The 72,089-nt window shown below is 39.1% G+C and overlaps 3 protein-coding genes across 6 annotated transcripts in view; 1 reads left to right on the top strand and 2 right to left on the bottom strand.

Annotated features, from left to right (window-relative positions):
- tmem71 (transmembrane protein 71) overlaps positions 1-7,915 on the bottom strand; it is a 36,875-nt gene extending 28,960 nt beyond the window's left edge. For 2 of the 3 annotated variants that reach the window (XR_001815840.3, XM_017496226.3), the window contains exons 1-2: positions 7,691-7,915; positions 1,746-1,764 (exon numbers count right to left, since the gene is read on the bottom strand). Coding sequence is in view for 1 of the 3 variants with exons in the window: in XM_017496226.3 (XP_017351715.1) it covers positions 1,746-1,764 (19 nt within the window). In the remaining 2 variants the exon portion in view is untranslated. The remainder of the gene's footprint in view (positions 1-1,745; positions 1,765-7,690) is intronic. The other variant, XM_017496227.3, reaches the window with a different exon arrangement.
- A 3,632-nt stretch (positions 7,916-11,547) lies between these two features.
- Positions 11,548-60,396, top strand: trim55a (tripartite motif containing 55a). 2 transcript variants are annotated; one of them, XM_017495031.3, is made up of 10 exons: positions 11,548-11,885; positions 31,254-31,426; positions 34,414-34,597; positions 44,768-44,863; positions 51,939-52,084; positions 52,419-52,506; positions 52,713-52,735; positions 52,811-52,935; positions 58,235-58,584; positions 59,958-60,396. In XM_017495031.3, exons 1-10 carry the CDS (start codon positions 11,766-11,768, stop codon positions 60,051-60,053), a joined length of 1,401 nt encoding a protein of 466 aa, XP_017350520.1. In that variant the 5' UTR covers positions 11,548-11,765; the 3' UTR covers positions 60,054-60,396. The 2 variants fall into 2 exon arrangements, with proteins under 2 accessions (XP_017350520.1, XP_053529481.1); XM_053673506.1 differs by lacking the exon at positions 31,254-31,426.
- Positions 60,397-60,438: 42 nt separating this feature from the next.
- Positions 60,439-61,064, bottom strand: LOC108280206 (corticoliberin). The gene has a single exon (XM_017495033.3). It carries the CDS (start codon positions 61,062-61,064, stop codon positions 60,573-60,575), a length of 492 nt encoding a protein of 163 aa, XP_017350522.1. The 3' UTR covers positions 60,439-60,572.
- Between the last annotated feature and the right edge of the window lie 11,025 nt (positions 61,065-72,089).

Raw genomic sequence — 72,089 nt, 5'->3', positions numbered from 1 at the left:
ACATGCTTGCCCGTGGGTATGATGTCCTTTTGTTTTGAAATTTGTCTCAGACAACTCCACTTATTGCCACATGGTTTGGGCTGATTTAGTTGGGCTTGGATGTTTTTTGAGAAAGAGCTTCTGTCAAGTCACCCTACCCCATAGCCCAGATATGTGAAGAATATGAGAGATTGTTGTCACATACACAGATTTATCAGTACTTGTCAGATACTTGTCAGTTTTTCACTTAATTTTTATATGACCTCTTCATATACCTCTTCAGTACACCCCACAGGTTTTCTATAGGTTTCACCTTGATTTTGTGCTCAGTAAACCATGTTTTGGATTATTATCCTGCTGAAAGATCCAACCACGGCCCATTTTAAGCTTTGCTGGACCTTCTTAATTATTGCCCTCATGGTGGAAATGGGCATTTTCAATGCTTTTGATATATTCTTATAGCCACTACCCATTTTGTGAAGCTCAACAACCTTTTTCTGTACATCACAGCTATATTCCTTGGTCTTACCCATAGTTATGAATGACTAAGGGAATTTGGTCTATGTGTTGCCCCATATTTATATCCCCAGTCACCCAGGTATAACAGAAAAAAAAAAAATTAAAATATCCAATGGGAATATACTTCAAATATATTTTCCCTCATATGAATTCATAGGGGTGGCTATAATTGTTGCACATCTATATTTAACAAAGATTTTTTTGATAATCCTGTGTTGTGTTTGCAACTGTTTGATATCCATGAGAGCATGAGAGTATTTTTGTGAATTTTTTGAACAAAAGATCAAAAGGTTGAAAAAGAATTTTTCATAGCCTCCTTTACTCATATTTACCAAGGGTGCCAATATTAGTGGAGGGCACTGTAGTAATGACAATATTAATAAATAATATATTTAATAAATAGCAATAAATAGTATTATTTATTACTAATATTTAAAATAATAATGTGTGCCTTGTTAAATAATGAAAAACATTCCAAATTATTATTATATAATAATAAACATTATTATTGTTGTTCTTTTATAATAATAATAATAATAATAATAATAATAATAATAATAATAATAATAATAATAATAATACAAACATTGAACAAAAGTCATGTGTGTGAATGTTGGTGAAATATGCAGCATTTATTTCACAGCTTTCTTGCATTAGGTAAGTGCATATACCATGTAGATGCATATACATATAGTAAGGTGGTTATAAGGTTTGTTGAAGACGCAAGTATCCCACAATATTTTGTGAATGTTCGCAAATTGCTTTTCCCGAATGTGCTTGTTAGCATATTCCACAGCTAATGCGGATAAAGTTACCATTGTCTTGGATTGTATTCACGGAGACCAGAGCTATGTCGTCATTTTTAACCCGAAAACGCTTCCTGTCTGTATAATTCATAACCACACCTTTTTTATGCACAATACAGTAAGGCGATTGTCTTTTTGAAAACTATGTACGTTTTGTGCGAATAATTTTAGTATCCGAAGCACGAGCTGTAACGGCACTGTCCTCTTCCAGAAAGGGGGCGGGGAGCAGCAGCTCATTTGCATTTAAAAGAGACACACATAAAAAATTTGGTCGCCAAGAAGTGCAAAACAAATCACAAATATGAAAACAAAACAAATCCAAAAACAAAACAACTAATTATAAACACAATGGCAAATCTAAAAACAAAACAATGCAGAAAACACAATGACAAGTCAGACAAAATGGAAAAGGTATGTATATTTTGTGAATGGATTACTTACCGCTGATTGGACGACACATCTGTCAATCAAGATATAGAGAAAGTAAGAAATTGTAAACAACTTGGTTTCTTGTACATTAGTGGACTTCTGTGTTTACTTTAAACCATTTTTTGTCTGTAGCAAAACTTTAAATCTTAGAAAATAAAAGTTTACATTGGCAGGAAAGGGGAAAATGGAATTTATTCAGCGCTACTTTGAGGTATGACATTCATATGCCCTGATTTTGGATATGCTGTTAATACAGCATGACATTAGCTTGCGCTCTCTAAAACACACCTAAATGACGCAGGTCTGTTTAGAAGTAAAAACTATTTCCCATTAAATGAAGTAAGTAATGCTATAAGAGCAGAGCTGCGTGGACCAATGCAGTTGTTCGGCTACCGGACAATGTGCTTAGCGCTTCAGCAGAAACACAACTTGCGTGTAAAACTTGATGATGTTATGCGGTTACTATATTAACTTAACAGGAGACAGATCAGAGGACACGTCAAAGATTTGTTACATTTCTATTTTAATGTGTCAAAACATTAACATGTGTACGCACAAATTGCTGTACTTCCTGTATATCTTGATTGACAGATGTGTCGTCCAATCGATGGTAAGTAATCCATTCGCAAAATATACCTACCTTTTCCATTTTGTCTGACTTGTCATTGTGTTTTCAGATTTGCAATTGTGTTTATAATTTGTTATTTTGTTTTCAAATGTATTATTTTGTTTTCATATTTGTTTTGTACTTCTCAGCCACAAGAAGTACAAAACTTCTTGCTTCCACCCACAAAGGGGCATTTACAGCATGGTATAATAAATGATCCGTGGGGTATTTGAGCTGAAACTTCACAGACACATTCTGGGGACACCTGAGACTTATATTACTATCTTGTAAAAAGGTTCATAATAGGTCTCCTTTAAAGACATTTGGATTTGAGATTGAAGAGAAATATAAGACGATATATCCGAATTTTAGCTTTCATTTCCTGATATTTACATCTAGAGGTGTTAAACTTGGAACACTGCACCTTTGGTATCAGACCACCCAATGTTTTGGTGAGCAAAAGTATTGGAACAGAGTCTTAAAGCAAATTAAACAGTCTTAAAGTAAATTACACTATAAAACTAATAAACTAATATTTGGTTGCATATCCCTTGCTTGCAATAACTGCATCAAGCCAGTGGCCCACTGACATCAGAAAACTGTTGCATTTTTCTTTTATGTTGCTTTTCCAGGCTTGTACTGCAGCTTCTTTCGGTTGTTTGTTTTGGAGGGTTTCTCCCTTCAGTCTCCTCTTCATAAAGTGAAATGCATGCTCAACTGGGTTAAGGTCAGGTGATTGACTTGGCCAGTCTAAAACCTTTCTCTTTTTCCCCCTAATGAAGTCCTTAGTTGTGTTGGCTTTTTGCTTTTTGGGTCATTGTCTTGCTGCATGATGAAGTTCCTCCCAATCATATTGGATGCAATTCTCTTTAAAGAGATTTTAACAGAGGTGGTTTGTATCACACATCATAAAATACAGTCTTCACATCCATTAATTTTAATTGTAGGAGAAAACTGTTTAATTTTTTAACTTTTTTCCACTATTTTCGTCTTCCGGGTTTAAAATCTCGTCGTGTCATACTTCACAGGCAGTGACATGGCAATGTACTATAGTACTTGGATGAGGTGTCAGTGTCTCATAATTATTCATGAGCCTGCGTGTTCTTATTCTATGAGAAGATGCTGTCTCTTAATTATTCATGACAGTAAGTGGTGCTTTCCTACGGATGTAGTAGATGAGAGAGGTGTCCAAATGGGTCTCAGGTGTTTGTTTCAGTGCTGTCAGAGTTCAGAGTTATTCGGGAGAGCTGTGAGAATTGGAGAAAGGTGGACTTCGGACTTGCTCATGAAAGCAGTTTGCGTCTACACAATGATGCAGTACTCAGCTCCGAGGACCTTTCCATCCCTTCAAATGAGAGAAGTGTCTAATTTTTAACCATGACGGTTTTACTTGCCTTTTGAGCTAATTAAACTGCTTAAAGCTCTGCAGGCAGTCAAGTGCAAAACTATGCAACAAGAGTCCGCGCTGAATGTCCCCCTTTTATTAGTGAAAAGCTTTAGCCTATTAGCTAGCTACCATTCCGACATTTCTCTCATCCGCGCTGCCTCCAGTTTTGTTTTAGGTTTTCCTCCATAGTCATGCCAGGGGCTAATGATTCAAATAGAGGGGCAGAGGACCTGCACTGCTATCTATTGTGTCTCCATTTAGCCTCCATTTCAGGAGGAGAGAAGTCCTCTGCCTCATCTGCAAACCTTGTCACTATCCATCTTTATTGTGAGTGTTCCGAAGGCTCGCCCCCCTCTTCCTCCCCCTCCCTTCTTCACACAGCCATTCAAGCCCATTTAAGCTGCATTTTTCAAAAACAATGAGGTAGACTTGAACTGAAAGAGGGAGGTTTCATGACCCTTTAAATTGGAAGACATACTCCATTTCTGTAGAATTCTGAATTAATTTAGCTGCTACTATCATGAGTTACTTCATCAGTAAAGATTAGTAGGCTAGTTCTAGAAGCAGTCATGCAAGCCCAACCATGACACTCCCTCCACCATGCTTGACTGATGAGCTTCTATGTTTTGGATTATGAGCAGATCCATTCTTTCTCCATACCTTTCCATCATTTTGGTAGAGGTTAATCTTGGTTCCAGATCTTTTGTGGTTCATCTCTGTATTTCTTTGTGAATTCCAATCTGGCCTTCTGGTTCTTACTGCTGATGAGTGGTTTGCAGCTTGTGGTATGGCCTCTATATTTCTGCACTTGAAGCCATCTTTGAATGGTGCATTGAGATACGTTCACCCTTGCCCTGTGAAGACTGTTGGTGATGTCACTAACTGTTTTTTTTTTTTTTTTGGGGGGGGGGGGGGGGGGGGGGGTGTTACAACACAGCATTCACAATGTTTATGATCAACTGCTGTTGTTTTTCTTGGCCGATCTGTTAATTGTCTGGTTGTTAGTACATCAGTGGTTTCTTTCTTTTTCAGGACTTGATGTACTGGCCATGCCCAATACTTGTGCATAGGTTCTGATAGATTTCCCCCCTTTTCTCAGTTTCAAAATGGCTTGCATTTCTCCCAAAGACAGCTTTCTGGTCTTCATGTTGGTTTATCCTTTTTTAACAACAAATGCAGTCTTCACAAGCAAAACCTAGGGCTCAAACCAAGAGTAGCCATTCAGAGCTATTAATTATTTAAACATTCAATTTAACAGTCACATGTTCCCATTTTTTGTCAAGTGATCAAAAATATTGGAGGAGTGAATCAGTGAATTACAATTGGTGCTTCTCAATACCAAGGTTATCATCACAAATGAAAACGAACTAAATAACGAAAACTAGGTGTGAATTGTCGTTAACTGAAATTGAAATAAAACTTTTTGAAACCTTTTGTAAGGCATTATAAAAATAACGATAACTTACTAAAATTGTTTGCAAAACTAACTAAAATAAAATACAATTATAGCGTAAATGTCTTTAGTTTTCATCTTTGTCAATGTCTTTCATAGAGCAAATATCTTTCAGTGTTGAAATTTCCGACTGGGGACACAGAAATTACAACATTCCATGTCAAATTGAACACAGCATAGTCCATGCTGCTCACCTGGCATCATGGCAGTACCGACAGTCGGAAGAAAGCGGCAGAGTCCTATTTGGGATTACTTTGAATATGACTGTGTGTCAGATAAAAGCAAGTGCCTTGCAGTGGAAGGTGGTGAAATATGTGGACAATTTATTAAAGGGAAAAATCTGACGAATTTGAAAGTACATTTGAGAAGCGCGCACAAGAAGGTTAATCTTGCTTACCTTAATAAGGTAAAGGAGAATGCCAAGCTTGATAAGATGGATACAGCAAAGCAGAAATTAAAAGAGATCATTAAGGATGCGAGGAAGCTGACCCTATGTGTAGATGGTTGGAGCAAGAGAGGATTAACATCATCTTTCATGGGTGTGTCAGCTTGTTTTTATCATCCGCCCGGAGGCCAGGTTCACCATGCTCTGCTTAAACTGCACCAATTGGAGCACCCACACACAGGGGAGTCCATTGCTCGCTGCATTGATCAGACATTAGATGCATGGGGTATAGGAGAAGACAAGGTGCTGCTCATTGTGACAGACACACTCGAAATATTGAAAAGCTGTATTTGAAACAGCTGATTCATTAATGCAAGGGACTTGCATTTTTTTGTTTACAATGTTGGATCAGCTTCCAGCTAAGATGGGGCAGTGGTGGCTTAGCGATTAAGGCTCTGGGTTACTGATCGGAAGATCGGGGGTTCAAGCCCCAGCACTGCCAAGCTACCACTGTTGCGCCCTAGACTACATATTTGTGCCAATATGTACATTTTATGTATTGGTGTTATTGTTGAATACATATTTGTAAAATTGTATGATGTTTTTATTACACAATACTTTTTCTGGCCTTGACAAATAACCAATATTACAAAAGACTAAAACTAATACTAAAACGAATAAAAACAAAACTTAAACTAAGCATTTTTAAAAAATAGAAACTAAACTAAACTAGCAAACCCGCTTTAAAAACAAATTAAAACTAAACTGAATTTGAAAACAAAGTCAAAACAAAATAAAAACTAATGAAAAATGCAAAACTATAATAACCTTGCTCAATACTCAAATTGATGCTTCCTTGTTTCCTTGCTCTACCGTTCTTCAGCCCGTGACCCGGAAATCGATCAAAGTCAACCATCTTGATGGACAAATCAATTCTCTAACTGCAGAGCGAGAAGGCGAGGAACAAGGAGTGAGGAAACTTCCAGAAGAGCTAGGAGCTAGGATACACAGATGTATCCTATGCGGAAGTGTTTCTTGTCGAAAAACCTGAGACATGTATAAATTCCCCATCTGCCACGATCTCAAACAAAACGTTATTTAATGATGTGTTAAAATTCTGTGTGAAATATAATTAAGTAATATGCTTACAATGGGTATTGTAATTAATTGATCCTTCCATGTTTGGATATGCAAAGCTGCACAAAATATGCGATAAATGATGCATTGTTTATTAATTCATTGTTGAATAACCCAGACATTTCACATACTATCAGTGCAGAAAGAGAAAGAGAATGAGGGGGGCCTGATGGGGCTTGAGCAAAAGCACACAGAAGCAGGAAAAGGGAGGGGTAAAACAGGGCTGACAACACTGGAGATGATGCTGGCAAAGTGGGAGGAGGCAATACTACTTCCTGTTATTTCTATATGTCCTGTAGAGAAGTTCATTGGGTTCATGAGTTTTATTAATTGCTCACGTCCCAGATTATATCGTTACAATACTACAGCGAGGTGTGCGCGCCTGTGTGTGTTTCAGAGAATCTCTCAGTTGTAATTAGACTACCTAAAAATAAAATCAGAACTTTTTGTTGGAGGTTTGTGTCTGGGTGTGTTTTTGTCTGCTTCTTTGTCCTCTTACGAAATTATTATTTTAAAAAAGTGTTGCTATCAGACAATCATTTTAGCAGGTATTTGACATACTTTAGAATTTGCTCAGGAGTATGCTAAAGCACAAATACAAGGCAATGACCAATCGCTAACTGAGTAAAAATAAAATAAATAAACTTACTAACTCGGGTGTGTGCATCTCAAAATCAGTCTATATTTTTATTTAGTTGAAAATAAAATAGTCACTAAAATAGGCAGAAAGACACAGTGGAGTAGAATATAGAATATAAAGACCAATCAACAATAGTGCTGTGAATAGAAGTACATACAAACACTGTATTTTATAGTATTTGTAGTAATATGAACTTAATAATACGTAAACCAAAACTCTGCAACAGTATCAAGCGAAAAGACATGATGTATCTGGCTTAATAATAAACAGCTACCGTCTCTACATTCTACATACAAACACTACAATCCCACATGACGTGCTCTAACAAAATAATAATGGCCAGCTTACCAGCTTTTCTGAGCGCAAACGAAAAACAGTCGCAAAGTGAAATTAGAGTGAAGCACCTCCAAAGACGAAATCAACTAGAGGATGCTTTCAATTCCTCCAATATATCCAGCTTTGTATGTTTTTAGAGGTTTGTTCTTATAAACGGTCTGGTTTAACATGACGCAAGCAGACCAGAAAGAGTATTTCAGCCCAGCAAAGTATCAGTGACTCAGACTATACTGAGAACCTGGGGGCGGGGGAGTCAAAATTCAGGAGTAGCGCCAGAGTGCAGTCTGGACGATGGGGCGAGGTGACACATGTGGGCGGAGTCAATAAAATTCCAGAAAGAAGTGAGTTTTATTTATTTATTATTATTATTGATGCTTAATCCAGTTAAGTTAAATGTATGATTGTTGAAATCTAAAAAGTTAAGGCCACCATTCTTATATACATGACTTTCTGACAACAAAACAAAAAATAAATTAATAAACAGATGCTAAGATGCTAAATATTTAGCAAAATTAATAACTAGATGCAACATCATATACATTAATGGTAACACAGGAACACAGGGATAAGGTTTGAAACAGCTGATTCATTAATGCAAGGGACTTACATTTTTTTTGTTTACAATGTTGGACACAAGTCTATGTAACCTTAACATAGAAAAGCAAACCACATCAGCTTCCAGCTGAGATGGGGCTGTGGTGGCTTAGCGGTTAGGGTGGGTGGGTGTTCATGATGATGGGAGGGGTTAGAGTGGATGGGTGTTTATGATGGAAGGCAGGGTTTGGGTGGATGTAGGTGGTGGTGGAGAGGGTTGATATAGAGGTCTGGTTGTCCGTCAGGCTGTGACAAGATGCTACACATCTTGTAACGATGTTTGCACTAATGGCTCTGTCACCAAGAATAAATAGCCACTTTTCCACTGCACGGTATGGCTCGGCTCAACTCAACTCGCTCACTCTACTTTTCTGAGCTTACTTTTCCACTGCAGTTTAGTGCAGTCAACGTGGGTGCCATCTTCCACTTGCCTTCACACAGAAATAATGTTTTATTGAAGCCCTGCACAAATACACGGTCAGGCTATATTCCAAATGCCTTTCCAGTTCACTGAACATGGACCCTATTAAGGATTTAAAATAATGGCATTCTAGAACCTATTCTAGTGCTCTATATGACTAAGTTAGATTCTACTGCAACAGGAGTGACGTCGATAAATGCCTGTGTGGAAATTGGTAACCAGCGAGATGTAAAAATCTAAGACAGAAACTTTTGTTGTAATTTTATCTGTAATGATATCAATGATACTTAATTTTCAATTAATAGAATATTACCATACGCAAAGTATGTATTAAATGACACATTTATTCAAGCAAAATACAGAACCACTCGTTAAGGAGAATCCTTGTTCCCTCAGTGCATGGCTCACATTTAGTATCGGCTCAGCTCACTTGGAACCTAGACTGAGGTAGTACTAAAAAAGTACCAGGTACCAGGTACTATCCACAGTGGAAAGCCCCCAAAATGCGAGCAGAATCGAGTCAGGTCGAGCCGTACCATGCAGTGGAAAAGTGGCAAAAGGGGCATTCTAATCAGCCACTCACGTTTCATAACACACATGCGCGTTGTTGCAGTGACTAGTGCGGACAGTCGTCAGTGGTTACCAACTATAGTTTCAAACACGCCCACTTCTTAATTTTTTTTGTCACAACTGACAGAAATCTATTTTATGATGTAATTTGGGACAATATGCTTGATCATTTGGGACACATATTTTCATTGGCTTGGGCCTTTACTTTCATTGTCAATGACACGTTTAAAATGCAATTGATTTATGTGGCAAAATTATTTAGCAATGTTTTATAAATTTTTTCTTACAGAAATACCAACAATAACAGGTTAAGAAAATATTTTCCAAATTCATAACCCTAAATACTCTTTTAAATATAGCATGAACGGATTAAATAAAAAGTGACGGTAAAAGTACCACTAAAAGGTAAGTTTTATAATTCATATCTTGCAGTAACAGCATAACACAGGGTTAAAAAACATCAGCACCAATCTCTATAATTATATGAGCACAGTGCATTCATGCATCCATTATCCATTAAAGTGAATTATCCATTCACTTTTCCTCTCTGCTCTTATTGTATTTTAAGACAATTGACCTGATTCATGCTGTCCCAAATTACCAAACCAGGTTATAAACATATGTGCATGATTTGAACCAACCTTATGCTTATTTTGTTAAAGTAGTCATCTTATACAGTATCTCACAAAAGTGAGTACACCCCTCACATTTTTGTAAATATTTCATTATATCTTTTCATGTGACAACACTGAAGAAATTACACTTTGCTACAATGTAAAGTAGTGAGTGTACAGCTTGTATAACAGTGTAAATTTGCTGTCCCCTCAAAATAACTCAACACACAGCCATTAATGTCTAAACCTCTGGCAACAAAAGTGAGAACACCCCTAAGTGAAAATGTCCAAATTGGGCCCAAATTGTCAATATTTTGTGTGGCCATCATTATTTTCCAGCACTGCCTTAACCCTCTTGGGCATGAAGTTCACCAGAGCTTCACAGGTTGACAGTGGAGTCCTCTTCCACTCCTCCATCACGACATCACGGAGCTGGTGGATGTTAGAGACCTTGTGCTCCTCCACCACCATGCTTGACTGTAGGCAAGACACACTTGTCTTTGAACTCCTCACCTGGTTGCCACCACACACGCTTGACACCATCTCAACCAAATAAGTTTATCTTGGTCTCATCAGACCACAGGACATGGTTCCAGTAATCCATGTCCTTAGTCTGCTTGTCTTCAGCAAACTGTTTGCGGGCATTCTTGTGCATCATCTTTAGAAGAGGCTTCCTACTGGGACGACAGATATGCAGACCAATTTGATGCAGTGTGCAGCGTATGGTCTGAGCACTGACAGGCTGACCCCCCACCCCCTCAACCTCTGCAGCAATGCTGGCAGCACTCGTAGGTCTATTTCCAAAAGACAACCTCTGGATATGAAACTGAGCACATGCACTCAACTTCTTTGGTCGACCATGGCAAGACCTGTTCTGAGTGGAACCTGCCCTGTTAAACCGCTGTATGGTCTTGGCCACCGTTCTATAGCCCAGTGTCAGGGTCTTGGCAATCTTATAGCCTAGATCATCTTTATGTAGAGAAACAATTCTTTTTTTCAGATCCCCAGAGAGTTCTTTGCCATAAGGTGCCAGTGACCAGTATGAGGGAGAGTGAGAGCGATGACACCAAATTTAACACACCTGCTCTCCATTCACACCTGAGACCTTGTAACACTAACAAGTCACATGACACCGGGCCGGGAAAATAGCTAATTGGGCCCAATTTGGACATTTTCACTTAGGGGTGTTATCACTTTTGTTGCCAGTGGTTTAAACATTAATGGCTGTGTATGGAGTTATTTTGAGGGGACAGCAAATGTACACTGTTATACAAGCTGTACACTCACTACTTTACATTGTAGCAAAGTGTCATTTCTTCAGTGTTGTCACATGAAAAGACATAATCAAATATTTACAAAAATGTGAGGGGTGTACTCACTTCTGTGAGATTCTAATATATATATATATATATATATATATATATATATATATATATATATATATATATATATATATATGAGAGAGAGAGAGAGAGAGAGAGATCAATCTATCTATCTATCTGTCTATCTATCTATCTATCTATACATACATACATACATGCAGGCATACATATCCAGAGGTTCGTAACTGGAAGGGTCGATGTCACGCTTTGTCTGGCCTCAAGTAGTCACTTTTCAAATATGGTCATGAAAACATGACAGCGTAGATGTGTGTGTGCTAAAAACAGAGTGCGCACCGTGACACTGCGGGAGGGGGAGGAAAAGTTCAGGGCTTGGACGACACATTCCTCAGGCAGTGACACGGCACTATTAACAAATTTTATTTCGTTGCCAGAACTAGGTCGTTGTTGCCGGTAACAGAGAAAAAGATATAGCTTGGGTCCATTTCTCTCGGTGTGAGTCACGAGTCGGTTTCTTTGAACAATCGTATTCCAGAACCCGTGACACCATGGACAGCCTGGAAAAGCAACTAATCTGTCCGATCTGCCTCGAGATGTTCACTAAGCCGGTGGTGATTTTACCCTGCCAACACAACCTCTGCCGGAAATGTGCCAATGACATATTTCAGGTAGTGAGACAAACCTTTATTTCATGATGTTTTGTGGTTGCCAACGCCAGTGGTTAATGTCAGCATGCTTAAATTAACACGGTTGTTTAGCCATTTCTTTGACACAGTATTCGTTGTGGAAACGAATATTTTCAGGGTTATTTTTACTTTTTGAAAATGTCAAATATACCACATTATAAAGAAATATGTCAACATGGTATCTCCTTTATTTATGCCCAAGGTGTTCAGAAATGTATTTCTAGATCTGCTAAAGTGGTGTTTATATATAGTCTTTGATGTAAATGACTCAAATAAGTCATATATTTAAGAGGAAAATGTCAGATTCTGATCAAGGGAGACGTTTAAAACATCCAAAAAACTGAGTAACCAACTTACGATCCAGTGGGCATTACAGTAAGCCAAAGCTAATGAACATAGCAGTGCATTTAATGGATTGTAAACTGTACTGTTATTGCACATTTTTGCTTTTTCTAGTGTACAGCAGCCTAATTGTTTTATGGATAATTATATTGATACGAACCTTCTTTCTCCAAATAAATCTAACAGTCTGTCCATGTGAAAACTGCTACCTCCACCTAAGGTGAATTCAAACAGCCTGCGCTGAATTGATTTGACCTAAGGAGCTGGGCTGACGTGTCGGGGTGGGAGAGGGGTGCATTTATTCAGCTGTCAGTGAAAATTACCCAGCCACTACACAAAACTACCCCAAAACTACCCAAGACTGAGAAAATAACCATATATATATATATATATATATATATATATATATATATATATATATATATATATATATATATATATATATATAATGTGTGTGTGTGTGTGTGTGTGTGTGTGCACACACACATATGTATATACACACACATATATATACACCCACATATCCACATATATATGTATATATAGTGGTGCTTGAAAGTTTGTGAATGCTTTAGAATTTTCTATATATCTGCGTAAATATTACCTCAAACATCATAAAATTTTCACACAAATCCTAAAAGTACATAAAGAGAACCAAATTAAACAAACGAGAAAAAAAATTATATATTATATTTGGTCATTTATTTATTGAGGAAAATGATCCAGTATTGCATATCTGTGAGTGGGAAAAGTATATGAACCTCTAGGATTAGCAGTTAATTTGAAGTAGCTGCTTTAAGTACTACAGTGCATCTCATCCTCATGGACTGCACCAGATTTGTCAGTTCTTGCTGTGAGATGTTACTCCACTCTTCTACCAAGGCATTTGCAAGTTCTCCATCACGTCTGGGGGAACACATGCTTACATGTAATTTTCTACTGCAAGGACAATCAGTTGTCTTTCCTGTCTCCCTGTAGCACTGTCTAAGGCGTCTTACATTACAGACATTGTAGTTTATTGCTCTGGCCACATCTGCAGTCCTCATGCCTCCCTGCAGCAGGCCTATGGCATGTTCACACAGGTGAGCTGGAACCCTAGACATCTTTCTTCTGGTGTTTTTCAGAGTCAATAGAAAGGTATCTTTCATGTCCTAAATTATTGTAACTGCGACCTTAATTGCTTACCGCCTGTAAACTGTTAGTGTCTTAAGGACTTTTCCACAGGTGTATGTACAATTTTTGTTTATGGTTCACTGAAGAAGCATGAAAAACATTGTTTAAACTCATTATAATAAAGATCTGTAAAGCTTATTTGGATTTGACAAAATTATCTTTAAAATACAGTCTCCTGAAAAAGGGACTTTTTTTGCTGAGTGTGTGTGTGTAAGAACAAACTTCTCTCACATTGTTTTTGACCCCCTCTTCTTTTCAACACTCCTTCACTTCATTGATGTTTGAGGGCATTTATTTATGCAAGCTCTCTTAAGATGCCGCCACAACATCTTAATGGGGTTGAGGACTGTACTTTGATCTGACCATTCCAACACCTTAATTTTTTTGTTGATTTGCTGGTATGCTTACAATCTTTGTCCTGTTACATGGCACAATTTTGGACAAGCTTAAGCTGCTGGACAGATGGCCTTATATTTGTTTCAAGAATATTCTATAAAGTGGAGTTCATTATTGTCTCAATGACTGTAAGTTTCCCAGGTTCTGTGGCTACAAAACAAGCCCAAATCATCACCATGCTTGACAATTGGTATGAGGTGTTTGTGATACGCTGTGTTTGGTTTTGCCAAACATGGCACTGTGCATGATGACCAGACATCTCCAACTTGGTCTCATCAGTCAAAAGTTCCAGAACTTTTGTGGCTTGTTCAGATGCAATTTTGCAAACCTAAGTCATGCTGCCATATTCTTTTTGGATAGAAGACGCTTTTTCATAGCCACTCTTCTATGAAAGCCATACTTGTTCAGTCATTTTTCTGATTGTGCTATCATGAACCTAAACATTTAATGTACTCACAGAGGTCTGTAGGTCACATGATGTAGCTCTTGGATTTTTCTTTATATCTCTGAGCAACAATTGGTCTGACCATGGACTGAATTTGCTGAGACACTGACTCCTGGGAAGATTGCCAACTGTCTCGAAGGCTCTCCATTTGTAAACAATCCTTCTCACTGTAGAATGGTGAATTTCAAAAGGAGATGGCCTTATCACCCTTCCTTGATTCATGAGCATGAACAATTGCTTCTCTGAAGTCATGGCTGATGTCCCTTCTTCTTGGCATGATGTAGACACATAACTGAGTGCTCCAGAACACCAAACTGTCAAAAATTCTGCTTTTAGAGAAGTAGTCACACTTCTTGATATTTATCTTGTGCATTTCATTAGTAATACTTGGCTATAATTACTCTCTTAATGGTTATGAAAGTATGAAGGATTTACTTAATATTTCTGAATGTTGGTTTACTTTTTGTTAAAAAATGACTACATGTTGAAATCTGTTGTATTTTTTTTTTTTTTAACCTGAGGTTACTTGTTTGTTTATAGAAGGGTTGAAGGAGGGGTTAACAAACGTGTAGATATATACAGCGCTGTTGAATTCTCCATTTTGATTGGCTGACAGACGTTCTGAGGTGTGCAATTAATTTTCAGTGTATGCACAGCTAAAGTAGTTCCAGTCAGGTCTTGACCGCATTACAGTTCTATATCACTTTGCCAAGTTACTTGATATAACGGAAAATTTAGCCTACTGTCACAGCACACACATTTAAGAAAACCCAAAATGACAGACAATTTCAATTTTCCAGAAATAAATAAGTAATAATTGATGACAGGCCTTTGAATTATTAGAAAAATAACGCACACCCAAGGTGGTAATGCAGCCATGACATGAAGTGGAGCCATCGATTTGCAGTTATTGGGGTGAGAGAGAGAAAAAGAGAGAGAGAGCAAGAAAAAAGAAAGAAGGAAAGAGCGAGTGAGCGAGAGAGCACATGTGATCAGGGCTGTCGCTAGTGGGGTGAATGGTGGTGACAATTATAATAACCACTACCCAGAACATTCATACATTCTAATCATGCACAACTGCATCCCATCTATCACACAATCACGCCACAGTTTAAAAGGATTTTTGAGGCATTCACTCTTTGCGAAGTATTGAGTGTTATCACCGTACCAAGTGTACCCTGTTCCTCATTTTGTTTCATGTTCATTCATCTTGCCTCTTGTTCCTCATTCTCGATTCTTGCCTTGCCTAGTTCATGACTGTTTAAAGACCACCTGACCCATTGCCTGTTTCTTGACCACGCTATTGTCTCATGATTTGGATTTGTCTGACTGCATCTCTTTATTAAAAGATCTTATCTGCACTTGCATCCATCCTAACCTTCATTACGTGGAAGACATGACAGAATACTTCGCTTCAACATGGAAGCAGCAGGAGAGCAAGGAGAGTGTCACGCCAGAGTACATGGAGATGTCTGGCCACCCTTCATGTTAGTCCAGGTTCCCCAGTGGACTGACATAGACCTCCCGGATCCGAATTATGGATTGTGTGACTACCCAAGGCAGCTACAATGTCCCACTTGTAATAAACTTGGGATACCCGGATCATGTTTCAGCGCTCATGAATGTTTCAAGGGCAGCTTGCGTGCCCTCCAACAGCTCCACAAGAAAGCAAGAGCAGAGCTCCAACCTGAGACCCACGAGGTGGTCTAACCTGCAGAGCTCCAGCTGGAGGTCAGTGTGGTGACCTCCTCCACAGAGCTCCAACCTCAGACCCACGAAGTGGTCTCACCTGCAGAGCTCCAGCCGGAGGTCAACGTAGCGACCTCGTCTCCAAAACTCCAACCTGAGACCCACAAGGTGGTCTCATCCCCAGAGCTCCAGCATGAGACCCACGAGGCGGTCTCATCCCCAGAGCTTCAGCATGAGAGCCACGAGGTGGTCTCATCCCAAGAGCTCCAGCATGAGACCCACAAAGCAGTCTCATCTCTAGAGCTTCAGCATAAAGTCAAGTTCCTGCTAGAGGTCAACGAGACGAACTCTCAAGCGAAGTTCCTGTCCGAGGTCGAAGAGACGGCCTCTCACGCCAAAAAATTATATAAATTTTTTTATTATATTTTCATTTTATTATAAAAAATTAATTATAACGTATAATTTATATATTTAAATTTTTTTATAGAACATTATAGAGAGTATGGCTTAGGCTCTAGTAACAGCCATCTCTAGGGAGTTGTCAGCTGGTCACCACACCCCAGTTTCTACACCTGTCAGGCCTACTTGTGCCTCGGTCAACACCAATACTCCCTCTAGCAACAACACCGTTCACCCTTCCAACACCATCACTGATACCTCTGCAGGAATGAACCAGGTTTTAAAGAGATGACTAGAGCTTGGGCCATACTCTGTAAAATGTTCGATTTATTTATAATGTATGTATGTATACACACACACACACACACACACACACACACACACACATATACAGTAAGGGAAATAAGTATTGAATGCGTCAACATTTTTTTCAGTAAATATTTTTCTGATGAGGCTATTCACATGAAGTTTTCACAAGACATTAGTATTAACTCAAGAAATCTGTAAATATAAAGAATTCACAACATTAAAGTCCATAAATAAAGTTGTGTGTAATAAAGTGGAATTACACAGGAAAAAAGTATTGAACAAGCTCAGAAAAAGCAGTTCTCCAAGGCAAGGAACCATTTGAAATCCATAAGTAATTATACCTCTTATCTGTGCAAATTAATATCATCTGGGTTAGTAAATTGATGGTCTTTAAAAAGGCTTTTCGTTACCAAGGTGTCACACAAAAAACATCTCATGATGGATAAAAGCAAAGAGCTCTCCCAAGACCTTCACATGTTGCAAAACATACTGATGGAATCAGATACAGATATATTTCAAAACTTCTGAATCCTCCAGTAAGCACCATTGGGGCCAAGTGGACACAACATCACTCCGTCATATAAACCGGCAATACGCAGGAGCTCCTCGCAAGATTGCTGACCATGGAGTCAGAATAATAGTCAGAAGAGTAGCCCGAGAGCCAAGGAAAGAGCTCTAGAAACACTTTGAGGCAGCAGGTACCATCATCACAGAGAAAACAATAGGCAATGCACTCCACTACTCACGCTCACCCATAAAACTCCATTACTAAAGAAAATGCATGTCGAAGCTCGTTTAAAGTTTGCTACAACTCATTTGGACAAGCCTATGAAATACTGGGATTGTGTAGTCTGGTCAGACGAGAGCAAAATTTAACTTTTTGGCTGCCATAATAACACCATGTTTGGAGAAGAAATGGCACTGCACATCACCCTAAAAACACTATTCCAACAGGGAAGTTTGGAGGTGGAAGCATCATGGTGTGGGTCTGTTTTTCATCGCATGGTACTGGTAGACTTCATATAATTGAAGGAACAATGAATGAAGCCCTTTAATGGGAGATTCTTGAGAAGAATCGATTCACCAGAATGATGAAAATGAGACGTGGGTGGATTTTCCAGCAGGACAACGATCCAAAGCATACAGCAAAGGAAACTCTCAATTGGTTTCAGAGAATAAAAATCAAAGTGTTAGAATGGCCCAGTCAATCACCTGACTTGAATCCTCAATAGAAAATATATTTACTGAAAAAAATGCTGACGCATTCAATACTTATTTCCTCCACTGTATAAGTGTGTGTGTGTGTGTATGTGTATGTATATGTGTGTGTTTGTGTGCACGTTTGTGTGTGTGTATATATATATATATATATATATATATATATATATATATATATATATATATATATATATATATATATATATATATATATATATACACACACACACAGTATCTCACATACACTTGACAACTGAACCAAATAAGTTTATCTTGGTCTCATCAGACGACAGGACATGGTTCCAGTAATCCATGTCCTTAGTCTGCTTGTCTTCAGAAAACTGTTTGTGGGCTTTCTTGTGCATCATCTTTAGCTTCCTTTTGGGATGACAGCCATGCAGACCAATTTGATGCAGTGTGTGGCGTATGGTCTGAGCACTGACAGGCTGGCCCCCCACCCCTTCAACCTCTGAAGCAATGCGGGCAGCACTCATACGTCTATTTCCCAAAGAGAACCTCTGGATATGACGCTGAGCACGTGCACTTGACTTCTTTGGTCGACCATGGCGAGTGCTGCCAGCATTGCTGCAGAGGTTGAAGGGGTTGGGGGTCGGCCTGTCAGTGCTCAGACCATACGCTGCACACTGCATCAAATTGGTCTGTATGGCTGTCATCCCAGAAGGAAGCCTCTTCTAAAGATGATGCACAAGAAAGCCCACAAACAGTTTGCTGAAGACAAGCAGACTAAGGAGATGGATTACTGGAGCCATGTCCTGTGGTCTGATGAGACAAAGATAAACTTATTTGGTTCAGATGGTGTCAAGGCTGTGTGGTGGCAACCAGGTGAGGAGTACAAAGACAAGTGTGTCTTGCCTACAGTCAAGCAAGGTGGTGTCATGGTCTAGGGCTGCATGAGTGCTGCCGGAACTGGGGAGCTACAGTTCATTGAGGGAACCATGAATGCCAACATGTACTGTGACATACTGAAGCAGAGCATGATCCCAGCATGTATTCCAGCATGATAATGACCCCAAACACACCTCCAAGACGACCACTGCCATGCTAAAGAAGCTGAGGGTGAAGGTGATGGACTGCCTAAGCATGTCTCCAGACCTAAACCCTATTGAGCATCTGTGGGGCATCCTCAAATGGAAGGTGGAGGAGCACAAGGTCTCTAACATCCACCAGCTCCGTGATGTCATCATGGAGGAGTGGAAGAGGACTCCAGTGTCAACCTGTGAAGCTCTGGTGAACTCCATGCCCAAGAGGCTTAAGGCAGTGCTTGGAAATAATGGTGGCCACAAAATATATTGACACTTTGGGCCCAATTTGGACATTTTCACTTAGGGGTGTACTCACTTTTGTTGCCAGTGGTTTAGACATTAATGGCTGTGTGTTGAGTTATTTTGAGGGGACAGCAAATTTACACTGTTATACAAGCTGTACGCTCACTACTTTACATTGTAGCGAAGTGTCATTTCTTCAGTGTTGTCACATGAAAAGCTATAATGAAATATTTACAAAAATGTGAGGGGTGTACTCACTTTTGTGAGATACTGTGTGTGTGTGTGTGTGTGTGTGTGTGTGTGTGTGTATATATATACACACACACACACACACACTCACAGGTGCATCTCAGAAAAATAATCATGGAAACGTTCATTTTGTTCCGTAATTTAATTTATAAAGTGGATCTTTCCTATATTCTAGATTCATTACACATAAAGCTAAATTAAATTACAGAATTTTTTTTTACTTTTCCATGATAAAAGTTAATCTGACCATAGAACCTGTTCGCATTTGAAGTTCCAGTAGAGTCTGGCAAACTGAGGATGCTTGAGTTTGTTTTTGGATGAGAGTAGAGTCTTTTTTCTTGAAACCCTTCCAAACAACTTGTGGTGTTGTAGGTGACTTCGGATTGTAGCTCTGGAGAATTTCTGACCCCAAGATGCAAATAACTTCTGCAGTTCTCCAGCTATTATCCTTGGAAATTTTTTGGCCACTCGAACCATCCTCTTCACAGTGTCTTGAGACAATATAGACACACGTCCTCTTCTAGGTTGATTCATAACATTTTGACTTGACTGGAACTTCTTAATTATTGCCTTGATGGTGGAAACGGGTATTTTCAATGCTTGTGCTATTTTCTTATAGCCACTTGCCATTTTTGTGAAGCTCAACAATCTTTTGCCGCACATCACAGCTATATTCCTTGGTATTACCCATTGTGATGAATGACTAAAGGATTTGGCCTTCATATTTATACCCTTGAGAAACAGGAATTCGTAGTTGAGCAATTTTCTATTCCTAGTCACCCACTTGTACTAAAACAAATGTCAGAATATCTTTTAATCTGTCTATGAATGACAACAAACTCATTTCTGAACACAGCTCTTTTCTTGCAACTTTTTTTCATTTTAATTCCTAAAATGAAAAAAAAAAAATCTATCGAGTCCGAAATCGAGTACCCCAACTCTATTGAGACATTTCAGCCAATAAGACATGAGTATTTCCACATATTTTCCTGTAAACCCTGCCTGATTGGTCTTGCCTCTGTTCACTGAAGATAAAATACAACACTTCATTCACTGAAGATACAAAATTACAACACTGTCGTCTTCTTTTACTGACATTCAGTTACATAGTAACAAACTGCTCCAAGTGGAGAATTATTTGGGGCTAAATAAAAATTCTTCAGGGCTACAGCCTCATATACCCAGGCTAGGTTACTCCCGTGCTACTCTCTTTCTTGTGGGTGAATGAGTCGTGTGGTGTGGGGGCGTTGAGGCACTCATCACAGCCCCCAAGCTGGTGGTGCCCTAGGTGATCACCTATTCTGCCTATGCCTAGAAATGGCCCTGCATGTGTCAACATGCTTCAACATTCTTCCCCCTCTTCGGCCATTATCTTCCAGGACTAAGCCCACTAAAAAAGTGGTTGTTGTGGATGCATTCAGACCACTGCAGCATATCATGAGACTTGTGACCTCATTATACATTATATAAGCTAATTATTAACACTATATATTCATTAATATTTAAGAGTAGCGGTGAAATGTAGCAAAGTAAAAGTACATTTCTGTGATTAAAAATGAACTTGAGTAAGAGTATAAGTATGGCCAGTTAAACTTACTCTTAAAAGTAAAAATTTTTCAAGAAATTACTCAATTAAATGTAACAAAAAAAATGTAGCACATTACTACCCACTGCTGAGTGTAATACACATTCTGTACAGGACTGGCTGCCAAAATGTGAAGAGGGATTTGGCTGAATGCTCGTTGTGATGAAATCGCATAATGTGTCCTGGCTAATTCATCGTCTCTGAACTTTGAATGGATGATAACTGTTTGATCAGACTTTTACTGTAATAAGGAGGATGATCAACACCGCTGTCTTATTTTCTGTAATATACGCTATGATAGGGTGTATGCTTCTACACTGTGATAGGATACTTTTTTTTTTTTAGTTTACTTTTCATACCAGGGGTTTGGTGGGAGCTTGAGCAGTAGGCTCTATAGAGTTCTCCACACAAGCACTGAATGTGCGGATTTGTTTTGGGAGGGTGCGGTGAGCACCCTGTTCCTGTAGGTGCTGTGGGGGGTGGGGTGGGGATGGGGTTACGGGGAGGGTGTGCCAGACTTTGTCGTTTATTGTGTTTAATTTGCCAGACATCTGTGTTGTGGCCCATCTGCTGTCATTCTAGGTTCCCTGTAGGGCTCAGATATCTGAGCCCTATATAGAACTGCGGCGCGTTCTATCCAGCTCTTCCTCGAGTCGTATGGAGTGGTGGATGTGTGACGTTTTCGTAACTCTGCTTCCAGGAGTTACTCCTTTTTCTCCTCAGTTCGTAATAAATATTCCCGTGTAGACTATTTCTTTTTGGACAAAAGAATGCTTCCCCTCATAGCCAGATGTGATTATGGACCATAGTTATTTCAGATCACTACCCCTTGACTATGAGAATGCGCATCCCGGATACGGAATCCAGTTACTGCCCTTGGAGACTCAATCCTCTGCTTTTGTCGGATGATGTTTTTATTAGTTTTATTGCATCTGAAATTTATTTATTTTTGGATATTAATCAAACACCTGGAATGTCGTCCTTGACGATTTGGGAGTCGCTGAAGGCATATTTACAAGGTCAGGTCATCTCATACTGTGCTAACCAGAGGAGAGTGAGCACTGCACGACTTAAAGAACTGGCAGAAGAGATTCTTGAGCTGGATAGGGCACATAGCTAACTACCTTCTGCAGATTCTATGAAGAGGCGTTTGTCACTGCAGACAGAGTTTGAGCTTTTATCGATGAAACAGGCTGAGTATCTTATTTCCAAATCACGATACGGGTTTTATGAGCACAAGGAGAAGGCTGGACAGTTTCTCGCTCACCAGCTAAGACAGAAAATTGCCAATCTGACCATCTCTGAAATAAATGACGAGCAGGGCTCAAAATGTACAGATAGTCATAAAATTAACTCCAGTTTTCGAGCTTGTTATATGTCACTATACAGTTCCAGCCCACCTGTAGACCCTTCTGTATTGGAAGAATTTTTTAAGACCCTGCATGTTCCGTCCTTAGATCCAGGGGAGGCCGCAGGGTTGGAGGAGGACCTCTCGGTCAGGGAGATAGCATCAGCGATAAGCTCTATGCAAAGTGGCAAGTCCCCAGGACCAGATGGTTATCCAACCTATATCTACAGAAAGTTTTCAAGGGAACTCTCCCCTTTGTTATTGTCAGTTTTCAAGGAGTCATTCTCCTTGAGAGCCCTGCCATCTACTATGCATGAAACAGTTATCTACTTACTCCTTAAGAAAGACAACAGCCCTCTTGAGTGCAGCTCTTACTGTCCAATTTCTTTACTAAATACCAATGTTAAAATCCTTGCTAAAACTTTGGCAGATAGCTTGGAGTGGGTTCTTCCATCCATTATATCGCTGGACCAAACAGGTTTTATTAGGAATCGTTACTCTTTTTTCAACATCAGACGCCTTTTCAGTATCCTCTATAGCCCCTCTCCACCTGGTACCCCAAAAGTAGTGCTTTCACTTGATGCTGAAAAGGCATTTGACCGGGTGGAGTGGGGCTATCTTTTCAGCGTCCTGGAGAGGTTTGGATTTGGTCCCAGATTCATATCATGGGTCAGACTTCTATATACGTCTCTGAGGACTGCTGTTCGTACTACTAATAATTTGTCCACCTACTTCGAGCTCCAGCGGGGTACAAGACAGAGATGTCCTCTGTTGCCACTGCTATTTGCCATTGTAATGGAGCCACTTGCTGTGGCACTAAGACAGAATACTGACATTAGGGGGATCCGGCATGTGGGATAGAGCATAAAGTTTCTTTGTACATGGACGACATGCTATTGTTCATTTCACAGCCCCTTGAGAGTCCCTAAACTAATGGCCCTACTTGAGGCTTTTGGCAGAATATTGGGCTATAAGGTCAATATTCAAAAAAGTGAACTGATGCCTGTAGGTGAGGGGGCAGGCCAGGTACCCCTAGACTCATTCCCTTTCAAAATTAGTCTAAAGAAATTCAAGTATCTCAGGGTGTGGTTTACACATAGTTATAAAGATCTATACCTAGCTAATTATCAGCCCCTGTTATCTAATCTGAAGCAGGATAATGAGCGGTGGGACCTCCTGCCTCTCTCCCTTGGGGGCAGAATCAATACTATAAAGATGAATGAGCTGCCTAAATTTTTATGTTTTCCAGTGTTTCCTAGTGTTTCTTACAAAATCCTTCTTTTCAAAAATTGAACAATCAGATATCAGCCTTTATCTGGAACAAAAAGCCACTGCGGATCAAAAGGCATATATCGCAGAGACCTCGAGCGAAGGGAGGGATGGCACTCCTGAACTTCATGTACTACTACTGCGCAGCTAATATAAGATTGCTGTTGTACTGGATGGGGGAGAGTGCGGCAGCCCCTGGATGGACAATTATGGAAGGGGCATCCATTGCGTCCACCTCCCTAGCGGCCCTACTGTGTGCTAAATTACCATTCACACAAGCTCTGTCTAGTTTTACCTCTAATCCAGTTGTTGTACACTCAATCAAAATTTGGAATCAGTTTAGAAGATCTTTCTCTCTTGGGGACTTGTCACTCACGGGGCCAATTGCAAAGAATCATCTGTTTATCCAATCTTTGTTGGATAAGACTTTCATTACTTGGTCTAGAAAGGGGGCTGTCTTACTGTCTGATCTCTATGTTGATGGTGTTTTTGTCTCATTCAAGCAGCTAATGCTAAAATATGACATTCCCAGATCGCATTTTTATAAATATTCGCAGCTTAGGAGCTTTGTGGCCTTAAATTCAGACACCTTCCCATTTTGCCCTTCCAATTCGCTGTTGGATGCAATTTTTAAATGTAAACTGGCCAGGAAGCAGACAATAAGGGTTATCTATGACCTACTCAGCATGCATGATTTGTCGTCCCTAGATCTCCTTAAGAATAAATGGGAGATGGACTTAGGCGAATCAATTTCGGATAATGATTGGCGCAAAGTAATCCAGGGGATTTTCTCTTCCTCCATATGTCTCAGACACACAGTTGTCCAATTTAAAATTGTTCACCGTCTGCATTGGTCCAAAGCTAGACTCTCCAAGATTAATTCCGACATACAGTATCTCACAAAAGTGAGTACACCCCTCACATTTTTGTAAATATTTGATTATATCTTTTCATGTGACAACACTGAAGAAATGACACTTTGCTACCATGTAAAGTAGTGAGTGTACACCTTGTGTAACAGTGTAAATTTGCTGTCCCCTCAAAATAACTCAACCCACATGTCTAAACCGCTGGCAACAAAAGTGAGTACACCCCTAAGTGAAAATGTCCAAATTGGGCCCAATTAGGCATTTTCCCTTCCTGGTGTCATGTGACTTGTTAGTGTTACAAGGTCTCAGGTGTGAATGGGGAGCAGGTGTGTTAAATTTGTCATCGCTCTCACACTCCCTCATACTGGTCACTGGAAATTCAACATGGCACCTCATGGCAAAGAACTCTCTGAGGATGTGAAAAAAAGAATTGTTGCTCTACATAAAGATGGCCTAGGCTATAAGAAGATTGCCAAGATCCTGACACTGAGCTGCAGCACGGTGGCTAAGACCATACAGCGGTTTAACAGGACAGGTTCCACTCAGAACAGGCCTCGCCATGGTCGACCAAAGAAGTTGAGTGCATGTGCTCAGCGTCATATCCAGAGGTTGTCTTTGGGAAATAGATGTATGAGTGCTGCCAGCATTGCTGCAGAGGTTGAAGGGGTGGGGGGGTCAGCCTGTCAGTGCTCGGACCATACGCTGCACACCGCATCAAATTGGTCTGCATGGCTGTCGTCCCAGAAGGAAGCCTCTTCTAAAGATGATGCACAAGATAGCCCACAAACAATTTGCTGAAGACACACAGACTAAGGACATGGATTACTGGAACCATGTCCTGTGCTCTGATGAGACCAAGATAAACTTATTTGGTTCAGATGGTGTCAAGCGTGTGTGGCGGCAACCAGGTGAGGAATACAAAGACAAGTGTGTCTTGCCTACAGTCAAACATGGTGGTGGGAGTGTCATGGTCTGGGGCTGCATGAGTGCTGCTGGCACTGGGGCGCTACTGTTCATTGAGGGAACCATGAATGCTAACATGTACTGTGACATACTTAAGCAGAGCATGATCCCCTCCCTTCGGAGACTGGGCCGCAGGGCAGTATTCCAGCATGATAACGACCCCAAACACACTTCCAAGACGACCACTGCCTTGCTATAGAAGCTGAGGGTGAAGGTGATGGACTAAACCCTATTGAGTTATCTGTGGGGCATCCTCAAACGGAAGGTGGAGGAGCACAAGGTCTCTAACATCCACCAGCTCCGTGATGTCATCATGGAGGAGAAGAAGAGGACTCCACTGGCAACCTGTGAAGCTAAAGAAACATGTGCTTTTTTTTGTTTTTTTATTTTTAATAAATTTGCAAAGATTTCAGACAAACTTCTTTCACGTTGTCATTATGGGGTATTGTTTGTAGAATTTTGAGGAAAATAATGAATTTAATCCATTTTGGAATAAAGCTGTAAGATAACAAAATGTGGAAGAAGTGAAGCACTGTGAATACTTTCCGGATGCACTGTACATCACAGTGGAAACAGATCATCCTGTTTTTAAGAAATGTTTTGGTCTTAAACAGATGGTTGTAGAGAGGCCTTACAGGCTTGTCCTAGCAGGTCAGGTTGACCAGCCTGAACAGCCAGAACCAGGCTAGGCATTAATTTGTCTAGCCTGGTTAGTTGTAGTCATGGTCTGGCATTGAAAAAAAACACCCTTTTTTATTTACAGTTTATTTAAACTTATTTAAATTTACCAAATTTACAGTTATATAAAACTTTTTAGCTTACAACGGTCCAGATAAGCAACTACCCTGACTGAATGATGACAAGTGTTAACTTTTAATTCTTAATATTTAATGATTAGTTTATAGCTATAAAGAAGATGCGGTTCACGTTTAGAAAACTAGAGACTTGGAACTACAGCCATTTTTTTGTATGTTTATTATTGCTTTTACAGTATTATTATTTTTTACAGTATAAAGTACTTGATTCTGTCCACTGAATTATTTTGCTGTTTTTGTATCAGGACTGTGGTCTACCAGGTGATAACCCCAACCCGTTGCAGTTTTTTGTTGTTGTGCTAGGTTCAAGATCATTGCTGCCACTTTAACAACATTGGAAGCATAATTTACTGCATATATTATGGTATATTCTTTCTCAGAGGAATTGTGAAATAAAAAATGTAAACAAAAAAATTTATGATTTATTATATTTTAGGAAGCACTCATGCAATGAATGTTTGCTACGTTTTTGGGGAGTTATGATTTTAAAACTGTCAACACTTAAGTGTTGGGTACCTTGGTTCATAAATAATGGTGTAACTCGTTAAGGTATGTTAAGGCATTAAGGTACACTCACACATCAGAGACTAGAGGTCGACCAATAGTGGACTTAAACGATACCGATAACTAAGTTGGGCAGTACCTGTCGATAACCAATTAATCAACCGCTATTAAAAAATTTTTTTTTTTATTTTATTGATATTTTATTTTTTGATACTGAACAAAAACATAATCAAAATAAAATATTGCTGAACTTTATTACAAAAATAAACAGTACTGACTGTACCATGAAAGTGTATTGTATTTTTGGATGAAATAAATATAGAAATATGAAAGTATACTAACTATTAATAAATATTAAAGTAAATAATATATATACGTCCACACCAAACACTGTTATTTGGAGTAACACTTATCTCCAAAGATACAAGTAGAGACATCCAAAATAAAAACACTTCAAATAAAAGAAAAAATTTGTCAGTGATAGTTTTTATTTCACCTCTAAAGGCCGCTCTCCTACTGTATAATGACAGCAATGACTTCTGGCGACATGAGCGACAGTGACCATTGGCGAGTAGATGTGGGGCGTGTCCAGTGACCTGCAAAGTTGAGAAAAGTTTAACTTTATGCAAATTTGGAGAGACTTGGTGCGGCGACTACCAATTGGAGTAAAGACAGTAGAGCGCATGTGATCTGTAGCCTCCTGTGCATGTTGCAGAAGGAGCAAGGATCTGAGGCCAATGCTCTGGCTCCTCGGAACAAGCAGTGCCATGTGGGTGAAGTCCATTTCAACCCCACTTCAAGCCCACTGCTTGCTCTCAAAATGCAGCTTATGTACAGAGAAGAAGTAAAGGGAATGGGGAGAGATAAGAGAGGCCTGATGCTGCCCGGGTCAGTCCATCTGAAGCAGTCAAATAATTGTAAAGTTGGTTGTTTAACCGTTTTTAATTTTCCTATTTTATGTATTGGCATTGCAAAACCACCAAGTATTTTATTTTATTGTTTTACTTGGTTTAACCATGACACCCATCTTTGTGTCATGGCACACAACAAATTCTGAATCAGAAGCAAATAATTAGATGCAAATAATTAAAGGCAAACATTCCCGTCAACAGATTCAAATTAAATTACTGTATGTTATAAAATATTTAGCCTAAAGTACACTGCAATGCAAGTATTTACCTACTGTACATGAACTTTTCCATATTTTGTAGTGTTACATCCTGTAATTAAGATGAACTTACTTTGCATCTTGCAAACTGGAAAAGGTTTTCTTCTAGGATTGCCCTGTATTTGGCTCCATCCACCTTGTCCTCAACCCAGACCAAACATATTGCTTTTTTAGCCTCATCATACCAAGGAATTCTTTCTATCCATAAAAACTCTTTCTCTGCTTAGTGATCTTCTTACAGTTTGTGCTGAGATGTCCACAGGATTATGAAAAAATTGCGACGCCATTTCAGTTCAAAGTTCAATTAGTTGTTTCACTTAAAAAGCGGTAAAAGCTAAGCCACATTCATGGTAAAATAAATTGAAAATTACCTGGCTAGCCACCTAACCCAGCTTTATGGTACAGGACCCAGGATACTCATGCTAACTACTCCAATCAGATCAGCTAATTCCTGTTGACCAGCCACTTGGCCAGGCTGGTCAGGTTGGGAGGCAAACTGGGCAACTATTCCAGCTTAACATCAGCAAAAGCAAGATGGGAGACCAGCTTGCCCACCATCTTAATGTGCCTAAAACAGTTAGACCAGGCTAGAAGACCAGCAAACCATCTTAGATTGGTCTAAGATGGATTTTTTTAGCAGGAATATTATTTGGATGTGATATAATACTGGATAGGCTTGATATTCAAGCAGTTATTTATGCAGATGATGTATGTGAAGATAATAATGAAACAAAGTAACAAAATTTCAACACAACAATTCTATTATCATTTTGAAACCCAGTTATAAAGTTTATTTTTCACTTTGATTAGCTTTCTATTTCAACCCTAACTGCTATGAAGGCTGAAAATCACCTGGATAATCTATTCCACAATGTCATGAGATAATTAAACACCTTAGAACTGATTGGAAAAGCATTTAGACATGACCACTGCTCTCATATATCATATATCATATAAGTAATATTTTAAAGTCAAGACACTGCTTTTAGTGTTCTAACACAGCACTTATTTTCATTATGAATTAATGTTTTGTCTGGCATTTAGGTTTTAAAGTTAATGGATTTCTAGCAGTATAATGTATTCTTCAGAAAGGAACTTTTATGAAAATTCAAAAAGTAACACATGAATTGTTTCACAAAAATGTTCAAGCAAGTATTCATTATGCCAGATTTCAGACTGATACCTAAGAAAATACAGTCCCCTCTGAAACTATTGGAATGGCAAGACCATCCATCCATCCATTTTCTATACCGCTTATCCTACAGGGTCACGGGGAACATGGAGCCTATCCCAGGGAGCATGGGGCACAAGGCAGGGTACAATCACATTCATACATTCATTCATACACTACGGACAATTTGGACATGCCAGTCAGCCTACCATGCATGTGTTTGGACTGGGGGAGGAAACCAGAGTACCCGGAGTAAACCCACACAGCATGGGGAGAACATGCAAGCTCCACACACACAGGGCCATGGCGGGAATCGAAGCCCCAACCATGGAGGTGTGAAGTGAACGTGCTAACCATTAAGCCACCACAAGACCAATTTATTTGTTTTTGTTATATAGACCGAAGACATTTGGGTTTGAGATCAAAAGATGGATGAGATTAGGATTTCAGCTTTTATTTCCTGATAATTATATGTAGAAGTGTTTAACGCTGTAGAACATAACACATTTTGTATCATACCACCCAATTTGTGGGCTAGCAAAAATATTGGATTATATGTCACTGACAGGTGTGTCTTGTTAAGACTGATTGTTTAAACAATAAACAGCTCTTAATGTCTACTGCTGATTTGAGCCCTAGACTTCATCTGTGAAGACTATTTGTTGTTAAATAGGATAAACTATGGGAGAAAAGCAAGCCATTTTGAAGCTGAGAAAAGAGTGAAAATCAGTCAGATGCATTACACAAACATTGGGCACAGTCATTAAAACAATTTGTAATGATAAGGAAAGAAACAACTGGTGTAAGAGACACAGCAATAACAACAGCTAATGACAGAAATATTGTGAAAGCTGTGAATAAAAAGCCCCAAAACAACAGTCTGTGAAATCACCAACAACATTCATGGGGCAGGGGTGAAGGTTTCACAATCCAATATTTGAAGAAGTCGTTGAGAGCAGAAATATCTATATTTCTGAGCAGTGGTCATGTCTAAATGCATTTCCAATCAATTCTAAGATGTTTCGTTTTCTCATGACATTGTGGAATAGACTATCCAGGTGGTTCTCACCCTCCTTAGCAGTTAGGGTTGAAAGGTTGAAATAGCAAGCTAGTCAAAGTGAAAAATAAACTTTATAACTGGGTTTCAAAATGATAATAGAATTGTTGTAGCCATTTTCTTGTTGCCATACCACAAGATGCAAACCACTCATCAGCAGCAAGAATCGGAAAGCCACATTGAAATTCTCAAAGAAATACCGAGATGAGCCACAAAGGTTCTGGAACCAAGATTTACCTCTACCAAAGTGATGGAAATCCAAAATGTGGCTAAAGAAAGGTTCTGCTTATAATCCAAAACATACAAGCTCATCTGTGAAACATGGTGGAGGTAGTATCATGTACTTGTATGGCTGCTTCTGGAACAGGCTCATAATTTTTGTATTGATGACCTAACTCATGATGGTAGCAGCAGAATGAATTCAGATGTTAGGAACATTTTGTCTACCAATTTGCAGTGAAATGCATCCAAATGAATCACAAATAACTTTATCATGCAGCAAGACAATGATGCAAAATGCACTGCCAACTCAGATAAGGATTTTTTGGGGGAAAAGTGGAAGGTTTTAGACTGACCAGGTTAATTACCAGACCTTAACCAAACTGAGCATGCACTTCACCTCCTGAAGAGGAGACTGAAATGAGAAACCCCCTGAAACAAACAACAACTGAAAGAAGCTGTGGTAAAAGCCTGGAAAAGCATCAGAAAAGAAGAAACCAACAATTTGGTGATGTTAGTAAGTCACAGGCTTGATGCAGTTATTGCAGGCAAGGAATATGAACCAAATATTAAGTGTTATTTACTTTAAATTACTTCTAGACTGATCTGTTCCTATACTTTTGCTCACCTAAAAATTGGGTGGTCTGATACAAAAAGGTTCTATGTTTTATGTTATTTAACACATATAGATGTAAATACCAGGAAATTAAATCCTAAACTTTTGTCTCATATCCATCTTTTGATCTCAAACCCAAATGCCTTTAGTGTATTGGCCTGTATTGTAATGCCCTTGCCATTCCAACAGTTTCAGAGGGGACTGTACCCTAAGTATTTTGGTGTGTGTGTGTGTGTGTGTGTGTGTGTGTGTGTGTACAGGCCTCCAATCCCTATTTGCCAACGCGTGGGGGTTCTACAATGAGTTCTGGCGGCCGGTTCCGCTGCCCCTCCTGTAGACACGAAGTGGTTCTAGATCGGCATGGTGTTTATGGACTGCAACGGAACTTGCTAGTGGAAAACATAATCGACATGTACAAACAGGAGACAATCAGGTACTTCTGTCAATAGCAACACATCCAACTCCACCCAGCCAGAGAAATCACAGTACAGTATATATGAGTGATATCTGGATCAGAACAAATTCTACATTCACATCACAACCATCACAAAGGGTAGGCAAAAGGGGCTGTCCACCAGGGTCACTCTGCTCTGACTTTGCATCAGCTAAAAATTGTATTCAAGTCTACTGTTAGCAAGAGTATTGGTTGCAGTGAGTGGAATGTAAAAAATACTAAAGAAAAGACAATAACCTGATTGCACAAGAGTGTACACCCTTTTGTAATGGGGCATGTGACCGTGCTGAGAATGAATCAATCACATTCAAATTTGTGTTCAAAATTAATCATTCATCTGTCATCAATGTAGTGATTCTGATTAACCCCAAATAAAGATCAGCTGTCTCTTTAGGACTTTCTTAACATCTTCTTGGTTTCGTTTGACTGCTGAAGCAATGGTCTGCGAAGAGTTTTCAAAGCATGTATGGAATTTGATTGTCAAAAAGGATTGAGAGGGGTAGATGTAGCCTACCATGGAACACTGTGCCATCAACAACAAATGGAGAAATGGGGCACTGGATTGACATTAGAAAGGACAGGACGACCCTCCACAATTGACAAAAGTACAAGACAACATCTTGTCAGGGATGCTGCCAAGAGAGCTATGACAACATTAAGGAGCTTTTGGAATATCTGGAAAGTACTGGCCACTTGCATGTGACAGCAATCTGTAATATTCTTCACATGACTGCTAAGTTTATTTTAATAAAATAATCCGAGCCTGCCTAGATTTTGCCATACATATCCCAAACCATGTGCAAAATGTGTTACGGTCTGATGACACTAAGGCAGAAAAACAAGCACTGAGTGCTGTATTACAAGCAAAAGAGGGTACATAGAGTAGTCAGGCATGAGCATAGGTATTCAGGGTAGGCAATACACGATAAACAGCAAAGTCCACCAAGACATAGCAGGTTAACCATGAAGAAAACATCATGGAATATTATAGCATTCAGAGACATCAATGAGGCCAAGGAGACTTCGAGACGAATGAGCAAAGAATTGGGGTTTAGATAGTATCTGTAATGAGGAACAGGTGAGCTTGTATTTAGTTCCTGGTTGTGTCTTTTTGAGTATGATGCTACAAGCTTGGCTCACCTATTTTTGGGCAGTTTCTCCCATTCTTCTTTGCAGGACCTCTCAAGCTCCATCAGGTTGGATGGGGAGCATCAGGTTCACAGCCATTTTCGGATCTCTCCAGAGATGTTCAATCGGGTTCAAGTCTGGGGTCTGGCTAGGCCACTCAAGGACATTCACAGAGTTGCCCTGTAGCCACTCCTTCGTTATCTTGGCTGTGTGCTTAGGGTCATTGTCCTGTTGGAAGATGAACCTTCTCCCCAGTCTGAGGTCCAGAGGGCTCTGGAGCAGGTTTTCATCAAGGTGCTACATTCATCTTTCCCTCGATCCTGACTAGTCTCCCAGTTCCTGCCATTAAAAGACATCCCCACAGCATGATGCTGCCACCACCATGCTTCACTGTAGGGATGGTATTGGCCAGATGATGAGTGGTGCCTGGTTTCCTCCAGACATGATGATTGCCATTCAGGCCAAAGAGTTCAATCTTTGTTCAATCTTTGGTCTGAGAGTCCTTCAGGTACCTTTTTGGCAAACTCCAAGTGTGCTGTCATGGGCCTTTTACTGAGGAGTGGCTTGCGTCTGGCCACTCTACCATGCAGGCCTGATTGGTGGAGTGCTGCAGAGATGGTTGTTCTTCTGGAAAGTTCTCCTCTCTCCACAGAGACATGCTGGAGCTCTGTCAGAGTGACCATTGGCTTTTTGGTCACCTCCCTGACTAAGGCCCTTCTCTCCTGATCGCTCAGTTTGGCCGGGCGGCCACCTCTAGGAAGAGTCCTGGTGGTTCCAAACTTCTTCCATTTATGGATGATTGAGGCCACTGTGCTCATTGGAACCTTCAATGCTGCAGAAATGTTTCTGTACCCTTCCCCAGATCTGTGCCGTGATACAATCTTGTCTCGGAGGTCTACAGATAATTCCTTGGACTTCATGCCTTGGTTTATTCTCTGACATGCATTGTTAACTGTGGGACCTTATATAGACAGGTGTGTGCCTTTCCAAATCATGTCCAATCAACTGAATTTACCACAGGTGGACTCCAATCAAGTTGTAGAAACATCTCAAGGAGGATCAGTGGAAACAGGATGCACCTGAGCTCAGTTTTGAGTGTCATGGCAAAGGCTGTGAATACTTATATACATGTGCTTTTTTGTTTTTTATTTTTAATAAATTTGCATGGGGTATTGTTTGTAGAATTTTGAGGAAAATAATGAATTTAATGAATTTAATTTTGGAATAGGTCTGTAACATAACAAATTGTGGAAAAAGTGAAATGCTGTGAATACTTTCTGGATGCACTGTATATTGAATAATAAATATAGTGCAAACTTTTATCTTTAATTTGAGTGTAATTACACCAAAATGGGTGAACAGTGTAGGAATTACACTATTTTAAAAATATATATCATCACCCACATTTCCATGGGGTGGGTCCTGTTATATTCTTATTTTTCTAATGAAACAAGTAGATTCGGGAGGAAGTCTGCAAATTCCTGTAGAAATTCAGAATAGGGCCCTGTTGTAAATACTAATGAGTGGAAACGATTCAGTAGATGAGGGTGGTGTATGTAGCTGTATCTGCGAGGGCTAGTCTCATTTAAAGCTATATTCATTTGGTTGAATCCAAGTTTTTGTTAAATATTTTGCAGTCTACTAGAACAGACTGGAGTGAATAACCCCTGGTGTAAATAAACTAACTTACCAGTTTCACAATCAAATTGAAATCCTCTTCCCAAAATGTACAGTGATGATCATCATCAGAAATATTTCAATAAATGTTTCAATCTCTCTCTCTCTCTCTCTCTCTCTCTCTCTCTCTCTCTCTCTCTCTCTCTCTCACTCACTCACAGTACAGTTAATAAAGCAGAGCCACAGCAGAAACCAGCTGTGATGATGTGTGAGGTACATGAGGAAGAGAAGATTAATATCTATTGTGTGTCCTGTTCTGTTCCTACCTGCTCCTTGTGCAAAGTGTTTGGTGCACATCAAAACTGTGAAGTTGCACCACTTAGTTCCATCTATGAGAGTCAGAAGGTAAGACATCCTCAGTCTCATATACTGTATTACTCGTGCCATTGTAAATGTTATATATGAATATAGGCTTTTTCCAAAATATGTATCAGTACTGCCCTCTGGACTGACTGTTTGCAGTGACATGCACAATTAATGTCTTAAAGAGCCTGTGTGCAGAAAGGGGCAGAGTTGGATGTCTGAGGAGGAGTTGAATGTGGGACAAGCATTCACAACTCATTTTCACTGGTCATCTCCAACATGCCAGAAATGTAGATGGAATATGTCTCTGATATACAGTGGATATAAAAAGTCTAAACACTCCTATTAAAATGGCAGGTTTTTGTGATGTACAGAAATGAAACCAAGAAAATCCATGTTTAAATTTTCCACCCTCACTGAAAAATTACAACATATAAAAATTAAGTCAAAAACAAAGGGGAATAAAAGTTTCGATAATCTGTGTTCAGAATGAACACTTGTCAAAAGGTATAGACCAACAGAGAGGTATAAAATAATTAACAACAAAACATTAGATGTGGCATTAACAAAACATTAGATATACCCTGGAACACCATGAAGGCCATCACAAACAAGTGTAGAAAATGGGGTACCACAGTGACATTACCAAGAACAAGACATCCCTCCAAAATTTACAAAAGGACAAGACAAAATACCAGGGAGGCTGCAAAGAGACTTAGGGCAACAATAAAGGAGCTTTTGGAATATCTGACAAGTACTGATTACTCTCTGCATGTGGCAACAATCTCTCATATTCTTCACATATCTGGACAATGGGGTAGAGTGGCTAGACAGAAGCCCTTTATCACAAAAAGCATCCAAGCCCAACTAAATCACCCCAAACCATGTGGCATTTTTTTTAAACAAATTATAATAATTTACACAGATCTTCCTGTCCAAAATTGTACACCTCCCTGGCTCTTAATGTATCATGCTGCCTTCTTGAGAATCAATGAATGCTTGCACCTTTTTTAATAGTTGTGTATGAGTTGTCCTAAGTGTGAAAAGATGGATCTCAAAATCATTTAGCCACTGTTGGAAAGGAATATAACATGCAGAAAACCTGGAAAACCAAATAATGTACAGGACCTGGAGGATTTTTCTTAAAAAGAATGGGCATTTTAACTGCTCAGGAAAAATAAGAGACTCATGAAGAACTATCACAACAGTTGATAGTTGTTGATCATCCAGGTAACAACTCACAGTATTAAGTAAACTTTTGAACTGGTTCATTTGTGTAAATTCAGTCATTATTGTGTCTTGTGGACTATATGTAAATATGTTATGTGAAATAGCTTATTCAGGGTAGTACTAAATAAAAAACACTTTTTATGATCCCTCTTATTTATTTATTTATTTATTTATTTAAAGTTATTAACATTTTGCAGATTGTACAAGGTGTATGTAAACTTATGACCTCAGTTGTAAATAAAACCCACACAAATCAATAAAGTATAACATCAATAATTTCAAATAAGGGAATACAGTGTCAAAAAAATCTATCCATCTCTGGCCTGGGGGCCACATGACCTCATCTACATTACACAAGGCAATGGGGACTATGCTGGAAAAAAAAAGAGTCGGTGGTTCAGTAAATATGACAAAAACAATCTGTGATTTTTACACACAAACAAGAAATAAGATTATATATATATATATATATATATATATATATATATATATATATATATATATATATATATATATATGAGGAAAAATAATTCTAGAATTAATGCTGTACTAAATTAATTCTTGTAAATATGTGGCTAAAACCCAAAGTGTATTTTCACTTACATTACTGAGTTAAATTTACTTCTTTTTTTTTTTTAAGTGCTCACAAATCTACTAAAAAAAGTAGTAATGTTTACTTGAACTGATAGCATACTAAAGTGGAGCATGGTTTGTTTTTTTGGTTAGAGACCATTAAATAGTCATAATAATGTTTAGGTGATGTGTACTTTTTGCAGTGTTGAGATTTATGTAACTCATTTAACTCAGATTTCAGTAAAATTTACTTATTAAACAAGACAAAGTAACTTACATTTTTTAATAGAATAACCTTGGTGCCATGTAAAACTTACTTAAAATATGCTTAGTTAAGTTTACTATGATTTTTTGCATGGAAATTACCACACTTCTTGAGTCAATTTTATTCAATAATTTTTCCAATGTATGCAATGAACGTTTAGAGCTATAAAGATTAACAGAAAGAAAAAGAGCCAGTTACTATATCGCATGTGGGGTCTGAGAATGGTGGAATGTTTGTAGCTTGCTTTTAGAGCAGTTGCTTAGAATCTAAACTTGTCATCTAGATGGCTGCTTTAATTTTTATAGTTCTAAACACAATCATCATTGACATCTGGGGAATCAGCTGTTGTCAAAACCAAGAAGCCTTGAACTGCGGAGAGCCTTCAGTCAAAAAGACAGACAGAGCCTGTGCTATAACTAGAATAAATATCAGCATGGCTTTTGAGAGGTGGGGAAATCTGAAGGGATTGAAGTCTGACACAGAGATGGCTTTTTTTCTGTTGAACAGGTGAGACATTTCAGAGGCTCAATAGGTAGCTAACTAACATTAGCGAACACTAACATTTTGCTTGATTCAGCTAGATTTTTTTGTAGTTTTTTCTTTGTTTTGCTTTTGTATCCACCGCCACCTCCCTAGTCAAGTATTGGAACTAATATACAACACATACAAATAACTCAATGTTGACAACTCTCACAAGACAAATAAGCAACTGCAGCTTCAAAAACAACCCCAATATTATTATACCCTGTTACAGCCTCAATGTAAACAGACTCAAAGAATGAGCCTACAACATATTAAACTGGAACCACTCGCAGTTTGAAAAGCAAAAACAGAATTTATTTAATAAAAAATATCATCAAACGGCAATAAAGCTTATAGGGAGGACGGGCACTATCCACCCATCTCTGATCACCTGAAAGCATAATATGATTGAAGAGATGGAAAAGGAGATTAGAACCTTAGAACATTAAAACCATAACTACTATTAGGATATATGAGCATGTTATGCTTGTTTTTTTTTTGTTATAACCTGTAATAATTGTGGGAAGGTGAAATACACTACAGCATTGATATTGTGAGGCTGTGAGCATACAGTGTCAGTGCATTGGGGAAAATAATGACCATAAATGTAAAAAAAAAAAAAAAAAAAAAAAACAGTTGTCAGATTTTCCTAACAAGCAATCATATTTTTCCAAACAAGTACCCCCCAAAAAATGCAAGCCACGACCCTTGATTTTTTCCAAGCGAAAAGAAGCCCAAAGTCGCGTATTATATGCTAACTTGGCAACTCTGATAAGTATACCGCAAACCATCAGATTCATCCGCACTGAGGAACAGTGCCGAAGCACAAGCCAAAAAAAAAACAACTTAAGTAACTTGCAATGTTACTTGCAGAAAACAGAGATGGTGATAGAGAGGCAAAGGTTTAGTACTGCAGCTTTAAAATGGCAAGTTTTTGTGATGGAAAAAATTTAAACCAAGATAAATCATGTCAGAAATTTTTCCACCCTCAATATGAAATCACAACATATAAAAATTAAGTGAAAAACAATGAGAAATATTTTAAGGAAAATTAAAAAACTTAACCTGTCTGCGTAAGTGAGCACACCCTTTTATAACTGGGGCTGTGGCTGTGTTCAGAATGAACCAATCACATTCAATCTAATGTTCAAAAGTAATTATCATACAACTGTAATTAAATTATTCTGATTAACCACAAATAAAGATCAGCTGTTTCTGTAGGATTTTTGTCACATCTTCTTAGTTTCATCTTATTGCTGAAGCCGTGGTCTGCAAACAGCTTACAAAGAATGCATGGCATCTCACTATCAAACATACCTTTCACTGTCAAAACTTGCCATTTTATCAGGGGTGTGTAGACTTTTTATATCCATAGTAATCCCTTAGCTTTGTGAAGGAACCTAATTTCCGCTGCATGTACTCATGACCTTATCTTTCAATATCTACCCACAGCTTATGACCGTTGCTGAGTATGTGGATGTAGATTTATCCCTAAAATTTAATTAAAATTTTATGTCTGTACTTCTAGAAAGCTTTGTGACAATGTCCATTGTTAAACGTGCTATTCAAATAAAACTGAATTGAATTGAATTGAGATTGACTGGTAAACAGAGAGATTTGTCTAAAAACTGAACTCCTGCTTCACCACCACAGGCAGGTACATCAGCTATAACACTGTTGTCACTAAGTTGATCCAGTTCTGAATCTAATGCTCTTTTTTTCAATCACTCATGAATAAGACCACAAGAGACTCCCCCACCAGGGTTAAGGTCTCTCCCCTAACTTGAAAGGACCATCCAGGTATAGAACTCTGACCTCAGACTTGGAGGATGTTTGTGCTTAACATGTTTTAAATATGCTTTGAATGCATTTTTGGTATTGCAGTATTTTATAACATAAATATTGTATGTTAGCAAAATATAATTGTTACTCATGGAATTGTACACCTGCAAGGACGGGAAGAACAAAAAAAATCTAAATAAAAGTCCGCAAAATCCATATATACTATATACACAAAAGTCACACAAGCAAAAAGAAAATAAATACTAACAAAATAAGCAGGAGGATTTTAGTGAATGGAAAATATTTATACAAAAATATTCCAACTCGCTACATTCACCCCTCCTGGACTAAAATCCATACTGTAATCATTCACATCGCAAGCTGGAACATGGTAACAATGACGAGATCTTGTGTGGCCCAAGGCACATACTGGGCCTGTGCACCCTTAATCAAAATAGGGAGTACTATTGCCACATTAGCTGGGTCTTTAAAGCTTTTTCTGGGTCTAAGTTGTCTGTCTCCCTCTCATTGGTTCCAGATATGTAATAGAGTCAGCTAATCCAATTTGGGTTGTGCCCCTGATGGAGTTGTTTCTCTCTCCTTGATATCCTCAAAATATAACTCTCCACCTTTAATTCACTTATGCTCTATTTTCTGCGGACTATACTCTCTTATTGTTGTTTGCCACCAGTATTGTTTGTTGCTTCGTAGATCTTTCTGCTTTCCTTCAATGTCTCCCTGTTGCTTGCAAGTGTTTTTTCTGCCTTCCTTATATGCTCTTCTGACTCAGTTCTGACTCCCTATCTATTTGTTTCTTAGCTCTTTCTAGCGTGTCTTCCTCCTATACCTCCTCCTGCTCTGTTTCCTCTTAATTTTCATAATCTGTTCCTTCCTCATTTCACAGTGTTTACTTTCAGTTATGCTGGTTCATCTTTTTTCAGTTTGCCTGTCCCAGCTTTGTAAATCCCTTTCTGTCAACCCATCAAGTGCTGTATCTAACTGAGTGTAAGTGTCTCTGAATCTTTTCTGTCACCCCCTTACTTTGTTTTCCTGCATGCAGATTAAGTGGGGCATAGGCAGGTTGTCTTGCAAATGCTTCCTCCATCTTTCCTTCTGATTTTTATCCTCTTTTTTCAATTTTTCAATTTTTTTTAACCTGTTTCATGCTTTTCCATTAATTTTCTCCCTCCTTTTTAAATAATCTCCGGAATTCCTGTCCTTTTTCCCTCTTTAGTTCTTGCAGTCTACTTTTATCCTTAGCCATGTAGTTTTTATCAGTGTTTCCATTTCTTCGCACAATACCATGTCAAATGTCCCTCCCCTGGCCACTTTGTCTTGTATTTAGTTCTCTTTTGCCATTTCTCCAAGATCTTAACTATATATTCTTTGCATAATGGGTGGACCCTAGCAGTTCTACAGGCGTGCATGTCATATTGGTCCTTGTATTTTACGGCTTCCTATTCCTAACCTTCTAGGGGGTGGTACGTTGTCACAGTCAGGAGTAAAAGTCACTAAGATTCTTTCTAATGTCAGTCCTACAGTATTTGGCTCAGTTTGCACGTTTTTTTTTTTTTTTTGCTGGTAACCAAGTACCTCTTCTTAATGCCACTGAGACCTCAATTTCTGGATTATTTAACTGCTTTCCAGTTACTCCTTTATCTCTCTCAAACCCTTGCTGTTCTCCCAAATCTAAGTAAATGTCTATTAAAACTCCCACTGATATTACTATCCAATGCAATTGATTTGACTCTTGCTAGTTCCACAAGTGTCACCTAGGATTGATGCCTTCCACTTTCTTCCCACTATTTCTTCCCAGTCTACCTAGGGCCACTACTCTCTTACTTCCTCTAAGTTAGCTAATTGTGTTGTACTTCTCAGCAGTGAATTTTTCTTTACCTCAGATAAAAGATGCCTTCTTCTTAGCAAATCTTTATACCAATATTCCTTTAAAAAAAAAAGTGTTCTTATACCTTTTCTTTCTTGTAATATACATACTCTTCTTTGTTCTCTGCTTTCTTCTTGAATTTCCATTCAATTTACAGGGTAAAAGAGGGGTTACATAACACATACCCCCAAATTTATTTTCCCCAAATTCTAGGACTCACCAATGATGACCTATGCAGAATTTTATATGCATCACTTTTTGGTATAATGGTTACTACTAGTCCTCTTAAGGTGGTGTGCTCCTCTAATTACATTAATACTCCCTAGCACTGTTCTCTTTTGCCTTTCTGAATTGCTTTCCTTCCTCGTATCTTTTCTTTGTAAGGAAAGGATTATTTTACTCTGGGGTGATCTGTGGCATACACAAATCTAAATTGTTCAAATCTTAATGAATTATACTAACAAATGATAAGCCCAATAATGTGGAACTGAAAAATAGAGTTTATGGGGCAGAGGTCTAAACCCCCTATCATTCTTCTGAAATTCCATTTTCTTAATTCAAATGATACACTCTGTTTATTCTGTTTCCCCTGTATTATTTGATTCTACTGGTCTCACTGGTGTGTCCCTTTGCAAGTATCAATTCAAATTGATTGATTAGTCTTCTCACCTCATTGTTTGTCCAAGTGATGTGATCTCCCAAATGGAATTAAATTGTTTTAAAATTTCCCGTGAACAAATTTCCAGTATCTTCTACCACTCCTTAGAACCTTAGCCCTAAATCACTACTATTCTACAAGGGTGTGAAAATTCTCTGTATGATGTCAAGTGAACGTATACTCTGCAGTATGGGCTAAGACCACCGTGTATGTAAATGTTATACAATGATGTCAAATGATCCTGCTTAGTTGATCTAGGCCTTTCTTTCTTTTTATTACGATGCTTTAGTGCCATAAAAAATAAACCCTAAAGTCTTAACATGAAGAAGTGTATTGAGTATTCCATTCAGGGGGTAAAAATTCAAGCAACTCACTCTCTTTAACCTTTTTCCCCTTACCAATTTATGCTGTGTTACTCTCATCCACCCATATTCATAATCTGTTCTTTGGACTGGCCTAATACATGCTACTGTACACCCAGGATGTTTTGTAAATGTTTGTCCTATTGGACTTTCAGCCTAACGTTTGGTATAAGGCACAGTACTTGGAATTTCTCCTATAGTCAGGAGGGTGAAAAGTGTTCTAAATGAATGTCTTCCCCAATATACTACATATAAATTCATGGACTGCTCAACAAAGATTGAATCTCCCTGTTTGGGTCACAGCAACGGCAATTGGGAGTGTCCAAAAAATCTACACATTTTAGGAGTATTCTTGTACATAATAGGCCCTTTCTCTGATTGATGTTTGAATCACAACGATGAAAATTAGGTAAATGTCCAGAATATTTACAAAACCAGCTCCTTTGTGGTTCTCTAGTTTCAGAACACAGGGCAAATGCAGTTCTTTCCCTCATATGAATTCCCTCTGATTCACATAACAGCAAATAAGTTATTTTTCATAACAGCAAATTCCTTCCTTTTTCCAATACAAAGGTTGTGACTCATACATTCACATTTTGTTTCGTTATGTCTGGTGCAAGCTCACACACACTTTGTTCCTTGATTCATTGAAAACTCATATTTTTGACAATAAAAGATGTCTCCTAATGTAAAGCTCCACCTGTACACTCGCACTGACACACTGAAAGGACCCCAACCCACTATACACTGCAGTACCGAGCACCATGAGACCAAGACTTAACACAAAAGAAGAACACTCAAAATGGAGTAATCAGGGCAGAAAAAGTGACATGCTGACCCAATGAATTGGAGCGTTCAATTGCTAGATTGATGTGGTGCTTACCCTGAGCCATTGATAGAGGATATAGAATACCTCACAGTAGACACTGTGAATGGTTCAGGTTCAGGTAGGCCATGCCTGCCAGGAACTCACCCAGAAGAGAAACAACCACCTCACAGCCTCCAAGCTAGGGACAAGCACAAAAGAAATAGAGAAAATAGCAAAAATAGAACAGAAGAAAAAGTTATTAGAATAACAAACAAACAACATTAAAATGCTTATTAGACACACAAGACAGCTTATTATTTTCTCTTTTTCCACACTTCACGCCTCTTGCGTGACCCGCCTATGCACACCTCTTCCTGGTACCCTTTCTGGGACAGTGCCAACCACTTAACTTCTGCCTAGTTTTTTCTCTCCACTAGTACAGCAGTATTCGAGCTCACTGTTTACTAAATTACACAGCGAAGATTATAGTTCACTCTATGTGTATCTCAGCCTTTCTATGGTTCTACATTGTCATGATTCAGCATTAACACATTCTTCATGATTAAAGCATATTCAGCACATTCAAAGTCTTAGGCCTTTGACAGATGAAAAAAAAATTCTTATTGATTAATTCACATTTTTTATTGGACCTGATGGATTATGGAATAATCATACTTAAATCAGACTGATCAAGTTAAATATTTTGTATGAGGCTCTGAGCAGACAGTGTCAATAGACTGGGGAAAATAGAAAACATGAATATAAAAAAGTCGCTTGTCAGATTTTCCTACCAAGCAACAATATTGTTTAAAATAAGGTAAAAAAAAAAACATGATGTCCAAAGTCCCATATTATAAGCAGACTTGGTAACTCTGATAGGTATACCTCAAACCATCAGATTCATCCTCACAGGTGTTGTTTGAATGCTACTGAAGAGCTCTTTATAACCTGGTTGCATAACCATATAACCTATAAAGCATGTCAGCCTTTGTGAGCCGTAGCTATCTATACATATATTTTAATTCGATGGGTTCCAGTTACATTTATATAGCACTTTTCTAAACACTCAAAGTGTTTTACATAGTATTGAATTCAGAGATGGGGATTATTAGGATGCCATGATAGAGAAGGACCAATGGGGGAATTTCACCAGGACACCGGGGTATACCCTTACTCTTTCACGATAAGTGTCCTGGGATTTTTAATGATCAGGACCTCGGTTTAACATCTCATCCAAAAGACCATGCTGTTTTTACAGCATATTTAGGCCCCACACAGAGAGCACCCCCTGCTGGCCTCACTAATACCACTTCCAGCAGCAACCTTAGTTTTCCCCAGGAGGTCTCCCATCCAAACTGGCTAGGCTCAACCCTGCTTAACTTCAGTGGGAAACCTGGCGAGAACTGCAGGGAGATATGGCTCTGGTGGTGCATATTGGGACCTCTGGTGTAAACTGCAAGTGCATTAGATCATAGTTAACAGAATGTACATTTACACAGTGTGAATCACAGACTTCTATGATGCACATAGTCACAATTTTGCATAGTGATGTATTGTTTCACAGCCGTTGTGTCACAGTGTACCGTTACACCAATATCCAGTACATATTACTATACATGGTTGTTACTATATCTACATCATGGTTGATTGTTATTAACACTGTAACCATTGTATTACATATTGTATTTATTGAGAGATTAAGTGATAATATTCAGCAAATGTGCAAAAATGGATGACATTAGTCTGCTAAAGATAGTTGCCAGTATCTCAGGCTGTTAGTAGACTGAGAATTTGGAGTCAAAATGAAAAGGGATGTATTAAATAAGATTTTCTTCTGCCCAACCTTACATTTAGCCTACATACTACTGCTTTGCTGACAGTAGCTGAAAGGCTACCCTATCAGAAGTATTCTTCTCTAAGTGAAGAGAAACACTTTAGTCATGCTTTCTCTGGGGCTGGCTACAGTATGCCCACTATGTCAGATAGGACTACAACACTGAGATTTAATTAAATTTATTTCTCTTCTTTGTATGTGTGTAATTTTGCTTGTATTTCCTCATTGTAAGCCCTTTGGATAAAAGTGTCTGCTAAATGAATAAATGTAAATGTAAATGTGTGTTTTTGTAGACAGAGTTGACAGAGGGTGTTGCTATGCTAGTGGGAAACAATGACAGAATTCAGGCCATCATCAGCTTGCTGGAGGAGAGCTGCAGAACAGTGGAGGTGTGTGTTTGTTTCTGTCTGTTATACATGCTGTACAAACATGTTTAGGGCATCATATTAGATATGGTCCATGGTTCTGTAGGACCCTAGCACAATCTTTCCTTGCAGAAAAAAACAGCCAGTGGAAACACAGGAAACACAGTTGTCCTTTCTTAAGTTAAGGTTAACATTAAATATTTTGCATAAGCCATGCACATACAGGGGTGCTCAAAAGTTTATGAACCTTTTAGAATTTTCTATATATCTACGTAAATATGACCTAGAACATTATTAGATTGTCACAAAACATCATTAGAAGTCCTAAAAGTAGATAAAGAGAACCCAATTAAACAATTGAGACTAACATATTATACTTGGTCATTTAATTATTGAGGAAAATGATCCAATATTACATATATGTGAGTGGCAAAAATATGTGAACCTCTAGGATTAGCAGTTAATTTGAAGGTGAAATTAGAGTCAGGTGATTTCAGTCAATGGGATGACACTCAGGTGTGAGTGAGTGACCTGTTTTATTTAAAGAACAGGGATCTATCAAAGTCTGATCTTCACAACACGTTTGTGGAAATGTATCATGGTATGAACAAAGGAGATTTCTGAGGACCTCAGAAAAAGAGTTGTTGATGCTCATCAGGCTGGAAAAGTTTACAAAAGCATCTCTAAAGGATTTGGACTCCACCAATCCACAGTCAGACAGATTGTGTACAAATGGAGGAAATTCAAGACCATTGTTACCCTCCCCAGGAGTGGTCAACCGACAAAGATCACTCCAAGAGCTAGACGTGGAGTAGTTCGCGAGGTCACAGTAGAATCCAGGGTAACTTCTAAGCAACTAAAGGCCTCTCTCACATTGGCTAATGTTAAGGTCCATGGTCCTCCATCAGGAGAACACTGATCAACAATGGTGTGCATGGCAGGCTTGCGAGGAGAAAGCCACTGCTATCCAAAAAGAACCTTGCTGCCTGTCTGAAATTTGCTAAAGATCACGTGGACGAGCCAGAAGGCTATTGGAAAAATATTTTGTGCATAAATGAGACCAATATAGAATTTTTGGTTTAAATGAGAAGAGTTATGTTTAGAGAAAGGAAAACACTGCATTCCAGCATAAGAACCTTATCCCATCTGTGAAATATGGTGATGGTACTATCATGGTTTGGGCCTGTTTTGCTGCATCTGGGCCAGGACGACTTGCCATCAATGATGGAACAATGAATTCTGAATTATATCAGCAATTTCTAAAGGAAAATGTCAGGATATCTGTCCATGAACTGAATCTCAAGAGAAAGTGGGTCATGCAGCAAGACAACAACCCTAAGCACATAAGTCTTTCTACCAAAGAATGGCTAAAGAAGAATAAAGTTAATATTTTGGAATGGCCAAGTCAAAGTCCTGACCTTAATCCAATAGAAATGTGGAAGGCCTGAAGCAAGCATTTCATGTGAGTGTCACGACTCCCCCTTGAAGCAGCGTGCTCTAAGCGCGAATGCGCGAGCACCTGCTTTTCCATTGTTGACTGTAATGACATCTGGACACGTGTGTTTTGTTTCTGTTTCTGTCATGTCTCCTCCCTGTTCTGTCATTGGCTGGGATTTCACGTGGGTCTGAATTGCTCTCAGCTGCTAGCGGTTTAGACGCTGATCATGTCCGCATATATACCGCGCGCCTCCCAGCACACAAGGTGGAAGATTAATACTTTAGAGTTAGTTTAGTTCGTATCGTAGTCATAGTCACGGTCCATGTTTAGAGTTAGTTTAGCTCGTATCATAGTCATAGTCACGGTCCATGTTTAGAGTTAGTTCGCGCTGGATTATCCGCTTCCAGTCCCTCGTCATAGTTCGTTTCTTGTTTTGTTTATCGACCCTGTTTTCTGTGACCACGACCTAGATTCCTGCCTTGCCCCGTGTATGCCTGTTTGCCAATCGCCTGACCTCTTGCATGTTTATGGATTACGTTTTGGATCACGTTTTGGATTTGTCTGCCTGTCTCTCTTTCAAATAAACAACTGTTCATCCTGCACTTTCATCTGTCCTATCTCTGCTCCGTCACGATTCATGACAGAATCTTCCGCCGAAACATGGATGCAGCAGGAGAACGGAGGAGACACAGAACCCGGAAGTCGACGCCAACCGTCCCCGCTATGGACTCAGTCCACTTCGCACAATGGACATTTATGGAGCTTCCTGATCCATTTGACGGATTTTTCGGTGCTCCTGAATATTTTCTGGTAGACTGTCAATTCTATTTCGCCAGCCTGTTAGACCCTAAGCCAGAGGAGAAGCAATGGCTCCAATTCATGTGGTCCCGGTTCTTTGGATCGGCCCGTCAATGGGTGCAGCTCAGACTGGATAAGCACTGTAGGAACCTGCACAGTGTAGAACAGTTTGTGGGGGAATTCATGATGCGATTCGGGAGTCCGGAGGCGAAGGACGAGCTAGAACAACTTCTCAGGGGGGTAAGTCTGGCAGGCGAACCTGCCCTGCCGTTTACCCACTACTACAGGCAAATTCATGTAGAGCTCAACTCTGAAATACCAGTCAAGCTTCCAGTCCCCGAAATCCCAGTCAAGCCTCCAGCCCCTGAAATCCAAGTCAAGTCTCAAGTCCCTGAGGTCCAAGTCCCAGTCAAGTCTCAAGTCCCTAAGGTCCAAGTCCCAGTCAAGTCTCAAGTCCCTAAGGTCCAAGTCCCAGTCAAGTCTCCAGGCTCTGAAGTCCCAGTCAAGCCTCCAGGCTCTGAAGTCCCAGTCAAGCCTCCAGGCTCTGAAGTCCAAGCCAAGCCTCCAGGCTCTGAAGTCCAAGCCAAGCCTCCAGGCTCTGAAGTCCCAGTCAAGCCTCCAGGCTCTGAAGTCCAAGCCAAGCCTCCAGGCTCTGAAGTCCAAGCCAAGCCTCCAGGCTCTGAAGTCCAAGCCAAGCCTCCAGGCTCTGAAGTCCAAGCCAAGCCTCACGTCCCTGAGGTCCAGGCCAAGCCCCACGTCCCTGAGGTCCAAGCCAAGGCTCACGTCCCTGAGGTCCAAGCCAAGGCTCACGTCCCTGAGGTCCAAGCGAAGGCTCACGTCCCTGAGGTCCAAGCCAAGCCTCACGTCAAGCCTGCTGATCCAGTTGACCAAGCTCTGCTAATATCTAAGCCTAATGACCAAGTTCTGCTCACGCCCCAGTCTGCTGACACGCCCAGCCAAGCTCTGCTCACGCCCCAGTCTGCTGACACGCCCAGCCAAGCTCTGCTCACGCCCCAGTCTGCTGACACGCCCAGCCAAGCTCTGCTCACGCCCCAGTCTGCTGACACGCCCAGCCAAGCTCTGCTCACGCCCCAGTCTGCTGACACGCACCGTCAAGTTCTGCTCACGCCACAGTCTGCTGACACAGCCACCCAAGCTCCGCCCATGCCCAAGGTTCACCTGGTGACCTCAGAGCCTCAGCTCCCCTGGTCAGCTGTGGACGTCGCTCAGCCTCCCTGTTCAGCTGAGGTCATCGCTCAGCCTCCCTGTTCAGCTGAGGTCATCACTCAGCCTCCCTGTTCAGCTGAGGTCGTCGCTCAGCCTCCCTGTTCAGCTGTGGTCATCGCTCAGCCTCCCTGTTCAGCTGAGGTCGTCGCTCAGCCTCCCTGTTCAGCTGAGGTCGTCGCTCAGCCTTCCTGCTCCATGGCAAACATCGTTCCCCCCTTCTGCTTTGAGGAGGCCCACGCTCCTCTCCCCGGCCGCACGGAGGCCCACGCTCCTCTCCCTGGCCTTACAGGGGACGTCGCTCTGCCTTCATGCTCCGCCGAGGACGTCACTCAGCCTGCCTGCCCGGCTGCAGACGTCGCTCCGCTTTCATGCTCCGACGAGGACGTTGCCCTGCTTCCCTGCTCCGCTGAGTACAGTGCTCTGTTTCCCTGCTCCACCGAGGACGTCGCTCTGCCTTCATGCTCCGCCGAGGTCGTCGCGCAGCCTGCCTGCCCAGCTGCAGACGTCGCTCCGCCTTCATGTTCCGACGAGGACGTCGCTCTGCCTTCATGCTCCGACGAGGACGTCGCCCTGCTTCCCTGCTCTGCTGAGTACAGTGCTCTGTTTCCCTGCTCCGACGAGGACGTCGCCCTGCTTCCCTGCTCTGCTGCGTACAGTGCTCTGTTTCCCTGCTCTGCCGAGGTCATCGCTCAGCCTCCCTGTTCAGCTGAGGTCGTCGCTCAGCCTCCCTGTTCAGCTGAGGTCGTCGCTCAGCCTCCCTGTTCAGCTGAGGACGTCGCTCAGCCTCCCTGTTCAGCTGAGGACGTCGCTCAGCCTCCCTGTTCAGCTGAGGACGTCGCTCAGCCTCCCTGTTCAGCTGAGGACGTCGCTCAGCTTCCCTACGCCGCCAAGAACACCGTGCAGTTTCCTGGCTCTGCTTGGGACATTCAGCCCAGGGGGCCGGGGCCGCCAATGAAGTGGGATGACTCATGGCACTCCGGGAGAGGTGCCTTTGGGGGGGGGGTTCTGTCACGATTCCCCCTTGAAGCAGCATGCTCTAAGCGCGAATGCGTGAGCACCTGCTTTTCCGCTGTTGACTGTGATGACATCTGGACACGTGTGTTTTGTTTCTGTTTCTGTCATGTCTCCTCCCTGTTCTGTCATTGGCTGGGATTTCACGTGGGTCTGAATTGCTCTCAGCTGCTAGCGGTTTAGACGCTGATCATGTCCGCATATATACCGCGCGCCTCCCAGCACACAAGGTGGAAGATTAATACTTTAGAGTTAGTTTAGTTCGTATCGTAGTCATAGTCACGGTCCATGTTTAGAGTTAGTTTAGCTCGTATCATAGTCATAGTCACAGTCCATGTTTAGAGTTAGTTCGCGCTGGATTATCCGCTTCCAGTCCCTCGTCATAGTTTGTTTCTTGTTTTGTTTATCGACCCTGTTTTCCGTGACCACGACCTAGATTCCTGCCTTGCCCCGTGTATGCCTGTTTGCCAATCGCCTGACCTCTTGCATGTTTATGGATTACGTTTTGGATCACGTTTTGGATTTGTCTGCCTGTCTCTCTTTCAAATAAACAACTGTTCATCCTGCACTTGCATCCGTCCTATCTCTGCTCCGTCACGATTCGTGACGGTGAGGAAACCCACCAACATCCCAGAGTTCTGTACTAAGGAATGGGCTAAAATTCCTCCAAGCTGATTTGCAGGACTGATCAACAGTTACCATAAACATTTAGTTGCAGTTATTGTTGCACAAGGGGGTCACACCAGATACTGAAAGCAAAGGTTCACATACTTTTGCCACTCACAGATATGTCGTATTGGATAATTTTCTTCTATAAATCAGTGACCAAGTATAATATTGTTGTCTCATTTGTTTAATTGGGTACATTTCTGACTTGTGTGAAAATCTTATGATGTTTTAGGTCATAATTAGGCAGATATATAGACAATTCGAAAGGGTTCCCAAACTTTCAAGCACCACTGTATAATGTGTTCACCTAGAACAGTACACTAGCAATGCATTGCAGCATAAATAACCAGCAGTAGCCAAAGTTTAATATCATTATCAACTTTGCCAAAAAGTCCTTGTTATCAAATAGCATGTTAACTCATTCTGTAAGCTAACAGCCTAATTTGAATGTAACCATCTGCAGAATCCACAAAAAACACAACTTTTACTGTCATTAATTATCTGAGTTAATCAACAAAGTAAATCACTTACTTTCCAGAAAAAATATATGAAATCAGAATTGGTTGGTTTTGTTGTTGGTGCTGCATTCTAGAAGGCCTGCATCCTTCTTCTTCTTCTTCTTCTTCTTCTTATTATTATTATTATTATTATTATTATTATTATTTTTCTTCTTCTTCTTCTACATGGCTTAATAGATGGACCAGCCTTTTATCTGGTCATTGTAGCTTACATTTCCTTAAATTTGTGAGAGGCAGATTCTTTATTTCAAATTAAATATTTCTTTGTTTTTGTATACATTTGGAATCTTCCATGACAGAATTATATGCAGTTTATATACTGTATATTGAAGATGTATGACATATCAAGATTAGGTAATATGGTATCATGAGCTTATTGTCTGCATTGGCCGCATTAGTGCAATTATCAGTTAGTGCTTAGTCTGACACTTAATGGAACACTAACCAGTAATTCCACCTCACAGGAATAAAAACTGTATAATTGTTTGTGTGCTTGTCTGCATGAGAGTTCTTGCAGCTCCAGTGCCCTCCACTAATAATTACCCCTGGTAAATATGAGCAAAGAAAGCTGTGAAAAATTCTTTGTTAATATATAACCTTTTGATATTTTGTTTAAAAATTCACAAAAATACTCTGCTCTCATGGATATCAAACAATTGCAAACACAACACAGGTTTATCCTCCAAAAAACCCAACTTTGTTATATACAGGATTTCCCACAATTATTGGCATCCCTATGAATTCATATGAGAAAAATATATTTGAAGTATATTCCAATTGATATTTAAATTTTTTTAGTACACTTGGGTGACTAGTAACAGGAAATTGTTCAACTATGACTTCCTGTTTCACAGGGGTATAAATATTAGGTAACACGTAAATATGTTGGTGGCTCTTTAATGTCTGTGGCTGTTTTCTGCCAGAGGACCTGGACATATTGTTAGAATACATGGCATCATGGACTCTACCAAATTTCAACAGATATTACATGAAAACATGACTTCCTCTGCCAGAAAGCTTAAAATAAGCTTTCCAATAAGTTGGATTTTTCATCAGGTCAATGATTTCAAAAATACATCAAAATCAACACACAAATGTTTTACTGACCACAAAATCAAGGTCTTGCCATGGCCATCCCAGTCCCCTGATTTGAAACCCATAGAAAACCTGTGGGGTGATCAGAAGAGGAGAGTCCACCAGTGTGGACCTCAAAATTTGAAGGATCTGGAGAGATTCTGTATGGAGGAATGGTCTCATATTCCTTGCCATGTATTCTGCAACCTCATCAACAAAAGATCAAAATGTTAAACAATAAAGACTTTTAGACTTTAAGAATTTTTCACAGACTTCTTGGCTCATATTTACCAAGGGTGCCAATATTAGTGGAGGGCACTGTATAATTATGTGTGCCATTCATTTCTGTCTATCATGTGCATAGGAGAATGGGCGCAAGCAGAAATCTCATGTGTGCGAGACATTTGATCACCTGTATGCATTGCTGGAAGATAGGAAAGGGGAGTTGACACTGAAAATCAGTTCTGAACAGCAGGAGAAACTTGATTACATCAAAGGCCTACAGCGCAGGTACACACACAAACATATACACTATATGACCAAAAGTTTACAGACACCTGACCATCACACACATATGTCCTTGTTGAACATCCCAGATTTCATATTTTGTCCAACCTTTGCTGTTATAAAGACCTCCACAAAGACACACAAAGACATCCTATGCAATTATGTGCTTCTAACAGTGTAGGGAAGGCCCACATATGGGTTTGATGGTCAGCTGTCCACTTACTTTTACTTTATAGTGCACATCTGATAGCCAACCTCTTACACACACATTAAGAGTCCATAAGAAATAATACACAATCAGTCAGCTCCAGAATTATTGGTGCCTTTACTTACACAGGTACACAGAGCACCTGGACAAGAGTGCAAAGCTGGTGGAGACAGGAATCCAAACCATGGAGGAACCAGAGATGGCCATCTTCCTGCAGGTCACAGATACACTCTTGTAAAATGTTTTCTATTTATTACTATTCATAACTATACTTAAGTTTTGCTAAAACTATACCTAACCCATTATTTTACTTCAGGAACTGGAGCTTTTACTTTTTCAGTTGTAGTTGCATAATGTTCTTTAAACATCCAGAGTAAAATTAGTTATTGACCTAAATGCTGTCTCTCTCACCCTCTTTAACAGAATGCAAAGCCTCTACTACAGAAGTAAGTAAACACAGAAGGATTTAACATAGTTTCACATAGTTTTAATCCTTTACAATGTTTATTTTTCTCTCTCAGAATAGCAGAGGGCAGAAACACATCTTACTTGGAGAAGTTGGAATGTGGCTATGAAAATATGGATCATTTTACTGTCAGTTTTGATCATGAGAGGAGAGCCATCCTTAGCATTGACTTCACCAGAGGTAACTGTGTGAGTTTATAAGTTCATTTACACATTAGCTAAGGTGCAAAATAAAAGGTTGTTGTTATTTCTGGATAACTTTATTATATTTTTGATGATGGTTGTCTGATAGATCTCTTCCTGAATAATCGAATACATATTTTTAAGGGAATAATTCATAATCATAATAATTCATAATCATTGTAGAGCACTTCTAAACTGTTGTAATGCAATGCCATTATCTGTATTTGTATCTGTATTTGTTCCGTGCTCAAAATATTCATATCTGTTTCCATATTTAGATTTAGACCAGATCATTTTATTTGTGATCATCATTTTATATGTGAAACCCTACCCCTGGAAACACTGGAAAAAACACTGAGGAAAACAGTGCTGCTGGAAAAATAAGTGATTTTTACTCGCAATTTATAAGAACAAATAGCAATTTGCAGAACTTTATTCAACTCTGATCAAAACACCATGTGGAACTTTCTGGACAGCTTTTTATATTCTATATAATGTGATTGAGTAAGCAAGCTAAATATGTTTCACAACAAAATGTCTTTCCAAAATCGGTTGCATTTATTATAGTTTATTATTAATGTTATTAATACATTTATTAGACAATAATATTTTATTTGATTTACTTTGGTTTGGGGTTTTTTAACATTCCAGGACGGTCAGAAAAGTTAACTGGCTTTTATCGGAATTCATGAGAATTTGAGGTGTGCTAGAGGACAGTTAATGAGAGCTTTGCTACGGTGGGTTAGTTTAAAAAAATACTCTGCAGCATCCAATATCTTGTTTTATAGCAAATAAATTAAATTGAAATAGTTACATTTAGTACATTTCTACAAAATGACACAAAAAAATTACAAAGTGATAAAAAATGTGTCTCCCTTCCCCAGTGCCCACATTTTTTCATCCAATTTCAGGTCTTTTGTGTAGTTTTTGAGATCTAGTTGGGCTAGAATTTTTGCTAAAACCTGGAAACCCTGGTTAATGATGTTACCTCAAACACAGTTGAATGAATAGCTGCCAGACTGTATGCTGGATGATTGTAGGTTGTTGACGCTCAACTGTTGATTACAGGGTTACTCTTAAGATTCACTAGATAGTAGCCTATAACAATAATCAAGCCCCCTGACTTAATTTTGTCGTTGTTAATGTTGTCCTGTCTCACCAAAATCTATGGTCATGAGCCCAGTAGCTCATTGCTGCATTGCACACAGTATATCTTGGCTACCGGAGTAAACCAGTGATGAAAAAATTTTATAGTGTTCCTCTTATTGATATCATGTTAATGAACTTGGCCTTTGTCCCCCAAGCAGGGTTGCTAATTTCTGCATATAACATCGATGCTTTGCAGATGCTGCAGATCAGATATGTGTGTGCACCATTGTTAACTTGTTTCCAGGCAAAGACTAAGAAAAAGAAGAAAAACCTCACTGCTTTTTCCTATGCCTGAACATTTTGGGTTAGTTTCTAATTTTTTGTGTGAGTTTTGAGTTGGGGGTGGAATTTTGAAACTTGTACCCTTGCCTGAGAGCTTCCACAAGGTGTCCCTTCAACCTCTACATGAAAGTAAAAATATTGTTTAATTCTGGCTTTTTTGTTTTGTTTTATTCTGCTTGATCCCAGTCCTGATTTACAGACCTCATCTGAAGTCAAGAACAATAGCCTGTCTACTATTTGTATTTTTTTGTATTAATTTAGGACTCATTATCTGTCCATTCTGAATAATGTACTTATATTCAGTTATATCCCAATTCTAAAGAAGGGAAAGTGAAGATTTCTTTAATATATAAAGAACAATTTATTTAAAAAAAAAGTAGCAATAATTACTTCACATGAAAAATAGGATGAGGAAACAATATATACATTAGATTTTTTTGTGTCTGCTATTTGTTAATGGTAGCCATGGCAAGTTCTGATCTCTGTCTCACACTGTGTTTCTAAAAGTGGGGTCTGTGGCAGCATAGCTGGGGGTCTGTGGCTGCATAGCTGAGGGTCTGTGATTTATTTATTTTTATTAGTGAAAATCCAAATCCACACAAATATACACAAATATAAGTTATAGGACTATAAATATTGTCAGTTTGGACCTAATTCTGTTGGTGGACATTGCAAGATAAAAAGATCTTTGGCTCCAATGAATAACTAGAATATTATTGTACACAATAACTGGAATAATGAGTGTGTTTGATTAATTCACAAGAAAATATTTGTTAAGGGGGTCCATGGAAATAAATTGGTCTTTGGCTGCAACAATTTCCTGAACAGTAAAACCAAACTGAAACTTGCCATATCCATATAATTGCACATCCAGTATAAAGACCATTAGTAGTAAGTTCACAGTATGATGCTTCAAGAAAGTGTTCAGATCACAATATGCCCAAAAATTTGTGCTCATAATATATGTGTGAATGACAAGATATTCATGTTACTAAATATTTACGATGAAACTTACGGTCACGGTAATCTAAAGTTATCATTTAAAGAAAGGCATTGTTTTAATGAACCTTATCATCAAAACCCAGTGATTGGTAGAATTTGGCCTTCAGCTGGTGGAAACCATTTTTAACAAACATTAGAATATGTAATCATCATTCTCGAAGTGGCTTTTAGGCTTAGTAAATCACATTGTGCTAAATTAATCTATTTGCACAGACTCAGATGAATTCAATTAAATTTTATTTGTATAGCGCTTTCTACAATAGACATTGTCTCAAAGCAGCTTTACAGAAATATGTAAACACGTATAGAGATATTAAAAGTGCGAATTTATCCCAATTGAGCAAGCCGGTGGCGACAGTGGCAAGGAAAAAGTCCCTAAGATGTTAAGAGGAAGAATCCTTGAGAGGAACCAGACTCAGAAGGAAACCCATCCTCATCTGGGTAACAACAGATAGTGTGAAAAAGTTCATTATGGTTTTATATGAAGTCTGTGTGGCCTTAGAAGCAGCCTTAGTCCCAGCAATCTGTAATTGAAGTAGGTGAGAGCTCCATCCAGAGGTGGGATATCCGAAACGGATCAGGCAGGTCCGGAGAGCAGAAAGGATCAGGATCTCTAGTATCTCCATAAAATCATGTGTGGCTCGGCAGAAGGATTTATTAGGACTGTGCTTAGCGTAACAGAAAGTCTATCCATGGTAGGCTTGAGTAAACAAATATGTTTTAAGCCTAGACTTAAACACTGAGACTGTGTCTAAGTCCCGAACACTAATTGGAAGACTGTTCCATAACTGTTGGGCTCTATAAGAGAAAGCTCTTCCCCCTGCTGTAGCCTTCGCTATTTGAGGTGCTGTCAAATAGCCTGCATCTTTTGATCATAGAAAACCAAAAGGTCGCTTAGATACTGTGGTGCTTTATAGCTTTATAGGTTAATAACAGTATTTTATAATCAATGCGAGATTTCACTGGGAGTCAATGCAGTGTTAATAAGATCGGGGTTATGTGGTCGTATCTTCTGGTTCTAGTTATGAATCTAGCAGCTGAATTCTGGACTAACTGAAGTTTGTTTGGGCTCCTACTGGAACATCCAGACAGTAAGGCATTACAGTAATCTAGTCTAGAGGTGACGAAAGCATTAACTAATATTTCTGCATCATATAGTGACAATATATTTCTTATCTTACAAATATTTCTGAGATGAAAGAAGGCTATCCTAGTAATATTATCTACATGAGCATCAAATGATAGACTGGAGTCAATAATCACTCCAATGTCTTTTACTGCTGCACATGATGAAACAGAAAGTCCATCCAGAGTTACTATGAGATCAGAAAGCTTACTTCTAGCTACACGTGGTCCTAGTACAAGTACTTCTGTCTTATCAGAATTAAGTAAAAGTAAGTTAGTTAGCATCCAACGTCTAATGTCCTTTACACATTCCTCAACTTTATTAAGCTGCTGTCTGTCCTCTGGCTTCGCTGAAACACACAACTGTGTATCCTCAGCATAACAGTGGAAGCTAATTCCATGTTTACGAATAATTTGACCTAGAGGTAGCATATATAAAGTAAAAAGCATGGGCCTAAAACAGAACCTTGTGGAACACCAAATTTAACCTTGGTATGCATGGAGAAGTCTCCATTTACATCTACGAACTGATAACGATCGGTCAAATAAGACCTAAGCCAGGAGAGGACTGTTCCCTTAATATGCCAACAACATTTTCTAATCTATCAAGGAGAATAGTATGATCTATAGTATCAAAAGCTGCACTAAGGTCAAGTAACACAAGCATGAATCAGTTTGCATCTCTTTTGCAGGTATAATTTACACAAGACTTTATCTCTCTCTCTCTCTCTCTCTCTCTCTCTCTCTATATATATATATATATATATATATATATATATATATAGAGAGAGAGAGAGAGAGAGAGAGAGAGAGAGAGAGAGAGAGAAAGAGAAATAAGTATTAGACGCATCGACATTTTTTCCAGCAAAAATACTTCCAATGAGGCTATTCACATGAAATTCTCAGTGTTGACTCAAGAAATCTAGAACTATAAAGAATTCACAACATTAAAGCCTATAAATGAAGTTGGTGTGATGTTGTGTGTGATGTTGCTTCCACTTGCAGATGATGGCCCCAATGGTGCTTACTGGAGGATTCAGAAGTTTAGAAATAAGTCTGTATCCGATTCCATCAATATGTTTTACAGCAATAAAGTTCCAAAGGTCTTGGGAGAGCGCTTTGCTTTTACCCATCATGAGATGTTTCTTGTGTGACACTTTGGAAATAAAAAGCCTTTTTATAGATCATCAATTTACTAACCCAGCTGATATTAATTTGCACAGATAGGGGGTATAATACTTTTTCCCTGTTTAATTCCACTTTGTTACACATAACTTTATTTATGGACTTTAATGTTGTGAGTTCTTTATATTTTGGGATTTCTTGAGTTAATACTGATGTCTGGTGAACATTTCATGAGGATAGTCTGATTGGAAATATATTTACTAAAAAACGTCCAATACTTATTTCCCCCCACCATATGTGTGTTTTATATATATATATATATATACACACACACACACATACAGTATATATATATATATATATATATATATATATATATATATATATATATATATATATATATATATATACATACAGTATAATGTGTGTGTATATATATATGTATATGTTCTTTCTTGCCCTTTTGCATTTTTCTGTCTGACACTTACAGCACTTCCACTGAGTGTGTACTAAGATACCATGATAATACCATGATGTGGGAGCTTTTGGATGTTGGTGTTAAAGGATGTGTTTCATTTTGGTGATATTTCTATGTAACACTTCGTGGTCTGCAGATGATTATGAAGCTGGTGACAATCATGATGAAGAAGAGGATCATGAAGATGAAGTGGTTAATGATGTGCGTGTCCGTGGCCAAACTCAGGAGACTGAAGGATTAAAGACCCCCGCTCTCAAGCAAACCCCTATTCTGACTCCAGACTCCCCACAAGTTGTGGACAGCACATCTCAACTGACTGCTGGTCTAAGCCCTGCCCAGACACTGGACTTGTGTTCAGCACCGAACACACCACCAACCACTTCCACTCCTGCCCAAACAACAACCACCAGGATGTCACAGAATACATCCTCAGTCACACCCACTCCAAACACAGCCCCCAGCACTCCAGAAAATAGAACCACAGAGGTAAACCAATACAACATGATTCATAGTCCAATACACACAAGCAAATATATTGCATACATCAGGAAAAGTGAATCAACAGAAATAACTAGCTAATCCTAGATCAATATTCTTCCCCATGCTGTCTGATTAAGTGTGGCTATTTCATCACCTTCATCAGAATGTTTACTTCTGCATTCATTCAGTATGTGAGAGTGGGAGATTCTGCAGATGCCAGGCATACATTCATGAAGAATCCAATTTGTCAGTGCATGATATACATTGGTGCTTGAACGTTTGTGAACCCTTAAGAATTTTCTATATATCTGCATAAACATAATCATATTTTCACACAAGCCCTAGTAGACAGAGAGAACCCAATTAAACAAATGAGACAATGAGACGGGTGAAAGTGAGCACTGTTTTATTTACACAATCTTCACAACAAATGTTTGTGGAAGTGTATCATGGCACAAATAATGGAGATCTCTAAGGATTTCTGAAAAAGAGTTGTTGATGCTCATCAGGCTGGAAAAGATAAAACAAAAAACATCTCGAAAGAGTTTGGACTCCATCAATCTACAGTCAGACATTGTGAACAAACGAAGGAAATTCAAGACCACTGTTACCCTCCCCAGGAATGGTCAACCAACAAAGATCACTCCAAGAACTAGACATGTAGTAGTTTGCGAGGTCACAGTAGAATCCAGGGTAGCTTCTAAGCAACTAAAGGCCTTTCTCACATTGGCTAATGTTAATATTCATGAGTCTACCATCAGGAGAACACTGCATGGCAGGGTTACAAGGAGAAAGCCACTGCTCTCCAAAAAGAACATTGCTACCCATCTGCAGTTCAAAGATTTCACAGACAAACCAGAAGGCTATTGGAAAAATGTTTGTGGATAGATGAGACCAAAATAGAACCTTTTGGATTAAGTGAGATGTGTTATGTTTGGAGAAAGGAAAATTCCAGCAAGAGCACCTTATCCCCCCTGTGAAACGTGGTGGTGGTGGTGGTGGTATCATGGTCTTGGCCTGTTTTGCTGAATCTTGGCCAGGACTGCTTGCCATCATTGATGGAACAATGAATTCTAAATTATACCAGTGAATTCTAAAGTAAAATGTTAGGACATCAGTCCGTGAACTGAATCTAAATAGAAATTGTGTCATGCAGAAAGACTGTTGCCCTAAGCATTATTATTATTATTATTATTATTATTATTATTATTATTATTATTATTGTTGTTGTTGTTGTTGTTGTTGTTGCTGTTGTTGATATTGAATTTTTTAAAAGGAATATTAGATATGAGATATAGCTACATACCCATTTTGCATACTTCATCTTCTCAATACCTTCTCTCTCTCTCTCTCTCTCTCTCTCTCTCTCTCTCTCTTAGGGGTCCACCAACCCTAGCACAGGACTTACCACTCAAAGCTCAGATGGCCTTCCACGCCATGTTTTCTCCTTTTCCTGGCTCAATACCCCCAAGTAAAAATTCTATACTAAATGGGAAAGTTTCTCAGAAATTATGCTTGTTCACCAGGAATTCAGCAGAGACATCATGACAGTTTCTTTCTTTTTTTTTTTTTTTTTTTTTTTTTACTTTTTGTGATTTTTCTAAAGGGACAGTTTATATGCACACATGGCATATAAACTGTCAGATATTCCATTATGATAAAAAATATATTCTTTAACTACAGACTCCATTTCAGTCTCCAATAGTGGGACAATGTATAGGACAGAATAGAATAATTTAAAAGATGTGTAATTCACAGTAATTAAATGTGATAACTGCTATAAGCACTGAGTGTGAAATAAAAGAATATGAATATCAATTTCTCTACTGTTTATTTTACAACATAACTTCCTGTGTAATCACTGCAATAATACATCGCAACACCGTTTAATATAAAATTAGCACAATGAACGAGGGAACAGTATGAACATATGTTATAGGTTATAGTTCTATGGACATTATACTTCAGAAATTTAAGGGAATAACGTGTTGCTTTTACTTCCCAAAAAAGTCCATCATTTTTCGGTTGTTACTTGCCTGTTGAGCTAATTGTTCAACCCGTGCCATCTCCAACACCTCGCGCAGCAGGTGAAATGTCAGATCCAGGGAGATTGGCGGTTCATTGCCCCGACGCTTCCTTTCAGCCGAGTCCGCCAGCTGGATGAAGCTGTCCGTTAAAACGTTACCAAGCTCATCGACCTCTTCCTGCAACAACCTCTGTGTGAGCTGCAGCTGGAGTGCACGGTTTACGGTGGTTGCTCGTGGCGGAGCGCTTTGTTCAGAAGCGCGCAGACTCTGCTTTGGGTCATCCAGCCTGATGAAGTACTCTTCTCCCAGTCGCATGAGGATTGGTAGAAGGGGTCGCTGCTGTTCCGTTAGTTTAGAGCTAGCGCGCTCATCCTTAGAGAAGTCTATTGCTTTGCATTCGTTGCGCGGAATGAAAGTGCTGAGCACCGCCACCAACGCAAACAGCACGTACCGCTTCATTTAGAGGGATGCTCGGCGATCTGTAAACGGAAATGCAACATTACTGAAAAGTTCAGTTATTCACCTGTCCAAGCAGGACTGAAACAAAACTGAAAAACTTTCAGTTTAACCCGTTTTGCACGTAATTGAATGTAATTTGAAAATGAAAACTTTTTTTATATTAGAAAAAAAAAAATCATTTTAACCAACAAATATGCTAAATTTAACTGGACCTATAATAAAAGCTCTTGCATTTGCATCTTGCACTGAATATAAATAAACTTACGGCGAATATAATACGACGCTTTTCATATCTTTGTTTAAAAAATAAGAAATTAATTACTAGAAGCAGACCTTAAATGTTTTTTATTATGCCATTGCTTCTAACCGGGTAAATGAAACAACAGTCCTTACAGTAACCTACCTGCAAAACCCCGTTTTTCTGTTATTCTGTCCTTATACCTGCCTCTCAATCACAAGCAGACACAAGTCCCTGCAACGCAAGCTTGGATCAAATATATAGCCGAGAGGTGTGCTTAACTCAACCATGCTCACGCCCCACTGTAATATGAGAAGTGGGACTACGCGTTCCATAGTTTCGAAAGCCATTTTATCTTTTATTAGTATAGCGTACCACGTAGTAATAAAAAAATTATAAAATCCACTAATTGCTAGTAAATACAGTTTTTAGAAAATACATGGTTTCTAAACAGAACTCGAATTCAAGGCATCTGTAATTCAGTTTTAACTAGTCAGAATGGTATTTTTTACTTGGGAGAATGGTATTTTACTAGTTGACATTATTATTATTATTATTATTGCCAATACTTATTATTCTTTATATTTAGTGGTCCTTGCGAAGCTAGCATCACTATTGTAATCTCACATACTTATTAGCCTATTATTGCCGCTTGATACGCAAAAAGCATCACTATTATAATTGCCCTATATAGGTTCGCTATTTAAAAGTTGTTATTATTATTATTATTATTATTATTATTATTTTTATATAATTAGCCATACTTTTTTAAAATTATAATTTGTGGTGCTTTCAATGCAAAGGATCATTGTTATAATTTCCCTAGTTTCTCTAATTAAACGTATTATTATTATTATTATTATTATTATTATTATTATTATTATTATTATTATTAATGATGATGATAATAATAATAATAATAATAATAATAATAATAATAATAATAATAATAATAATAATAATAATAATAGTGGAGCTTGAGAAGTGGGGAATAAAACACGTGTGTTATATCTAGGATGTCATTCGGCTAACATGTTCGTATCACATATGTCATATCGCAGACAAAACATACAGTGCCCTCCACTAATTTTGGCACCCTTGGTAAATATGAGCAAAGAAGGTTGTGAAAAATTGTCTTTATTGTTTAACTTTTTGATCTTTTGTTAAAAAAAATCACAAAAATTTTCTACTCAAAAGATCAATATTTGATAATAATAACAATTTGCTTATATTTACCAAGAGTGCCAATATTAGTGGCTGGCACTGTACCTCAAAATATGGGAGAAGTGTGCTATTACTTTTCTTAGCGTTCCCACATGTACTTTGCGTGCACATGGGCAAAAACATTTTTGCCCCATAGAGAATGAACGGTTTCCATGAATGGAAATAAAAAGATGTAAAGATGTACGGATGTATCGGCCGATAAAGGCTATTTTTCACGACAGTTTAAAAACATCCAATGATCAGGGCCGATTATGTCCTGTCAATTATATCCTGTCAATCAAAAGAGTGTGGGAAAACACATCAGTTGTGTGCTGTGTGTAAAGATGATGTCTCTTGTGTGGAATGACGACAAAATTGCAGTTTGTAATCTCTGCACCACTAAAATTTTACACCGGAAGTGAGCAGCAGTGAAACAGGAATTTCGGCATCAAGAAAAATACATTTTCCCCACACTACTCGCGTGCTGCTCGCGCTGAATTAAAGCGCCAGTACATCCTTGAAAGAATTAAATGAAGCTGAGTTGACAAAAAAAGTATATATTGCACAGAAAAATATATTTGTAGAGTAGTATATTTCATATCCAGTTAATGTTAATATATTAAAGAAGTTTATATTATATATTACCAGTTTGATATTCAGTGATGAAGTAGAAATTATTTTATTTGTGGTGAGTGAATGTGAGACAAACAGGAGGCTTTTTAGAATTCAGTCAATTAATTCTATTAATATGAATTAATAATATTCAGTAAGTTAAGATATACCAGATACTAGATATACTAGATCATACTTTAATCTTCAGAATTTAGTTCATGTGTTAATGTTAATTTGAGTAATGTGTTTTCTATTTATGAGACCAGCTACTGTGAAACAACTTGCTGAAACGGAGAGAATAAAGTTTTTATTTGCATTTCTTTCAGAATTGTGGAATTCATTATTATTAATTTAAAAGAAGGCATAAAAGGCAGAACTATCAGTATCGGTATCGGCCGATATCACTCTGAATAATAGGTTATTGGTATCGGCTGAGAAATTTAGCATCGGTGCATCTCTAGTTTCCTGTCGCATTGTTGATGCATGTCGCTGTATGTGTGAACATAGCATCACTCTGTGAATGTACCTGTAACAGAAAATGTCACTTCATCTATCTCTCTATCAATGCCACACACTCTGCATCCATCGCTCTATCAGTCTACCAGTAGTACACACAAACACTCTCTCCATATTTCTTTCTAACAGTCTACCTGTATCACTCTCTCACTTCTATCTATCTATCTATCTATCTATCTATCTATCTATCTATCTATCTATCTATCTATCTATCTAATCAACTCTACAAGTACTGGCACCCTATCTGTCTGTCTATCTATCTATCTATCTATCTATCTATCTATCTATCTATCTATATCTAATCTAATGTAGCATTTCTTACCAAGTGATAGTTTAACAGTCAAGTACACTAACATACACGAATCACTGCCATCACAGACCAAATGGATACAGCATTTTTAGACTTCAAAGTTATTTTTAAAAAATAGACTGGATATAAAAAGTCTACACACCCTGTTAAAATGTCATTAAAAAAAAGTCATTATTGGGAGACGGAGACAGGTGCACTTGCAGATTAGCTTTAATATAAATATAAACAAAACACAAAACAGTAGTTATAGAACTTGTAACCATGAAACAAAGACCATAAACACAGCAACAGAGACAACTGCAAAGAAAGACAAACATAAGACAACCAGAGTAGTGCAAACTGTGGCTATAAATACCCATAAGTGCTTGATAATGATGATGAGTCTTTATTGATCACATATAAATATGCACAGTGAAATTATTTTCTTCGCATACCCTAGCATGTCAGGAAGCTGGGGTCAGCCATGATACAGCGTCCCTGGAGCACAGAGGGTTAAAGGCCTTGATCAAGGGCCCTGCTCAAGGGCCCAACAAGTGGCAGCTTGGCATTGCTGGAGCTTGAACCCTGACCTTCCGATCAGTAACTCAGAGCTCCAACAAGAACTATAGTTATAGAACTTGGAGCACAGAAACAATCCATGAAAGGAAGACCATGAAGACCATAAACACAGCAACAAAGACAACGGCAAAGAAAGACAAGCGTAAGACAATCAGTGTAGTGCAAACTGTGGCTATAAATACCTGTAGGTGCTTGTTAACAAGACTGAAGTTCAGGTGCAGGTGGTCATGTGGCATGATGGTGTGGTGCAATGACTGCTGGGAACTGTAGTCCAGAGTTCCTTCTCTGATATTACATGACAGAAACAGCACAGCCCTCAGTCTTTGGTAGGATTTACATCTGAGCCCAAATAGATTGGTATATGGAACTGTCCATGATTCCCTCTATTTTGAATAGAGTCCCAATACCAGCTGAAGAGAAGCAGGCCCATAGCATGATGCTGCCACCCATTATACCCAAAATGCCTTGGTCTCATAAGACTATAACACATTTAACCAAATGTTTTGGAAAACTTTAGGCATGCTTGATTTTTTTAGTCACTCTACCCCATAGCCCAGAATACAACAGATTCTTGTCACATGCATGGAGTGACCAGTAAATGGTAAATGGTCTGCACTTATATAGCACATTACACTGTGTCTCATTTGCCCATTCACACACACACACACACACACACACACACACACACACACACCCCAATGGTAGCGGAGCTGCCATGCAAGTTGCTAACTTACCTTATATCTATAATGATATCCGGTATATGCTTTGTAAGCTCTTTGGTACCATGGCTTCAGCAGTCAGATGAAACAAATAACAAAAGAAGATGCCAAGAAAATCTCACAGAAACAGCTGATCTTTATTTGGGATTAATCAGAATCATGTCATTGATGACATGTGTATGATAATTCCTTTTGTAATAAGTTTTTATGTACTTGGTTAATTCTGAGCATGGTCATATGCCCAGTTAAACAAGGGTGTGTACACTTTTTTTTAATGATACTCACATCACAGAATGATAAGCACAGAACCAGCATAATGATCTCTGGAGGGGCATTTTAACTAATGTCAAATTTAAATCAAATTACAATTTTATTTGTCACACACACAATCATACACAGTATGACATATAGTGAAATGCTTTTTATTACTGTCCATGACATAAAATTTACATAGACTAGAATTAAATTGTATATGATTAGAAAAAGGAAAAGTATTTTTAAAAAGTATAAAAATATAATGTAAGGATATAAATATGGGTGGCAGCAACATTCTGACTATAATTGGGATAAAGTGCAGACATGTGCAGTTGTTTTGTGCAATATGATGCTGTGCAACATTAAGTTGAGGTAGTTGTATTGAAGAAACTTGCTCACATATATGAAAAAAACATTTAAAAATACTGGGTAATGCAAGATAAAATTGTTACTGAAGATGATAGAATAGAAGATGTATTGAGTAAAGTGAAGTTAAGTCAAGCGAGTTTTAAGTGTCATTCCTCTATATAGCTTGTATACATTGGAACAAAATGTTGTTTCCTCTGGACCATGGTGCAACACAGAACAGTATGCGGGACTACATAAAGTGCAAATACACAACAGTGTAAGACGAGTGCAAGACAATAAATACATAGAACAGGACAATAAATACACAGGACAATAAATATGCAAGACAATAAATACACAGAACATGGGCTGTAAACTGTAAACTATTGTGTAGTGTAACAGCACAAGTATAGCAGCAATATTGACTCTGCAGTTCCCGTACAACACGGGACAGCTGGTCAGCATGCTCTCTATCGTCCCTCTGTAGGAGGTGGTGAGGATGGGAGGGAAGAGTTTGGCTATCTTCAGCCTCTGTAGGAAGTGGAGCTGCTGATGGGCCTTCTTGGCTAGGCAGGTGGTGTTGAAAGTCCAGGAGAGGTCCTCTGTTATGGGCACACCAAGAAACTTGGAGTTTTTGACTCTCTCCACATTTGTTCCAATGTGCAGTGGTAAGTAGTCTACTTCGGCCCTCCTGAAGTCGACAATCATCTCTTTAGCCTTAATGACATTAAGAAATAGATTAAAGGAGTGTAGTTGGTGTGGATGTTGTGAAGCAAGTCCAAGCTCTAGTCTTTGGTTTTGTCCTGGTTGAGGGCCCGGATGGCATTTGACAAGAAGCTCCTCCTCATTCTTTCTGTACTGGCCTTAGGGAGTGGAAGTGCTTCCCTGACCGCAACAGAGAAAAGAGTCCATTGTTCAAATTTCTGAGGTCCTTCACTATCTTCCTGGCCTTGGTCCAGCACCACTTGCTGAAGAGAGACTGCTGGTCAGGGAGCTCAGTGGAGATGGTGCACTCAGCTGATCACACCACCCTCTGGACAGCCTGCCTATCCTGCTTGGTGCTGCTCCAAAACCAGGTTGTGATTCTTCCTGTCAGGAAGCTCTCACTGGTGCAGGTGTAAAAGTTTCTTAGCACCTTTGAGGCAGTTTAAAGTCTCTTAAGTGTCTAAGGTGGTAAAGACACTGCCGGGCCTTCTTCACAGGGTGTTAATGTGACAGGACCATGAAGGGTCCTGCATGATGTGAACACCAAGGTACCGAAAACTGTCCACTTTCTTCACTGGGGTCCTGTTGATCTTAAGAGGGTAGTAGTTCCACTGCTTTGTACTGAAGTCCACTATCAACTCTTGCTGAAATTCATATTTTGTCCAATTATAACAGTGCTCTTCATTGCATGTCTGCGGTGCCCACTTGCTTCACAGAAATTAAGATCCTCATTGTAGCTCACATGTACAGAAAGAGGCTGTCTGATGGATACATAAACCGTCTAACTACAGTTTGTTATGTGATGTAGTGGGCAGGTAAATGATAATAACATAATAAATTAATGCTGGAGTTTCTTCTCTGATACAGAGAATATTGCTGGCACTTTGGTGTTAATAGACAAAATAACCTTTCCTTACAAATAAAATAAAATAATTCAAGAAGTTTATCAGTACATGCTGAGGCATTTATTTTGTGTTCTGAACACATTAGTCTGATTGTTATCATAATACAATTATGCATTATTTAAAATCTCACTTTCAGCATCCCACTTTGACCTTGAATTTGACATACATTGTCTCATTTAAATCTCTTACTTTCAGTGTAATATACAATTTGAGCATCAATTGTGTATTTGGATGGTCTACAAATAAAACAAGACATTATAAAGTCATGATTGTTCTGAAATATCTTTATAAATTGTGTTTAAAACAGTTATTCATAAGGTGATTCACAACAATGATATACAGTACTAAAAATGTTGCCCATTTAGGTAGATTCAATGTAGCTACTTTTTGTTATTAACTTGTAGTGTAGCTAACTACTTTTTTAAAAGGGGATCTTGACTGTAGCTTAACTACTTCAGACTATGAGTAGCTTGTAGTTTAAAAAGCTACAGTTTCAAAGTAGCTTCCCCAACACTGCTGGCCACACAGTCATAAGTGTACAACAAGTACAGCTGGGGCTCAGGACACATACAGTGGTGCTTGAAAGTTTGTGAACTCTATATTACTGCATAAATATGACCTAAAACATCATCAGATTTTCACACAAGTCCTAAAAGTAGATAAAGAGAAAGCAATTAAACAAATGAGACAAAATATTATACATGGTCATTTATTTAAAAAAAGAAACGTCTGCTCACATTCAACTGCTTTTATTTCCAGCAAATTTCTTAAGATGTGTATATATTTGTATTAACATAAAAACATTCAACAACTGAGACATAAACTGAACAAGTTTCATAGACATTTGTTTAACAGAAATGGAATAATGAGTCCCTGAACAAAGGGGTGAAGGTGGGGGGGGGGGGGGGGGGGGTGGGATGTTAATATACCAGTCGGTATCTGCTGTGGCCACCAGCTGCTTTAAGTACTACAGTGCATCTCATCCTCATGGACTGCACCAGATTTGTCAGTTCTTGCTGTGAGATGTTATTTCACTCTTCCACCAAGGCATTTGCAAGTTCGCGATCACGTCTGTGGGGACACATGGTTACATGTCATTTTCCACTGCAAGGATGAACAGCTGTCTTTCCTGTCTCCCTGTAGCACTGTCTTAGGCGTCTTACGTTACAGACATCGCAGTTTATTGCTCTGGCCACATCTGCAGTCCTCATGCCTCCCTGCAGCAAGCCTATGCCTTGATCACGCAGGTGAGCAGGCACCCTAGGCATCTTTCTGCAGGTGTTTTTCAGAGTCAGTAGAAAAGTATCTTTCATGTCCTAAGTTATTGTAACTGTGACCATAATTGCCTACCGCCTGTAAACTGTTAATGTCTTAAAGGCTTTTCCACATGTGCATGTGCAACAATTGTGTATGGTTCATTGAACAAGCAAAAAAAAAAAAAAACATTGTTAAGCCATTTCCAATAATGATCTGTAAAGATTATTTAGATTTTACAAAATTATCTTTAAAATACAGTCTCCTGAAAAAGGGACATTTCTTTTTTTTTGCTGAGTATTTATGTGAGTAGCAATGGTATGTGAACCCTTGCTTTCATTATCTGGTGTGACCCCCTTGTGCAGCAATAACTGCAACTAAACATTTCTGGTCATTGTTGATCAGTCCTGCACATCGACTTTTAGACAATTCTTCAGTACAGAACAGCTTCAACTCTGGGATGTTGGTGGGTTTCCTCACATGAACTGCTTCAGGTCCTTACACTCCCTTAATCTATTGGATTAAGGTCAGGACTTTGAATTGGCCATTCAAAAACATTAACTTTATTCTGCTTTAACCATTATTTGGTAGAACAACTTGTGTGCTTAGGATTGTTGTCTTGCTGCATGACCCACTTTTTCTTGAGATTCAGTTTATGGACAGACGTCCTTACATTTTCTTTTAGAATTTTTGGTATAATTCGGAATTCATTGTTCCCCCAATGATGGCAAGCTGTCTTGGCCCAGATTCAGCAAAACAAGCACAAACCATGGTACTACCCCACCATGTTTCACAGATGGGATAAGGTTCTTATGCTGGAATGCAGTGTTTTCCTTTCTCCCAATAAAATACTTCTCATTTGGACCAAAAAGTAACATTTTGGTGTTATCAATCCACAAAACATTTTTACAACAGCCTTCTGTCTTGTCCACATGATCTTTAGGAAACTACATAGGGCAGCAGTGTTCTTTTTGGAGAGCAGTGGCAACCCTTCTATGCATACCATTGTTGTTAAATGCTGTCCCGATTATGACTCATGAATGTTAGCCAATGTGAGAGATGCCTTTTGTTTCTTAGAAGTTACCCTGGGTTCCTTTGGTACCTCACAGACTATTACACGTCTTGCTCTTGGAGTGATCTTTGTGGGTCAACTACTCCTGCTGAGGATAACAATGGTCTTGAATTTCTTCCATATGTACACATTCTGTCTGACTGTGGATTGGTGGAGTCCAGACTCTTTCGAGATGGTTTTGTAATCTTTTCCAGCCTGATGAGCATCGGCAATTTTTTTCTGAGATCCTCAGAAATCTCCTTTGTTTGTGCCAAGATACACTTCCACAAACATGTGCTGTAAAGATCAGACTCTGATAGATCCCTGTTCTTTAATTAAAACTCACTCACACCTGATTGTCATCCCATTGATTGAAAACACCTGACTCTAATTTCACCTTTAAATTACCTGCTAATCCTAGAAGTTCACATACCTTTTCCACTCACATATATGTAATATTGGATAATTTCCTCAATAAATAAATGACCAAATATAATATTTTTGTCTCATTTGTTTAATTGGGTTATCTTTATCTACTTTTAGGGCTTCTGGGAAATCTCTTAGGAAATTTGATGATTTTTTTTAGGTCATATTTAAGCAGATAGAAAATTCTAAAGGGTTCACAAACTTTCAAGCACCACTCTACCTGGGGAGCTCCAGTGCTGAGGGTGAGGGAGGATGAAACATGTCTCCACACCCTTGAGGTCTGTCTGTAAGGAAGTTGGAGATCCACTGGCACAGGGACAGGCTAAGTCCTAGGTCCTCCACCGTGGTGGTGAGTTTGGAGGGAATTATAGTGTTAAATGCTGAACTGTAGTCAACAAAGAGCATCTTAACATAAATTCCCTTCCTGGTGTTAAGATGGCTCAGGACTGTGTGTAAAAAGTGTATGATGGCCTCCTTGGTAGAGTAATTGGGATGGCATTAGAATTGCAATGGGTCCAGGGTGTCATGAAGAGGTGATGGAGGCTCTGACTAGCAATTCAAAGCACATCATCACAGCTGAGGTCAGGACTACTGGGCGCTAATTGTTGAGGTAGGCAGGTTGGGGTTTCTTTGGGACAGGAACAATAATGGACTGTTTGAAGCATGTGGGGATTACCAACTGTGTCCGGGGGAGGTTGAATATCTCAGTGAACACTGATGCTAGCTGATCTACGCAGGCTTTAAAGACATGACCTAAGATGCCATCTGGTCCTGCTGCCTTCCTAGTGTTCACTCTCCTGAAAGCCTTCATCACATAGTGCTCGGAGATGATGAAAGCATTTCCGGTTCTGACACTCTCCACACACATGCTGCCCTTCGTGCTCTTAGCAATGTTAGCATTGTTAGCACCTCTAGCACTATTAGTGCTGTTAGCTGCAGCCTCAAAGTGAGCATAGAAAGTGTTCAGCTTGTCTGCTGGAGAAGCATCTGCATTCACCGTTCTATTACTCCACTAATACCACCTATTCTACTTCTTTGAGGAAGAACTCATTTTAGATCCAGACAATGACATACATCAATATTACCTCCAATATGCATACTTCCCTGTTGTCAGGAATGACTGGAGACTTTCAGAACAGCATGAAACAGCCACAGACTATAAATGGAAAACAAAAAACTGTACATCTAATCAGATATGGATGGAAGGTATGGTAGCTAACCATAATCATGACAAGACATCCATACAAAATTGTTGGGCAAAGACCCCTACAATAAAGAACAACTGGAGACCATTCTGGGATGACACCAAGTTCAGCTTGCACAGTTTGTGGCTGACCAGGATGAACTTGACAGGGCTATACTTTGAGACCACCACAGATAACCCTGAACCCTGGAAAGCACCAAATACTTCAGCATATACTTGCAGGAGTTACTGACTTGAATGATAGGTATTTAAAATACAGCATAGAAAGTCTCCTTTAACAGTCCCTCCAGGATTTTGTGATTTTGCGATCACAGAAATTCACCCAAAATCAAGGAAATTTCACAATATTCGGAGGAGCTTGCAATTTTTCAAACTGACACCAGATTGTCCGCAGATTTGAGCCAACATGTCATGTGATGTCATCAAACATGCATTCAGCCAAAGCTCGCTTCAATTCACTTGCATCAAACATGAGTACAGCTAAAAGGTCTCATTTACCAACAAACATCACTGTAAAAGATCGTGCAAAACAATTTTTTGCAATTGCAGTTTCGCTAATTCAAGTAGTTTTCTGTAAAAAAAGACAAGAAACCTCTGCAAATTGCATCATAAACTCTGAAGACAGCCTAAGCAAAATCAAGCATTTTTGGCCACAACAATCACAAAAAAAACCTCCAGTATGGACTGCTTGAAATGCAAGCTTCTTAGGGTTTATGATAAA

Source organism: Ictalurus punctatus, chromosome 20 (genome assembly GCF_001660625.3).
Source record: "Ictalurus punctatus breed USDA103 chromosome 20, Coco_2.0, whole genome shotgun sequence".
NCBI lineage: Eukaryota > Metazoa > Chordata > Actinopteri > Siluriformes > Ictaluridae > Ictalurus > Ictalurus punctatus.
Note: the sequence above shows the minus strand (reverse complement) of the source record. Positions and strands in the feature narration are given on the sequence as shown.

What these genes read in the sequence shown, in the direction of transcription:
- trim55a (XM_017495031.3), top strand. Translation starts at nt 11,766, where the DNA reads ATGGACAGCCTGGAAAAGCAACTAATCTGTCCGATCTGCCTCGAGATG. An exon ending in AGATGGCCATCTTCCTGCAG is followed by an intron (nt 52,507 to 52,712) that starts GTCACAGATACA and finishes CCTCTTTAACAG; the next exon opens with AATGCAAAGCCTCTACTACA. An exon ending in CAGAAAATAGAACCACAGAG is followed by an intron (nt 58,585 to 59,957) that starts GTAAACCAATAC and finishes TCTCTCTCTTAG; the next exon opens with GGGTCCACCAACCCTAGCAC.
- LOC108280206 (XM_017495033.3), bottom strand. Translation starts at nt 61,064, where the DNA reads ATGAAGCGGTACGTGCTGTTTGCGTTGGTGGCGGTGCTCAGCACTTTC.